General features: G+C 44.9%; 1 protein-coding gene across 1 annotated transcript; it reads left to right on the top strand.

Annotated features, from left to right (window-relative positions):
- Positions 1-33240: 33240 nt before the first annotated feature.
- On the top strand, positions 33241-63640 carry LOC144130169 (uncharacterized). Its single transcript, XM_077664173.1, has 4 exons — positions 33241-33502; positions 50992-51114; positions 54200-54232; positions 63454-63640. Exons 1-4 carry the CDS (start codon positions 33383-33385, stop codon positions 63562-63564), a joined length of 387 nt encoding a protein of 128 aa, XP_077520299.1. The 5' UTR covers positions 33241-33382; the 3' UTR covers positions 63565-63640.
- Positions 63641-72089: the final 8449 nt, after the last annotated feature.

Genomic DNA, 72089 nt, shown 5'->3' with positions numbered 1-72089 from the left:
GTATCGGTCTTCGAGGATTTGCCGTTAACGCCCCGCGACCACGCTTCGGACAACGTCCGCACGAAATCGACGAGTACCTGCGTCGAGAAGAGTACACGCCGAACCGCTTATCGCGCTCACCATCGCCGTCAACCTCGCGCTTTGCGTCGCCACGCCGCAGCTACGCAGCCGCGGTACGAGGAAGGTCGCCCAGCCCCCGTAGGGGAAACTAAAGGCAGCAACCTCTGGAGGTGAGGTTGCTCACGAGCTAAACGCCGAAGATCCTCCACCGACCACGCCCCATGAAGACGCTGCACCCGCGACGCCGCATGAAGAACCGACACTCGCTGCACCGACGCCGCACACAATGAGAACCTCGACCACGACGCAAGCTACCTTGAGATCGACGCCGCCACCCAAAGGAGCTTCGACCACACGCCCAACCCGTGACTCGCATACGCGACGAAGCCGTGACCCGACGCCGAGAGCGACATGCAATGCAAGAGCCAGGACCTCCGACCTAGAAGTGACTATCGACGGCCGGAAAGTTACCGCTCTAGTCGACACAGGAGCCGACTAGGAACTTCAGCGTCGTTTACAGTCCCCACCGATCCTTGCGCATTTTGATGAAAACACCGATACTGAAGTTCATACCGACGCAAGCAGCGTGGGACTAGGCGCCGTTCTCGTTCAAAAAAGTGACGGGCTGGAGAAGGTCATCGCATACGCTAGCCGTTCCCTTTCCAAGGCCGAGGCTAACTATTCGACCACTGAGAAGGAGTGCCTTGCCATCATCTGGGCTACGTCGAAATTCCGCCCCTACCTCTACGGACGGCCGTTCAAGGTGGTCAGCGACCACCACGCGCTCTGCTGGCTTGCCAATTTGAAGGATCCCTCTGGCCGACTCGCTCGATGGAGTCTGCGTCTCCAGGAGTTTGACGTCACCGTCGTTTACAAGTCCGGACGCAAGCACACTGACGCCGATTGCCTCTCACGAGCCCCTGTAGATGCACCGCCGCTGGACGACGATGAGGACGCCTTCCTGGGACCCATCAGCGCAAGCTCTTTTGCTCAGCAGCAACGCTCGGACCCCAACCTAAAAGGCCTCATCGAGTACCTGGAAGGCAAGGTTTCTTCACCCCCCGCTTCATTCAAGCGAGGACTGTCTTCTTTCTGTGTGCAGAATGACGTCCTTGTGAAGAAGAACTTTACAGCGAACAAAACAGCCTACCTCCTTGTTGTACCTACTTGTCTCCGCGAAGAAGTTCTACAGGCTTCACACGACGAGCCGACAGCTGGACATCTCGGGTTTACTCGCACCCTCCGCCGCATTCAAGACAAGTATTACTGGCCCCGACTGTCTGCCGATGTCGCACACTATGTGAAAACATGCCGAGATTGTCAGCGACGAAAGACTCCTCCCACACGACCAGCAGGATTTCTGAACCCCATTGAACCTCCCTCAAGACCCTTTCAGCAGATTGGCATGGACTTGCTTGGCCCTTTTCCATCGTCAACATCTGGAAATAAGTGGATCATCATAGCGACCGACTACCTGACCCGCTACGCCGAGGCGAAAGCCCTACCGAACGGAACAGCAGCAGAAGTGGCCAAATTTTTCGTGGAGTGCATTCTTCTTCGACACGGCGCCCCCGATGTGCTCATCACGGACAGAGGAACAGCATTTACGGCGGAACTCACGCAAGCCATCCTGCGGTACAGCCAAACCAGCCACCGGAGGACAACTGCATACCATCCGCAGACCAACGGACTAACCGAGCGCCTGAACAAAACCATCGCCGATATGCTCGCTATGTATGTCGATGCCGAACATAAAACCTGGGATGTCATCCTGCCTTACGTCGTCTTCGCCTACAACACCGCAGTGCAGGAGACCACCCAGATGACGCCTTTTAGGCTCGTCCATGGCAGGGATGCCACGACCACGCTAGACGCCATGCTGCCCAACGTTACAGAAGAAGAGAACGTCGACGTTGCCGCCTACCTTCAACGCGCAGAAGCAGCTCGAAGGCTTGCCCGATTACGGATCAAAGATCAGCAGCGGTCCGACGCCAGACGCTACAACCTACGAAGACGCAACGCGGAATACAAGCCAGGAGACCAAGTCTGGGTGTGGACGCCCATTCGCCGCCGTGGATTGAGTGAAAAGCTTTTGCGCCGCTATTTCGGCCCGTACAAGGTTCTTCGTCGGCTGGGTGAACTGGATTATGAAGTCATCCCTGACGCAATGACTGCATCCCAGCGACGCCGCGCACGACCAGAAGTTGTCCATGTAGTCCGTCTGAAGCCGTATTATGCGCGCTAAAGGCCGCTGCATTTCCATGCTCTATTTTCGCAAGATCCGTTTTTTCCCTTACTAGTCGCATTATTTGTTTTAATGCATCGGGTCGATGCTTCTTTGAGAGGGGGGTAATGCCGCCAATATTTGCAGTGTTTGTTCGTTTTTCAAATCTGCCGCGACACCACCTTATCGCTTTGTTTGCGACGCAAGACGCGACTAGATTTATCTCGATTGATCGCAGCCAGGCAAAGCTGATTCTACGTTGTTCCGGAATGTTCTAGTAACTTTGCGCCCTTTATCTCGAATGTTCGCTATCAGCTTTAAATTGAGCACGGCCGACAGCGGCGGGCATTCTGTTCGACGACCGCCGAGCACGCTTGTCGCTTCGCCGCCGCCGAGTGATTCAGTCCATTTTGGGTGCAAGTCAGCCCAATAAACAGTTCTTTTAGAAGACCCTTTCGTCCGTCTTCATCGCTGCTTCGACTGCCGTCACCACTACGTGACAATGCGTTATTTTCAGTAAATACGACTATTCATCAGAAGCGGCTAGGCAAGGGCGACACCGGTAGAATTGGCAATGCTTTGCCATATTGGTCGTATCAACCGCACGATCATGCTAAAAATCTCAAACTTCAACAGAATGGCATTTTGTAATGCGCACCGACATCGCGAAATGCGCTTTCGTAATTCGCACAAATCTAAACGCGGCACGATTCGACCTGTGACACTGGGGTGAGCAGCCTTGCGCCAAAGCCATTGAAACACCGCGAAAAGCGAAAAGAACAAGGTAGCAGAAAGGTGTCATAAGCACGCACGGCGAAAGCAAGCACATCGAGCTGGCAAATAAAAAAAAAACCCGAAACGCAATTGTGCCGCAGTTTCGTTCGAAGGTAAGCTTTAATTTCAGTTTTTACTTCGTACACCACGTGCTTGTGCACTTTGAGCACATAACTAGGGCGTGAGGAAAACACAGCCCCTGTGGACTATTTGATTGATGCAGCGCACACGAGAGAGCGAGCGCAAAATTGTCGCAGCAGTGTCAAAGCGCGAGGAAACCCCTAGAGCGGGTGTGCTCTTCTCTCACAGCGGCGTCCATGCATGAGCGGAGAGAGCATATTGTGCTTGAAGCAGCTCCTCTCACAACGGTGCCGAAGCACGAGCCAGAGAAAACGAGCGCGCGCGCGAAAAACTAGTGTCCTTCACGCGCGTAGGGTCCCTAGTATTTCTAGGGGCCCTAACATGCGGGCGCCGTAGACGCACACAAGTCAGTGGCGAAGCTCGTCAGCCTGCCCGATCAACTAGGAGAAGCCGCTCGGAGAGGGCGCTTCTGTTTGATGGATGGATGGATGGATGGATGGATGGATGGATGGATGGATGGATGGACGGACGGACGGACGGACGGACGGACGGACGGACGGACGGACGGACGGACGGACGGACGGACGGACGGATGGATGGATAAGGCTGAACCCTTTAAATCGGGCGGTGGTTCAAGCCACCTAGTAATGGCTTGTGAAATATTACTCTTGTCTTAATTGTAGCCGCAAATCAGATAACCTTCGGCTGGTTACTTCTACCCGCTTAAAATCTACCTTCCCTTCACTGTCCTTAAACCCCAATTTTGTTAAACCGCAATTTTTAAACCCCACGGCTGTTGGATGGATGGATGGATGGATACGGCTGAACCCTTTACATCGGGCGGTGGCTCAAGCCACCTAGCCATGTCTTGTGAAATTTTACTCCTGTCTTGCTTTTAGCCACCAATCAGATAACCTTCGCTTGGTTACTTCTAACCTCTAAAATCCACTTTCCCTTCACTATCCCTAAACCCCAATGCCTTGGGTAAGTCAGCCTCGCTGCCTTCCACTGTAGGGTGAAGCCCTTTACAGAAAAGTATCAAGTCTGGATGGATGGATGGATGGATGGATGGATACGGCTGAACCCTTTACATCGGGCGGTGGCTCAAGCCACCTAGCCATGTCTTGTGAAATTTTACTCCTGTCTTGCTTTTAGCCACCAATCAGATAACCTTCGCTTGGTTACTTCTAACCTCTTAAAATCCACTTTCCCTTCACTATCCCTAAACCCCAATGCCTTGGGTAAGTCAGCCCCGCTGCCTTCCACTGTAGGGTGAAGCCCTTTACAGAAAAGTATCAAGTGTTCAGCCGTTTCCTCCTCCTCTCCGCACGCAATGCACAAAGTGTCTATCTCCTGGTACCTGACTCTATACTTCTTAGTCCGCAAAACTCCAGTCCTGGCCTCAAACAACAAAGAACTTCCCCTACAATTATCATAGATATTTTCTTTGACAATTTCCTGTTTAAAGGTCCGGTATGTTTCTAGTGCCGATTTCGTCAGCATCCCTGTTTTCCACAAAGCTCTCTCTGTTCCTTTAACCTTTTTCTTAACCGATAATTGCTGATTTGCCCCCTTACTGCTGTCCAGATATTTGCTTGTCAATTTTCTAGTTCGCTTTCTCCATTTCGTGTCAACATTCTTTATATACAGGTATCTGAAAACTTTCCTAGCCCACCGCTTTTCCTCCATCCTTCTCAAACGTTCCTCAAATGCTATCTTACTGCTAGCCTCTCTGCTCTCGAAAGACGCCCATCCCATATCACCCTGTACCCCCTGATTTGGTGTATTGCCATGTGCTCCCAAAGCTAACCTCCCTACTCCCCGTTGCCTAATTTCCAGCCTTGCTTGAACATCTGGCCTCATACACAGGACCGCATTCCCGAAGGTCAGGCTAGGGACCATCACCCCTTTCCAGATCCCTCTTACCACCTCATACCTATTGTAATTCCACAGTGCCCTATTTTTCATGACAGCTGCATTCCTACTAGCTTTATTCATTACATATTTTTCATGCTCTGTCAGATACTCAACACTGTTATTTATCCACACCCCAAGATACTTGTACTCATTCACTACCTTTAGCACGAACTCCTGTATTATATGCTCGCCGCCCTCTTCATTAAATGTCATGACTGCAGATTTTTCCTTACTATACTTGAAGCCTAATCTATCTCCCTCTGTACTGCATATGTCTAACAACTTCTGCAGGTCTTCCTTGTTGTCAGCCATTATCACTATATCGTCCGCATATATTAGTCCCGGTAATGTCTGTTTAATCAATTCCCCTTGCTTGAAAAAAGATAGGTTGAAACCTAGTCCGCTCCCCTCTAGCTTGGCCTCCAAACCTTGAAGGTACAACATGAACAACAAAGGGGACAGAGGACATCCTTGTCTAAGCCCCCGCTGTATCTCTACAGGCCCTGATACATTTTTTTCCCATTTTATGAGCACTCTGTTACCTCTATATATATCTTTTAAAAGATTAGTTACTCCATTTTCCACATCCAATGTGCCCAATATGTCCCACAAATGCTCCTGAGTAACGTTGTCATAGGCTCCCCTAATATCCAGAAATGCTAGCAATAAGGGCCTATGTTCCTTTTCCGCAATTTCTATACACTGTGTCAATGAAAATAGATTGTCCTCCAACCTCCTTTGTTTCCGGAACCCATTCTGTAGTTCCCCTAGCACCCCCTCGTTCTCCACCCAAGCCTGCAGTCTATCCTTTATAATTTGCATCACCACCCTGTAAACCACAGACGTCACTGTTATGGGGCGATAGTTACTTACGTCTGCTTTGTCCCCCTTTCCCTTATATATCATGTTCATTCTACTTAATCGCCATTCATCGGGGACTTTCTCATCCACAATCATTTTGTTCACTACCTGTATTAATGTTTGCTTGGATTTTGGTCCTAACTTCTTTATCAACATAATCGGGATACCATCTGGTCCTGTTGATGTGCCACTAGGAACCTTCTTCTCTGCCCTTTCCCACTCTCCTTGCTCAAGTGAAGCTATTGCTGTAACCGGTCTATCCTCCTTCGATAAATTATGTACCACGTGCTTTGCTGAAAATTTTTCCGTCATCCTTGTTCCTATGTGTTTTATTGCTTCATCCCCTTCTAGTCGAATACCCTCATCTGTAACAATAAACCTTTGTTCTAGCCTAGTTTTATTACTCATTGCATTTAGATGTTTCCAGAATTTTTGGGCTGCTTTTCTATCCTTTTTATTTACTTTTGACATCCATTGGGCACCCTTTCTTCTAATTTTCTCATTAATCAAATAGGATGCGTCCCTTCTACACTTTATGAAGGTATCCCATTTTCTGTCTACTTCGGGTTTTGGTTCCCCCCTCTTCTTGGAATATCTGTGTTCCCTGGATGCTTCCTTGCGCTTTTCTATTGCCCTCTTGACCTCCTCATCCCACCAACTCTTGGGTTTGCATCTTTTCCCTTTTAGCTTTACTCCCACCTTAGCTAGCTCTAGCTCCAGTAATCGAGTTAATTTGGTATAAGTCCATTCTGTTTCACTATCCTCAAAAATTACTTTCTCGATTTGTTTGGCTGCTACTTCCAATTGCTTTTCTGAGTAAAAATTTCCCCCTGATTGTTTATCTTGATTCAGTCCTACATTGCTTTTTCTTCTGAAGCTCAACTTGATACGCTTGTGGTCACTACCTAGACTTCTGGAACCATCTTCATCTATGCTCATTACCCCTAATCTGTTATACATCCTCTGTGACATTAGTGCATAATCTATCGTCGAGTGCAGACTCCCCGCCTCCCATGTTATGAGCCCTTCACACTTCTCGGTGCTGTTGCATACAACTAAATCATGCCTGTCACACATGTCCTGCAGCATGCTTCCTGTCGAATCCGTGTACCCATCCAGGTCTTCTATGTGTGCATTCATGTCGCCTAATATAATTATCTCGCCCTGTCCTCCTAGCTCATCAATGTCGCTTGCAATACATTCTAACATTTTCCTGTTTTCCTCTTTGGCATTAACCCCTGTCCACAGGTATACAAAGCCAAGGAGTGTTTGCTGGCCTGCCACTGTTCCTTTTAGCCATAAATGTTCCCTGCATCCCAGTCTAACCCTTTGAAAATTCATACTTTTATGAATGAATGCCCCAATTCCACCTCCCTTTCTGCTGCCCTCTGTTCTATTGCAATATTCCCATGCGTAGTCTGGGTTACAGGGTGGTTGCTCCATGTCTCTAAGATGTGTTTCCGCTAAACCATATACCATTAATTCCTCCTGTCTTAACTGTTCTTCTATTTCCTCCCATTTCAGTCTATTCCTGCCACCTTGCATGTTAATGAAACCTATATATGAATTAACTTGGCCCTGGCGCTTGCGTCTCTTTCTTCCCCTATGGTTCCATTGTCCGTTTGATCTTAATTCTTCCTTCTCTACACTGGTTCCTTCAGAGCTCTGGGTCCCCCCAAAAAAGCTGTTGCCTGGCGACCTATCCTACTACCCACCTTCTTGCCAGTGGCACCACCGTAGTGGATGCCATCCTGTGCAAAAGGGTGGGGCCTAACCTCGTACACTTCCCTGTTGACCTCCATCACCTCGTATCTTAGTCGTCGACTCAATAGCCTAATTACCCGATTAGTCTCCACGACCCTCCTTTCCGTTTCGCGAGCCTGCCTCTGGACCTCTGGGATTGTGCATATGGTCACATGCACACTCTCAGAGGCCTCTCTAAGCCTACGCATCCCCACCTCCAACTGCGTCTCAAGATTCTGGCTCCTCCCCTGCAGTACATCATTGAGACCAGCATGGATGACCACAAGGTGTTCGCCATCCATGCTACCCACCACCACCTCCCGGGCTCTGGCCATTGCATCCACCATGCACTTTCCCGACTGAGCCTCCACCTGCACCCGCCTGTCTGCCTTCACTGCCGTCAGAACGCCTCCCTCAACCCTCGCTACATTCGAGTCCCCGACCACCAGAACTCTCCTGTGCCCCAAACGTTCGCTTCCTAATTCCATCTGTTGGCCTCCGGATCGCTCTAGCTGACTCTCCTGCCGCTGTACGCTATTGTCGCGAGTTTCCATGCCCGCTTTAACCTTTTTCATTTCGTTCGCATTTTTCTCACTCAATGCTCGCTGCACTACAGCACTGTACGATCGACGAGCCTCGTCCTCCACCTGACACTTCTCCGAACTGGGGTGCCCAGCCGGCCGCGACCTGAGCGCTTCAACCTGTTTTTCTAGCTGGGTCCGCTTTTCCCGCTCTTCTTTAATCTCGCCCACCATTCGCTTCAACAGGGCGGCATTATTCTCCTCCTTTTTAATCAAATCGGCGACCTGAGCTTCCAGCTTAATCCGATCCTCTCGTTCGACCTGCCGGTCCGCATTAAGTGCATTAAACCCAGCTTCCCATTCCCCTTTTAACGCATGAACGGCGTCCCCAAACCGCTTGCACATCTTACACACGAAGCTAGCCTCACCCGCCTCGGCTAAGCTCCCGAACCCTGTCTCATCTAAGTAACACCAACGGTCGCACTCCTGGCACTGTACTAACTCCCCGTCCTTGTCCTCCTTAACTTTCCTAGCTTGCCGACCCATCGTCCGGCCGACTACGCCTTGTGAAAGCCCGCCAAAATTCCTATGCGTAAAAACCCGCCAAGAATATTACACAAAACTTCGGCACTACGCAACGTAAAAGCCCGCCAAAATTCCTAGAGAAGAAACCTTCGGCACTAGTCAACGTAAGAGCCCGCTAAAACTCCTGCACAAAACTTCGGCACTACGCAACGTAAAAGCCCGCCAAAATTCCTACAGAAGAAACCTTCGGCACTAGTCAACGTAAGAGCCCGCTAAAAATCCTGCACAAAAACCTTCGGTACTGCGCAACGTAAAAGCCCGCCAAAATTCCTACACAAAAAACCTTCGGCACTACACAACGTAAAAGCCCACCAAAATTCCTACACACAAACCTTCGGCACTACGCAACGTAAACGCCCGCCAAAAATCCTACACCAAAAACTTTCAGCAATACGCAAGGTAAAAGCCTTCCAAAATTTCTACGCAAAAACCTTCGGCACACACACTTTCGCTAGCCTTTCTACCCTTAACTCGGTTTAAAACTACTGCCCGAAAGCATGTACAAGCGCAAAAACCAAAAGGCACTTAGCTTCAGACGTAGTCGCTGGAGCTCCGAAAAAAAGCGTCCGCCTCCGACGGTGTCACGAGGTGTCTCCGGGCTACAGCCCGTCTACAGCGCCCCCTGGATCAAGTTGTGTTCCCTATAGCGCGCGACGGTGGCGCCACTCCCCCCCCCCCCCCCCTCTCTTCCCGCTCGTCTGGTTCGGGCGCAGTGGGGCCGTGCGGACAAACAGGTATCACGCGGTGAGCGGCGAACAACGGAGCGCACATCCAAAGCGCATTAACCACGAAGCTTCCGGCTTGCTGTCCGTTCGTTTGGCGCGGAAGCTATGCTGGCTTTCGTGGCATCGGGTTTGTCAAGAACGATGTGCCGACGAACTACGACTGCAACGAGTCTCGCGAGTTTCGGCAAGGCGCCTGGCAGCGCCTCTACGTCGTTTGCTGCTCCGCGCGTCCTTTTCACCGTACGTAGCAGAGCTATTTCTCGAACAGGCAAGGCGTCGCGCCTAACGGGCGATGGCGTTCCGTCGACTCCCTGGACGTGCTGCAACACGCTGTCGCGTTCCACTCTTAAAGGCGAAGCTTAGGGGCTCTCCAATTCTTTATTCCCCTTTGAAAATTTCCCTCGTGCACACTGCTGCTATGACCTTTGCCTCCAATATTATCCATCCCCTGTTACGCCCCTAATCCTTTGTTGCACTTTTGCTATCGACCATCCTGATATGCAAGCACCCTTGGCTTGCGAAATGAGAGGGGGACAAGATATGACGTTTTACCGTGCTCCTGTGGGTGCGTACCTTAAACCCTTTGCCATGACACTCAATGCGGGTTAATCACCGTTCAGTAAACTGTGAAATGACGGGATGTGCCTCGGTAGGTAACGAGCCTGCATGGGAGGGCCACTTAAAGTCTTCGTCTATCTTGTCTAGATCGGTCGAGGAGTGCGCACCAACGAATGAAGCCTGAAATCATACACTAGCCGACGGCTTTTGGGTAACGTTTTATGTGTTATCATTCATAAAACTATTAATTCCTACCTCAATGAGAAAAGTTTTAATCAACGCGTGAAAACAAACGCAACGCGCGGATCGGGTACTCTGCGATGCGAGCGCTTCATTCATTGCGGCTTCGATCAGTGCAGAAATCCTATTTGAGCATGCGAGACTGGTCCTTCCACAAAGGCCTCACGGTCCTTAGGCTGTTAACACGGCCACCGTCCTTGATGGTGCCGTACTACCTGGAGTCGTACAGAGGATCCTACAAAGAGGCCCCAAGTTCTCCAACGAGCCTCCCGTCAGGCGCTCTCACCTGGTGGCAGCCGTGGGACCAGTGGGGGAACGTTTTCTTTAAAATCACCGGGAGCGAGTCATCGTGACGGAATTTACTGCCTTCAGCGCTCTTTAAGTAACGTAACCTGCTAAAAGCCACCTATAAAAGAAGTAGTCAATTATTTGAAAGAAAACGGCCTGACCATCATCCAGCCGGACAAAGAAGGCGGGTTCTAGTCTTACCTGTCGGCGCACTCGACAAAAAGGCCACGGAAGAAATTAGGAAAAACTTCAAACCAGCAAAATTCATTTAAAAAAGGGGGTTTGCAGTCAAGCTTCTGTAGAACAAGAACCTTGAACTTTTAGCCAATAATATAAAGAAGAAATAAACTGGTAGTTTACTTGTATTCATCAGGGGGAAAACCCATAAACCGGATTGTCCTTTACAAGTCATCGTTTTCGACAAACACACATGGGAAACGACGATTAGGGACTACCTACAGCGTAATCTGGAAATGATAGATAGAAAGACCCGTTTCTCGTTCAAAGCTCAAGTGAAGTGGAGGCGTACTTGTAGCAAAGCTTGCTTAAAGGCAGTACTGGTTTCTCAATTGACATTCAAGACCCCTCTTATTCTGTACCACATGATCGCCTGTTTGATGCAATCCGCCAAAATTACAAGAAAGTGGGTAAATAGGATTTTTGAATAAGGCAGAGGTAAGCACGGAACATTTTCTTCAGTTGCTAAAATTGTACCTTAGCTCAACTGTCATTGAATTGAAAGGCACACATTCTCTGCATAAAGCTGGAATTTGCATAGGGTCATCTGTTGCCCCTGTCCTCTGTGATAATTACCTGTCAGAGGTTGACCAGCGCATTCAAGAAAGATTGTCGAGTGTCAAGAATTTGTGTGTTTTCCGGTACTTTGATGACTACCTAGTTATACTTAACTTGTCTCTAGACGATAACGTTGAAGAGGTGGTGACTGGCATTCTAGAGATATTTGACACCTCCTCCCAGGGCTTAATCTTCACCCACGACTTAGCTAACAACGACAGACTGCAGTACCTTCATCTTACTCTCGAATTTGCCTCTCAAAAGATCTGCTGGTCGTTGTCACAAAATTCGGCGCATAGTAGAAATAAGGGGGCGCAGCGCGTAAGCAATCGCGCCCGTACGCTGCAAAATAAAACAAAAAAAAACAGCGGGGAAGGACCCGCGGAGAGTGCGTAGCTTTGCACGTGCAGCTGCCTTTTCCACTCAGCTCGATGGCGCGGCGCCGAGGGAGGCATGGCCGCGCGCCGTCGATTTCTCTAGAAAGTCTGAGAAGTTTCTACTCCTCGTAGAGGGAGAGGGCATGACCTTGCTCGAGCTAAAGTGATAGCCTCTCTCCTTCGTTCTTGCAATGATGACTTCGCGTGGCTAGAATAAGCCGGATATTTCTCGTAGGCAGTTTCCACACTCGACCAATGGGGTCGCGCTCCCAGCGCGACAAGGAGAAGGACCTTGTACAGTTGATACTGCGTATATATGCGCGCCTGCCTTGGCGCGAAGAGCAAATAGACGCGGACTGCGCCTATAAATAAGGGGCTGCAACCCCTATCTGGTAGCCGGAGCCGCCGTTTAAGCTTCCGAAAAGCGCGCCCGCTCGACAACCGGGAGAACACCACTCGCCCAGCCCGGACCAGTGAGGCAACGTGCGCCAACCTGCGGGACGGCCCCGTCGAGCTGCTCAGGTCCTCGGATTGTCGCAGTGCCCGGTGAAGAAATCATGTTTAATTTGTTTGTTTCTCTATGTGTTTGTGCGCTTTAGGTGCAAAGGTTCTGTTAAATTGTAATTTCTCTCGATTGTTACTTTGCATGACTTGCTTTGTATTTGTAAATCATTTTGTATCTGCTCGTACGAGTGTAAGTGAAATCCTTTGTATCGTCTCTTCGCTGTATAAACTTTGTTTTGTTTTGTGAACCTTTGGAACCGACCCATTCTCTAGCTTGCGACCGGCGAAAGCTTGGCACCAAACGTCCAACCCCCTTGTCACTTGGTAGCTGGTCTCCGGCTGATCTTGCCACGCTGTGTCGAGGGCATTTCCTTTGTGGCCGAGACCGCTGACCCCACACGCTCTAATGGTGTCTGGTAGCGCACGCAAAAGTGCGCGAAGTGATGACAGTCATACAATACGAGAACCAAAAAGAACCCACAGCCATTTGGAAGCGCACATTCTAAACACGTAAAGTGTGCCAACGCACTCTTAGCCTGTCAGTCTGCCGTAGAAAAATCATGCAACCACAAAATAGAAGAAAGCTTTAGCCAGCATGCTCAACTTTTCCGCAAAGCTTGCTATCCGCCTCACCTCTTCACCGCGTAGTGTGAAATCCTATTACAGAAGCTTAAAGCCCGTAAAAACAATGAAAAGAACAAGAAAAAGCCAATGCAGGTGATGCCTTACATACACCGGCTATCCCACAAAATCAAAAAAAGTGCCGGACTGATGTGGTGTCAGGATGTTTTTCGGCACCGATTAAGGTGAGCAGAGTCTACCCTTTGATATCGAAAGAAAAAAGAACCAGGCGCAATGATATGCCAGTCACAAAAAGAAGTTCACAAAGTTCGATTCGGGCCCTGTCTATAAATTTCCCCTCACATGCGGTAGAATATAACTTTGGAAGACTTCTAGATGTTTTAATGAACGGGCACGCGAATATAAACTGGCAGTGAAGAACAATATGGGAGGTCATCTGGCACATCATTTTAAGAACTGTAAAAGGAAGGGTAAGGGCAAGAAAAAGTGCCTTGCAAGCAAGTTTTGCGCAACACTACTTTCTTATTTAAATCAAGAGGTAAGACTGAAAGGGAGGTGGTTGAAGCATATCACATCATAAAAAAACGGTGGAAAATATGTCAGACCCAGTTTATTTCGCATTCACTGAGGGCAATCACGTTCTTAGAAGGCCCGTCTATAATTGTATCTCTTCTGTTTTAATTTCGTTCCTAAGAAGTATCTAACTAAAGGCTGGAAATGTAGTTTTATCTGAAGGAACTAGATACCGCAGCCGACATGGGACAGAGAAAGAAGACGACACAGGGCGGTACTTGCAACTAAAATTTTATTTGAAACTTCATGGCTTTATAAAGACAGAGGCACGTGTGATCCTACAATCATGCAAAAAAGAGGGGGAATGAAAAGCAACAGATAACAAGACCTAACTGACAACAATGCACATGAAAGATATGCGAGTCACAATCTACAGAAATCAGACTTTAAAACGTTATGCAATGCTCATCATGCGAGTCACAATCTACAGATATCAGAAGTGTTAAAAACCGTCGACCGCATGTGGAAGCATGAAAACCACAAGACAAAGGCAGAAAAGTACGTCAAAAGGAAGCAGCCCAACCTGTTACCTGTCAAGGAAACCCAGTTCTTTTTGGAGGATGGAAACCGAAGGCGAACTAACGCATTCATCCGGTTGCGAGCGCAAGATGGCAATGGCCTCCATAATCTCTCTCTCAAGCTGCCCCTTCCTTCTTCCAACAATCTGGGTCTGGCTGAACTGAGGTATCTAGTTCCTTCATGTCTCACCAACTGGCCTACACATCTACCCACCTTAGTTTTATCTGGTTTTATGCTCACCTTTACACTTGTTCTTTGTTGGCCTTCATGTCCTGTTTGTTTTTTTCATACCTCATTTCACTCTTTGACCTTGTTTTAGTTTTCACCTTTAGTCAAATTCTTGGTTGTTTTCATGCTCTCATGCTGGTTTTTTATATGTCGCACTTAGATTTTACCGCGTTTTTACAGGTTTTTTACTCTTTTGTTTTGGGTCACCTGCTTTGTTACTTCGCGTATTTTTCACTCTCTTTACTCAGGTTGAATATTAGGTTACTTGCTTCTTTTTAACCATTTTCTTGACATGGATTGTCTGGGGACATGCTTACTGAGTGCTCTCTGATTTATCGGCCCCTCTGCAACATAAAAATTTGATCAATGTGGCCTAGGATTTAATCAGGTCCTGTGTGAATGACAGTGATTGTTATTCGTCTAGGTTCATTCCTTACATAGCGGTTGCCTTTCGGTCTCGAATAAACAGCTGGAAGTCTGCACCTGTATTGTCGTTTTTTGTTCCTGTTCTAGTGTAGTGCCTCATTCGCGCAGTACTGCTCTTTATTCTACAGAATTACACGCGAAAGAACCAAGTCTTGCTTATAAAGGATTCTTTGCAGCTATAAATTGCTTACGCCTAAGTCGTCATTTTATTGGCCAGATGAACTCTACAAGCATGCGTGACTTTAGCCCGACCGCTTTTCCTTGAACGTGATTCCTTGAGTCGATTTGGTGCTAGTTTGGAAATAGTGCACGAAAGCGGGAGTTAATACCACCTGTGTTTACCTGAATTTGTTACATCAGTAGCATCTTTTTTTATTCACACCGAAAAAAAAAATACGCAAAAGCGCTGGTTTTATATTCTGGATGAAATTTTCAATCACGACTCAGGTATTGCCGAATGGCAGTCCTCATGTGCATCTAGCTCCAAGAGTATGCTTTCTTACCAAAGGTGCGAATTTTATTTATTCATATATTAATCAAATGATTAGGAGAATCCCCCAAAGTAAAGTTGCAATAAGGGAGTAATTACTATTGGCATCCACCCTAGCGCCGCCATACGGCTACAAAGGAAAGCTATGTATCTTTCTCAGAAACTTCGTAATTAAAGAAAATTCGCCCTGGTCCGGGGTTCGAACAAGGGGCCACCGCTTCACTGCCGCAGTTGCTCTACAAAGTGAGCTAGAAGAGTGCGGTGAGGGGCCAGTTTTTACGACATTATGGGAACAATTAATAACTGCGCAAAAAGTACGGGACAAGAGACAAGAACGACACGAGACAAGCGCAGACTAATAACTGGTGTATTCAACCAACGCGACCTTCCTTAAACAACAATGCGCATTCACACCAACCATGAAGGCAAAGCCATAATCGTCTCGTTTAACCAAGAAACTCCAATTCCTTGTGGTACAATTAGAGGTCGCTCGACCAGCTCAACTAACCGGGAGGGCAAGCTTATTTCAAATATTCGAAGGTGCCTACAGCGCTTTAGAGACGTTATTGAAGAGCAATGTAAAAAGGAATAAAACATGGCAAGTCCCATAGTCGGATCACAAAATGTTCACACTCCACATGAATCAGCCTAACACGCAAGCGCAAAAAATAAAACGCGCAGGCTCGCCTACACTGGGTGAGATATTTTAAATGCCTGTCATCACATTGTCTTGAACAGCTTTGCTCTTTCAAATATACCAGGACGCAATGACTGTAGGCTTATGCCATTGCTAGACGGCGTCCTCTGCGATGCGTTAAGCACAAAATTTCTCAGCGTGATCCGACTAAATGTACTCATTATCATATTCGCCATTCTTTCTTTACGTCTATAATGTACAGGTGCACCATTTTTTTCATTGTTTAATGATGACACACGGAAATGCAGCTTAAATAAATGCGCAGAGCTTGCGGTGTCTTTTTACAGTAGGTAGTCTCGTGTCCGGAATATAAAATGGTCTATAATTAAGGTAGTACTGAGTATTATCCTATTACAAGGTGTTTCAGGGAAGTCTTTAAGCAATTTTCAAAAATAGGCTCTTTGTAATAAAAAATGGATTTAAGGCACAGTATTACCCATGTACCTGGATACTGGCAAGCCGGCGAATTGTCTTAAGAATTAAGCTGGTTAGCTAACTTCTGATATTTCCATGTTTAATAATCGCAGGAACACAAGTTGCAATTTGAGATTCGTAGCCAGTCGTTAGTAGTAGCCATAAAAGTTCATAGATTTTGCGGAAACGCGGTTATCCTCGGCGCTGTAGCTCGACAAAATTCGGCTACATCGTATCAAAATACATGCGCTTTCGAAAAGCAAACAGGCAGAGCATCCTTTCCGTTTGACGTACTCAAGTAGCACAGCGTTTAGGGCCCGTCTGGGCCCCATGTGGGCAACGTGGGCTTGGGAAACCCCTTTTCAACCCAGCTTAGATACTTCTGGGCATCATTTAGGCAAAGACTATTTATGCTGGCCCATGACATGCCAATTAGGACCCCATATTGGTAATTTTGGGGCAATGTGAGCCCTTGCTGCTAAGTTCAGCCCGCACAGGTTATTGCCGGCAATATTAGGGCAAACTTGAAAACGAGTTGGGCTCAGTGCAGGAAAACTAGGGTCAAGCCCAACTTGGGCAGACCGCCTATCTCCCCAGTTGGTCCAACATGGGCTCTAAAGAGGCTAAACAAGTTTTCACCCACAAAAATACCCACATGGAGCCTTAATGGGCTGTGATTGAGCTGATCTGATGCAGAACTGGGCTATACACAGAAACATGACGGGCAGCCCTAATTTGGGCAGCCCATCTTGTGCCCAGCTTGGACCCTTGTGGGCATCTTGTGGGCAAAGAAAATTTGGGCTGGCCCATGAGAGGCCAATTAGGGCCCCATATTGGTAATTATGGGGCAATGTGAGCCCATGCTGCCAAGTTCAGCTCGCATATGTCCCTTGCCAGCAACAATTCATACTTGAGAACGAGTTAGGCTCAGTGCACGAAAACTAGGGGCAAGCCCAACTTGGCAAGCCCACCTATCATCCCATAGCGCTGGCCTACGCCACGTTAACCCACGTATATACCTACTAAAGCGCCATCAACATGTATTAAATGGACACATGTACCGGTTTGCCCCTCCAGAACCCATATGCGACCCGCTAGTGTATTAAGTGGGCCATCCAAGTTGGGCCTGCCCGCGTTTTTTCTGGAGGCAGCCCAGCTACTTCACCGAGACCCTATGCGGGTATTACAGGGCTCCAGCTCAGCTTGTATAGCCCGTGCAGAGCCCATGTGGCATCCGCTGGGGTATTACATGGGCTGCCCAAGATGGGCTTGCCTACGATCTTTTAGCATGATAGATTGACTGAAACACCAATTTTGTAGCAAGCCCCTCGCTCAAACGCCAACGTGCAAATTTTGTTAATTGTGCACTGCTTTGTATGGGGCCACGAATTCATTTTGCTAGCTATTTAAAGAATACCGGTAGTTTGCAGGATCATGCACTAACTCTCTGCAAGGATGTTAGATAACGGTCACATCTTCGTCAACAGTTGACACGGTAAGCCATTTAGTCAATGCAAAGAGTAATAATTTAGAAATCTGTAGCATGATCTCAATTCAGCTGTGATATTTTAGTCTTTTGTAGTTGTCACAAGAGTGTACTCCACTACTCAGAATTTTAATGAGCAATCTGAGCCGACAAAATCTGTGAGTAAACGATGCCGCAATGATAGCCCAGCAACTGAACATAAACAGCAGATTAACAGAAATGAATAGGATGCCACTTTGGGTGGCGCAGATGATCACTTCTACATTCACTACAGCATGAGGTGTAATCTAAAAGAGTGCGGTGAGGGGATAGTTGGTACGACATTATGGAAACAATGAATAACTGCGCAAAAAGGAGGGGACAAGAGAGATGAATCACACGAGGCAAGCGCAGACTAACAACTGGTTTATTGCACCAACGCCTCCTTCCTTCGACAACAAAGCGCATGCACACCAACTGCAAAGGCAAAGACATAATCATCACGTAAAACCAATAAACTCCAACTCCTTGCGGTACAGGTGTATGGAAGCCTCGCTAACACATTTGTCAGGCCCTAATCTCGCGATTTCCAAGGCTTCGATAACTTTACGTTCTTTTTCGTGTGATTCTTCTCTCTTGTCCCGTCCTGTCTGCGCAGTTATGCATTGTTTTCATAATAGCATGAGGTGCTTAGAATCACTGCGCGGCAGGTGCTAATCAGCTTAATTATTTTTACAAAAGAAATAATATAAGCATAATAGGCATGGCAAAAGTGCAGAATGAACAGCCCAGTTTGCAGCACTCAATTGCATGACAATAATTGTTCTTCGAGGCTATTTCATTTCTTATATTCAGAATATACTCAGTGATGTTCACAGTATAGAAAACCAAAACGTGAATCATGTGTTAAATGTTATCCAAGAGAACCACTGTGACAGGTGTGCTGGAGGGTCCGTCCCTCTATAGTTTAGAGCGGCGGAGACTGTAGAGTCCCCTACAAATTAGACGAGTGCGACGCGGACAAAGAAAACAAGCTAAGAACCAGGTGTGAGACTGCTCTTATTTTCCTTAGCGCGTGGCTCCGCGCAGCCGGAACCAGTGCGTGTTGCAAGCGGAGACGGCGCAACACTTATGATGGCAATTTAGTGCCGCTTCACATGACAGAGATCGCAAGACAGCTAGCCATATTTCTCGAGAGCAGCTGGCGCCAAAGTATATATTATGCCTAGGTATTTACTTTTCTAACCTGGGTGTTTCAGTGAGTTTATAGATTTGCAATGTGCAGTCTCCTTCAAACCGTCCAGATTATTAGAATAAGGCTGGCAATGGCACAGCAAGGTAATGGCATAGATGTGAACAAAAAATAAAGAAAAAAGTTATAAAGACAGCAGCGAAACAATGAACTTTTTCTACTGTATGCAAAATAAATATTATAAACAGTTGTTGCTTGTTAATATGTACACTAGGTTCCTCAGTAAAACTGTTCATAAAGCAAGTTGTCTGCAAAAAATAATTGTCAGGAAACAACAAATATGCTCAGCAAAAAATGTTCAGGTCGCTTCTGTGTAGAGTAGTTTGCAGTTAAGTTGTGATTTATTAAAATTTTGGAAAGCTCAGCTGCGTCATCCAGACGGTCATTTTATTTATCATAATCTGTTGCTCTCTGAAGTGCTCCGCGGGTTATAAGATGCATAATGGAGTTTCATGATGTAACATATGTATTTTCTAGTATGAATGCTAATGTACTGTAAGCTAGCTGGTACTACATATTTGTACTCAGTCGACCAATACTTGCTGAAGGTGGCTCTCAATATGGCAATTTCTACATAGAAAGTTTCCTTCACAGTCATTCATACAATGTAACAAATGGTAAGGCGCATCGACGGAGCCCTGTCGCATTGGAAAGACAAAAGATAAAATGAAGGCATCATCGTCGCATTTATACATACTTTCATTAAAATTTCAAAGTAAATGAAAGGAAACATCTCGATAAAGAAAATGAGGTTTTGTCTTGATAATTGCCTATAGTGACATGGCAAGAATAAATTAACATCAAAAGGATCTATGAATTTCCACTTTGCCATGGTCGACACGGCAAATTTTCTTATTAACACAGGTCAGCAGGCGCTCGCTCTGAGCGATGGCAGTGCAGCTAGGATGATGCCCTCCTTCTTCTTCATAGATCATATATATAATGCAGTGTAGTTCTATACAAACCAAGAAAAAAACAGCAGATGATTTTAAAACAGGCCCTTCAGCCATTGGCGTCTTGTGATTTTCGTTATGTCGAGATTAATCCAAGTAAGCCATGGTGAACGCCCCTTTCAGAGGAATCTATGATTTTCTAATGTAACGTTAATGTTCAACAGCCACCAAAGGGAACAGCAGGTTACGATAGGTAGCGAGGTACTGGAAGGGGTAAGGGAATACGTCTACTTAGGGCAGGTAGTGTCCGCAGAACCAGGTCATGAAATGGAAATGACTAGACTGATCAGACTGGGATAGAGTGCATTTGGCACATACCTTGAGATCATGAATGGCAAGTTATCAGTATCACTTAAGAGGAAAGCACATGACAGCTCTATCTTACCGGTATTCGCGTGTGGGGCATAAAATGATGGGCAACGAAAAGGATTAAGCTTTAATTGAGATCAACGCCAAAAGCTATGGAACAGGAAATGATAGGTGTAACGTTAAGAGACATCAAACGTGCAGAGTGGGTCAGCGAACAAACGTACGTTTCTGATAATATAGTTGCACTCGAGAAAAAAATGGGCAGGGCATGTGATGTGAAGGCAAGGGTAACGGTCTGAATTCCAAGGGAAGGGAAGCGTAGGACGGGGCTGCAGAAAGACAGGTGGCAGGATGAGGTTAGGAATTTTGCGGAGATTATGTGGATGCAGCTGGCACAAGGCCGGGTTAATTGGACGGATACAGGAAAAGACTTGCTGAAGTGGGTGTAGTCAGGGTGATGATGATGAGCCCTTTTTCATCTGCCATACCCTGTGGTGTCAAGCTAGAAGGTCTAAGGGGATTACTATCTACGACATAAAAAGAATCCGCTAACATCACTGGCTGCAGGGAAGTGCTTTGAGGGGAAAAAGCTGCGTTGTTGCTTGAATTGTATCAAACTTTAGTATGATATTGTTTTTCCTGTGTAAATTCTCTGAGTCTGTATGTTACTGTTTTATTGCAGTGGCATCACAATAGAGAGGTGAGGGGTCCATGGTTCAAGGATATACAGCTCAACCACATGAGTGGGGGAGCAGTGACAGGGTGGTGACACTGTACTTGTCGAATGATCTTATTTAACTCTGTATGAGCTCATTGTTTTAAGTCCGAAACTCTCATTCTTCTGTTTCATTTGGTATGGAGACGCCACAGAGAAGCAGGTGATGGCGTTGAAGTGACCAAGACCGTACATAAATCATGCGGATTTTATTTCACACATCCTTTTCACTACACCTGCAAATGTTCTTGAGGATAATTCCTGTCCTGGCATGATGAGATAGGGCAGTTGGTTCTAATTGGAAACCTGAAAAGTATTTCACTTCTACTATGGTTACATGTCTAGGTTCTCAGGCCTCGCAGTATTATCTGCTAGCGAACAGACAAAAAGTATCTGTTTAAAGGACTATAGACACCTAATGTTTTGTTGCTTGTTTTATTGTTTTTAATGATGCACAATACTTTACTATACACAGATCACCATGTGGTATTTGCCTACAGCTGCTGTATAACTTTTAATCGAATTTACACTCACCTGTTTCAGTTTTGGTTTCAGCAGCCGAGCGATGACTTTTACGTCTAGGGCACGTGACAGATGAAAAACTGCAATGTTGTCACGAAGGAGTGACTGCAATCCGGGGAGCAGAACGACAGCAAAAATGGCGTCTAAACAAAGTTTTTTATTTGGGCTGACTTCCACGCACAGTGGACGGAATCACTCGGCGGCGGCGTAGCAACATGCGTGCTCAGCGGTCGTCGAACAGAATGCTCGCCACTCTCGGCCGTGCTCAGCGATAGCGAACTTTCTGATAGCAAACTTCCGAGATGAAACGCGAAAAGTTACTAGAACATTCCGGAACAACGTAAAATCAGCACTGCCTGGATGCGATCGATCGAGATATATCTTTTCGCGTCTTGCATCGTCTTGCATTGCAAACAAAGCGATAAAGCGGCGTGCCGGCAGCTTTGAAGAATGAGCAAAGAAACAAACACTGCAAAGATTCGCCGCAATATAATCACTGCTTCGCAGTTTTGATTCACTAAAACGCTAAAGCCAGCCTAACTCAAAAACAAGAATCGCAAGGAGTGAAGAAGCAGCAGTGATATCGCAGTGTTTTTTCCGTCACATGACCTAGACTTGATTTTGACATCATAGCCATGGCTGAACTGTTCACATCAAATCTTAAAAAGGCGAGAAAAAATTAGGTTATAAACTATTAAGCGGTCATAGGCAAATATACCATGGGTATCTGTGTATAGTAAAAGCTTGTGCATCATTAAAAACACTGAAACGTGCAACCAAAATTTGGTGTCTACAGTCCTTTGAGAAACAATCATCAACTTGAAAGCCATGGCAGAACAAAAAATTTCTTTTTTCTTACTCCATATACAATCTGCGTTAGTGGAGACACTCACTGAGTGCATGCACGCGGTCATTTCCTGGCCAAGCTAATACAAAGGGGAATCAGTTATCTGCCAGAATGTATAAAAAGTAATTAGGGGAAAATTAAACTTTCAACTTATCAGTGTAACCTTCTTGACATTAGCGCGCTAATTTCAGTTCACCACATATGGGTTCCCTTGCAAAAGAAAGAGATGTGTTGCTGCTGCAGGAGGAAACCTGTTACTGATTCCTTGACTGCATTATCATCAGGAAATTGTAGCCTGTGCAGAGGTATCTTCACGTTATGGAAGAAAAAGTAACCACCGAGACAGGCCTGCACAGCAGGTTGAGTGGTTGAGCTTCATAGTCATAATCCCAGATAGTGCAATTTGAAAGACTTGTGAGTTAGGGCATTGTTGTGAAAGAGCTGCAAATTTTCTGACTTCCCACAATTTCGCTTTGACTGCCCACACAATGCCTACGTTTATTGATGAAGCATAGGTGTATACTGTTATTTGCTTCTGTGGCATAAACTTAAGTAAAAAAAGACACCTCCGATTTTCTGGATTGCTGTTTGCATAGTGTTTCCAGCTGGCAATGCCTCATGAAATTTCTTGTAGTTGATGACCCTTTTTCAGTAGCCTGCATCCTTGTGTGGACTATGAATTATGGTGCTTTAGTCATGCTCTGTCTCCCATAACAATGCAAGATTGGACGCCTCCTGAATTTTTGTTTCGTAAGGGCTGCTCAACCCAAAACTTTACTCGCTTCTAGGAAGGTGCATTATGAACGTTCAGGAGTGTTCCTTTCATACATTTCATTTTATTCTTTTCTTTGCGAACAATTGACTTGAAAAATGGGGTTTTTTTTTCCACTTAGCCAATATTTCACTGCACTTGCTGTCCCGAGACTTCCAATATTTTAATTAGACTGTGCCGCTAATCTGTTTATTTTTTCTTGGCAAACAATTTATTTGCAAAATGGGGTTTCGTTTCCACCTAGCCCATATTTCACTGCACTTGCTGTCCCGTCACTTCCAATAATTTAAATAGACTGTGCCGCTAATCTGTTTATTTTTAGACTTGTCACAATCTGCACAAAAAAGCTAAAGTCTGTAATGCTGACAGAAGGTACTTTAGTACCCCTTGTATATGAAACAGGCGACATTCTGAAAGTGTTTGTTTTAATAAATAAATATTTGCACCATGTAATTCTTTGTGTAATTTTGCTCCTTTCCGCTAGCTGTGTTAATTGCCTAGATTGGTTGGTTAAGTTTTGGTGATTCCTACCCATATAATACCCCTGTCACGCGGGCACCACAAAGGCCTACGAGATTCGGGTCCTGCGATCGCAGTGCTATCCAGGATCAAGAAGAAGAAGCAATAAAGTAAGATATATGCAACCAACAATGTTTGAAAACATATTTAAAAATAAAAACGGTGTCTCTGGGTTTTTTTTTGTACGCGTGTTTATATTCTATGCCCAGTTTTCAAAACAGTAAAAGGGTAAAAGTGTTGCAACAACACCAAGAGCACCTGGTGGCCATGGCAATAGACAAAACCAGATGATGCTGATGAGAGTAGCTGCTGCAGTTCTTTTACGGAAGCAATCAGAATAAAAAGTGTCTGAGCTCGACGAATAAACAGAATTCCCCTCTTCAATTTTAGAACACTAACTTCAGCCGCCTCAAGCACAACAGCGGGCGCTAAGCCTCAACACTCTTTCACCTTTGGGCTGCACAGTGTAGCTACGTTGCTGTTCCTTTGAACTTTCAGTCCTTTGGTGAAAAGAAGTGCCTTTGCTGGAAAGGCCTACGAGGAATGCCGTGTGACAGGCTTATAAGTTCAGCTTTCTCTATGTCCATGTGGGCCCTATACTTATCACAACTTTAGTTAGCCTTGATTGTTCATGTCAGCCAGTACAAGCATTTACACATGCTCGGGCATTGTTCGAATCAGTTGGTTGTTGGTCTTTTTCGTGTAGTGCGTGCTGATGTGAATCCTGTTTTTCAGCACAATTTCAAATAATCCTTGTCAGGTTGCCATTTTAAATTTCCCTACCCCTTGAAAGATACATATTAGATGATATGCGACTCTAGCTGAATATTGTTGTTCGAAATAAAAGCTATGACACACAGCTTATAACATAAAAGTACATGTTTGCGAGCAGCAAATTTCATTTACTGATTGCTGCTCATTGTTTATCAGCATTTGCTGAAAATTATTGTCATGTTTACAAAGATGTGCCAGTAATTGGGAAACTACAAATAGGTAGTAAAATGTGTTTTATGCTGTAGTTTTTTTTCCTTTTCGTTTCATTTTTCAGAAGACAGTGCATTTTGTGAGTAGCTAGCAACATTATGCTCTTCAATATGGTTTGTACAGCTTCGACGCCTTTACAGATTTGCACAAATTTCGTGTCTACTTTCGTGGTTAATGCAAATATACTTAATGTGTTTTTGCTGCTGTTTCTCTATGTTATTTCAAAGATTGACCACATAGCTGAGAATTCTTATTTTGCACATTCATGTTTTGCACAGTTTGTAGTTAACTGCATGATTACAGCTGCTCTGGAGCAGTGGGTGCCTGATGCAGATGTGGCCCGCATCAACTCCCATATTCCAAGCTTTTTGTGTGGCACCAGGGACCAGGATGGTGGCCGGAAGGCCAGGATGAACTTGACGCGGGCACTACATCCTGACCACTGATAGAGCTTTTGTAAAAAGATGCAATTAAACATGAAACAATACTACTTTTGAATTTGATATATCATACTTCAGCTTTGCACTGCCATGCCAGAGACTCACTCTGGCCATGTTAATGCCGAGAAGCTTAAGACATTGGTGCATCTGCATAAGTTGTTTCTGTGAATACATCGGATTTTCTATAATTTGATCGTTTTATGGCATGAATAATGTGTGTGCAGCCAGTATTTTGTAGAGCGGAAATGAGTTGCCCACTTGACCCAAACCGGGCTTCATCAGGGCAGGCCAGTTTAGTTGCCCTTATAAAGGCCGGTCTGGACCAAATTGGGCAGCCCACTTGTGCCCAGACTGGGCTTCATCTGGGCAACCAAGGAGGGCTCCCCATTTTGGGCCGAACTGGGCTTCCTAAGAGCATGAGTGTGGGCTGCCCACTCAGGCTCAACAAGGGCCCCACAAGGGCATTGAAAATGGGCTGCCCAATCGGCCCCAACAAGAGCCCCACCAGGGCATTGAAAGTGGGCTGCCTACTCGGGCCCAACAAGGGCCCCTCCAGGGAATTGAAAGTGGGCTGCCCACTCGGGCCCAACAAGGGCCCCACCAGGGCATTGAAATGGGCAGCCCACGTGGGGCCAGATCTGGTTTTTTGGGGGGCAAGTGAAATGGGCTGCCCAAGCTGGTTCTCTTCTGGCTCCTTTAGGGTACCCCAAGTGGGCTGCCCATTTGGGCCCCTCCTGGGCACGAGGTGCAAATCCAATATGGGGCCTATATGGGCTGCCCACTTGGGGCCGACAAGGAGCCCCAATTCGAAGCCTACTTTGTGTTACTTGGGTAACTAGTAAAAAAGCCAAATTTTGTCGAGCCACAGAGCAATGGGCATTCGTGTTTTCGAAAATCTGAAAACAGATATGGCTACGACTAACGACCGGATAGAAATCTCTAAATGCAGCTATATGCTTAACTCTAATAGTTAAAAAGTTAGATATTTTAAATTAGTTAACCTGTGTGATGCGCACGTGATCTCTTCGGGAGATTGTTGAACGCGCAGCGTCGACAGGGATGCGTCGGACCGCGGAGTGCTGCGCGTGCCTTCCAAGCGTTGCCCGTGTGCACTTGCGAATGCTGTGTGCGAGGCGTCGACAACGACGAGAGCGGCGAGCACGAGGAACGGAGAGCTGACGTGCCAGAAAACCAAGGTGTGAAAAGAGACAGCGCTGCGAAAATCGGGTGATTCAAGCGTTGAGGTGGCAGCCGTCGGACGTTGGGTCCGTGCTACCGTGGACCTCCCTTGGATAACCGACGGAAGCCTCCGGCGTTCCTTGCAAGCATGGAGGTGGCAACCGGTGGACATAAGGTCCGTGCTGCCAAAAGGCACTCTTGGATAGCCTGCATTGGGCCTCTGGATTTTCTGGACGGCGTCGACGGGTCTCGGCTACGGTTTTTCTTTCTGCTGCTGCCAACTTCTTCGGGCTGTTGACGAGAGACCACCGGCGTCTACCTTCAGTTCTCTCCGCTCCTACAACCACCTGGCTCTTATCGTCGCTTCCGTCGACTCAACGCCCGCGACGCGTTGCAGTTCATCAACCCGCTTTCCATCCTGTCTGCAACGCATCCCCACTTAACCTGGGACCGTCAATATCTGGTGAAAGCTTTCCTTTATTCTGTAGTGTTGCACGTGTGTTGAGTGAGTTTTATTGATGTTTTCGTTTCTTATTGGCCGTTTTCCTTTAAATTATAAATACGGCTTCGTTTTGTTTTGTTTGATTTGTTTGTTCTTTTGTTCGAACGAGCACACGATAGCGTTCTCCTTCAGAATGTCGGGGACGTGTTACCTATTTGCGACAATTGGCGCCCACGCGACAGGACGAAGCCGTGGTTTTTTTTCCACCCTTTCGTGAGTCTGCAAAAAGAAAGGATGTCAACACTGAGGAATTTGTTCGAGATGGGTCAACGCATGGGGTTGAAAGACGCTGAGCTGCGCACGTGGGTGGCAGCCGTGCAAAAAAAGGAGCGCGCAGGACGCGCAGCCGAACGTCAGGCTCAATGCGAGCATAAAAAGGTGCTAGCAGAATCCGAACGCGAGCACGCCAAGGCGCAAGTAGAGAATGAGAAGCGCAAAGCACAAGCCAAACGCAAGCACGCAAAGTTGTTGCCAGAAGCCGAACGCGAGCATGCAAAGTCGCTAGCAGAAGCTGAAGAGCGTAGATTGCAGCTCCGTAAGGCTCGCAAAAGCTGCTGGGGGTAATCGAGTATCCGTACCCGGGCCCTCAGCAGCAGTTAGCCCACACAAGTTGATCCCGCCTTTCGACGATCGCAGGAATGACTTGGATGCATACCTCAAACGTTTTGAGCGAGTCACAGAAGGAGACAGCTGGCCCAAGGAAAATTGGGCTACAACACTGAGTATGTCTTGGATTGGGAAGCTCTCCGTGTGTTCGGTCGACTTTCCCAAGCAGATTCAATGAATTATGATAAGGCAAAACTAACCCTGCTCCAACATTTGCGATTCGCCGCAGAGGGTTATCGCGGAATGTTTTGTGACAGTAAGCCGCTTGATGAAGAAACAAGCAAGCAATACGTAGCACGCTTGCTCACTCCTGTTGATCGATGGGTCGAGATGTCGGCAGTGGCCAAAATGTGCGATAAGTTACGTGTCTTGTTGGTGGCAGAACAGTTCATGAAGAACTGTCATAGTCGTCTGGCGATTTTTCTTCGAGAGAGTGCAAGACGCTGGGCAAAATGGCTGAGGCAGCAAACACCTTTCTAGAGGCCCAGCGACAGAGAAACTTGGCTTCGTTCAAAGAATCGTTCAAACTGGGCATCCCGAGAGAGAAAGTTGTTCCATCAAGTAGACAGTCAGGAAGATGCCTCATTTGTATCTGACCGGGACATAAGGTTGCCGACGGTCGCTCTGACCCAAAACAGTTTTATTGCGTTTATTGTCGAAGAACAGAGCATGATGTAAGTTCTAGCTCAAGGAAGCACGAAAACCAAAAGCAATCGTCCTGCTGTGTTCAACCAAAGAGTGTTGCGTCTTAAACGGTGTTCGCAACAGCTGGTAGACTTGGACCAGCTGAGGACAAAGTGGTGGTCGGACTTCTCCAGAAAAAGCTTGCAGACGCACAACACATGCCTGTCCAAGAGGGAGAGCTTCGCGGCCTACTCGTACGTGGCATACGGGACACGGGGAGCAATACTGTGGTTGCACGGAGGGCCATAGTTGCTGACTCAGCTCTCACCGGCTCGAGATCTACGGTGTTCTTTCTTAATGGCAGTATTTTGTAAATTCCCTAGGCACATATCTATATTGCTTTCCCTTATTTCACCGGCACGGCTCTGGTAAAATATATGAAGACACCATTGTACCATGCCATAATTGGAAATATCGGAGGCTCGTGAACCGTCAAATCCAGATATTAATTTCGAAGAAAACAGAGGGCGGTGTTAAAGTTTGTCCTGGCATAGAAAATGACGAGGTTGCCAGTAAAAAAGGTGAGGACGAGGGCCCAAAAATAGTGTTAGGTGGAAGTAAAGTATTGGACGAAGGGGGAAAGATATTGCTTTATGCGTTGGTTCTAAGAGGTTCGCCAAGAAATGCTAGAAAAATAGCAAAGAGACGATGAGTCAGTGAAGGCATGTTCGGTGAAAGTAGAAAAAATGTTACTTGGAGAGCACGGCAATTCGCACTCGTATTCTGTTGAACAGGGTTTAGTGTTCCCCCTTTATCATGTCGCCTCTGAAAGAGAGGTCCGGCAGGTAGTACTTCCAAAGTATCGCAGATAACAGGTGTTAAGCCTTGCCAACGATAGCCCGCTGGCGGGGCGTCAAGGCAATAAGAAGACAACAGATTGAGTTCATGAAGAACTCTACTGTCCAGGAGCCCAGGAGGAAATTAATTGGTATGTCAGATCGTGCGACAGCTGCCGAAGGACGTGCACGAAAGGCAAAGTAGAGAAAGCTTCATTGGGACGCGTGCCTCTTTTCGCAACTTTGTTTGATCGGGTGGCTGCCATTATTATCGGTCCGCTGTCGCCCACATCGCGGAAATGTAAGAGATATATACTCACTCCCGTCGATTTTGCCACGCGGTATACCGACGCCGTGGCTCTGCCAAAGATATATATTTAGGAACCGTGGCAGAAGGTTTGGTGGAGATGGTTTCCCGAATAGGTTTTCGGAGAGAAATCCTTTGACACCAGGGCTCCTGTTTCACTTCCGAATCGATGAGAGAACTCAATGATCTCTTGGAGCTGAAACATCTTAGCAGGACCCCTTAACATGCAATGAGATGGTAAAGAAATTGACAACATGTTCAAGCAGATGTCGTGGAAGCTCATTCATCATCATCATCATCATCAGCCTTACTACACCCACTGCAGGGCAAAGGCCTCTCCCATGTCTCTCCAATTAACCCTATCCTTTGCCAGCTGCATCCACCCTTTGCCTGCAAACTTCTTAATCTCATCCGCCCATCTAACCTTCTGCCGCCCCCTGCTACGCTTACTTTCTCTTGGAACCCACTCCGTTACCCTTAAAGACCAGCGGTTACCTTGCCTTCGCATTACATGCCCTGCCCAAGCCCATTTCTTTCTCTTGATTTCGACTAGGATGTCATTAACCCGTGTTTGTTCCCTCACCCACTCAGCCCGCTTCCGATCTCTTAACGTAACACCTATCATTTTTCTTTCCATTGCTCGCTGCGTTGTCCTTAACTTAAGCTGAACTCTTTTCTTTAGCCTCCACGTTTCTGCCCCGTAGGTGAGTACCGGTAAGATTATGCTGTTGTACACTTTCCTCTTGAGGGAAATTGGTAAACTGCCACTCATGATCTGCGAGAATTTGCCATATGCGCTCCACCCGATTCTTATCCTTCTAGTTATCTCCCTCTCATGATCCGGATCACCTGTCACTACCTGCCCTAAGTAGACGTATTCCGGCACAATTTCTAGGCTCTCACTACCAATTGTGAACTGTTGTTCCCTTGCTAGTCTGTTGAACATTACCTTGGTTTTCTGCATGTTAATTTTTAGACCCATCGATCTGCTCTGCCTGTATAACTCGTTGATCATAATTTGCAGGTCACCTCCTGAGTGACTGAGCAAGGCAATGTCATCAGCAAATCTCAGATTATTTAGGTATTCTCCATTTATTCTTATTCCCAACTGTTCCCAATTCAGGCCTCGAAATACCTCCTGCAAACATGCGGTGAACAGCATTGGCGAGATCGTGTCTCCTTGCCTGACGCCCTTCCTTATTAGAATTTTATTGCTGACTTTACGGTGGACTATAGCAGCTGTGCAGTTGCTATATATATCTTCCAGTATTTTGACATAAGGCTCTTCTACCCCCTGATTACGCAATGCCTGTATGACTGCTGAGGTTTCCACTGAGTCGAATGCTTTCTCGTAATCAATGAAAGCTATATATAGAGGTTGGTTATATTCTGCGCATTTCTCTATCACCTGATTGATAGTGTGAATATGATCTATTGTGGAATATCCTTTACGAAAGCCTGCCTGATCATTTGGTTGATTAAAGTCTAACGTTGCCCTGACTCTATTAGCGATTACCTTAGTAAATACTTTGTAGGCAACGGATAGTAAGCTGATCGGCCTGTAATTTTTCAAGTCCTTGGCCTCTCTCTTCTTATGAATTAAGATAATGTTTGCATTCTTCCAAGCTTCTGGTACAGTCGAGGTCATAAGGCATTGCGTATACAGGGTGGCTAGTTTTTCTAGCACGATGTCCCCTCCATCCTTCAACAGATCTGCTGTTACCTCATTAAGGAAGCTGAAGCTCTTTAAGGAGCAGCAAAAGCATCAGAATATTATACCGCTCCACTTTTATTTGCATACAGAGAGGTGCCGCAAGCGGGTCAGGGGTTTTATCCATTTGAGTGGATATTTGGACGACATGCGCGAGGACCGCTCGCAGTCCTCGGAGAGGTCCCGACCAGGGAATAGCTTGAAGAAGACACGAAGACGACATATAGTTATGTTCACGATCTAAGGAAACGTCTCGAGCAAACTGTGAGAGCGGCACATGACACTTCCCCACTAGCACAAGGTGACGGGTCCATGCGGGTCCCAAATGGGCAATGAGGGCATGCGGCTGCCCGAAATGAACCTCCATGGCTCCCTCGTGGGCACAGTGCTGGCAAAAAAACGTTTAGGCTGGCCATTTTATGCCTGAGTGGGCCCCTCGTCAGCTATGCATGGGCTTAAAAAGAGCGGGCAGCCAAACTGTGTGCCACCACAGATACATGTGGGCAGAAGTGTGGGCACTGTCATGGTGAAGTGTTGGCAGCCATTGGGGATGCCCGTACAACACCTTGAGGGAGCCACTGTGGTTTTATGTGTGCAAAGAGATGGTATTCCCGCCTCCGGCCTACATTGGTGAGGTGTGGAAAGTACAGGGGCTAAACCATGGGCTTTATAGTGGCGAAGCGTTGCAGGCATGCAGTTTGGGCTGTCTGTGCAACACCTACGTTGGTCCCGCAAGGGCTAGGCTTAGGCGCATTTGTCATTCTCGCATCTTCCCGCCCTGTATCCTAAACAGGACATGAAAGGACTAAGCATGAGCTGCATGCAGTTCGTGCGCATAAAATATGGGATTACATGATAAAGAAGAAGTGCAGGCAACGCCAATAGGGGCGGCCCCTGCAGCACCCTCAAGCATCCAAGGAGGTTAGCTGCCTGTCGTCAAACATACGTACAATGTTCCCGCCTGAAGCCTACAAAGGTACCGCGTAGAAAATACTTGGGCGGCGCATGCGTACACATCAGCCATTCCCACATGTTCCCCGCCTACATATCTGGTAGAAAAGGGCTAAGTGTGGACTCTGCAGTGGCAAAATGTGTGTGCATGAACCTGGGCTATACGACGGCGAATTCCGGGCAACCGTGATGGGTGCTTGCCGTGCATCACTCTGACGACACTGCGTATGGAAACAGGACTATGTTTCTGCCTTTAGCCTTCGTAGGTCCTGCGTCAATTATTCTGGAGTTTGCAGTGCAGAAAGAAAACGCGTAATATCAGCGAACGTTGCCCGGCGACACCTATGGAAATGCAGTCCCACTTACATTAGTCTGGCTGCATATCCTACATCACATTTACATGTGATGGCTGCATCGGTGCCACAGCGATGGAGCTTGAGCGCATGGGTGAAGTGCGTGCATTATATATATGCTCATTATATGGGCTGCCCACTCAGCACGTTGATGAAGCCAGATGGATTTGGGCAAATAGCTTGCATTCCAACGTTCAATATAAATATATCCTGCTTTGAATATGCAGTTAAGCATGTAATTTAGGTTCAATGCGCTTCAAAATGACAAAGCATGTAGGTAGATGAATTCCGGCTGCAACCAATAACTGAGACGGTCCACTCTTCTTCTCTGGTACAAGTTGTTCTTGCCGGTGTTGTTGGGGGTCATTTGATAATTTGAATTTTTTATGGTCCCTTGATGTTCTATTTCATGACATTTTGCAGGAATACACATTTTGTTGAAAGCTACAATAAAAGTTTTGTGATTTGCATTTTTTTGAAGTCGATTTATGGTTTATGGTTTATAGGGGTTTAACGTCTCAAAGCGACTCATGCTATGAGAGACGCCGCAGTGAAGGGCTCCGAGAATTTCGACCACCTGGTGTTCTTTAGCGTGCACTGACATCGCACAGTACACAGGCCTCTAGAATTTCGCCTCCATCGAAATTCGACCGCTGCGGACGGGATCGAACCCGCGTCTTTCCGGCCAGCAGCCGAGCGCCATAGCCACTCAGTCACCGCGGCGGCTTTTTGAAGTTGAGTAAAGCAGACTTGTTCTGCAGATGATATCTTTGTAGCATAAGCCGAAATGCAGTTTAGGAGAAACTTGGTGCTGTGCTAAAAAATATGCAGTGAATGTTCGTTAATCCTGCCTTCAAGACACCGGAAAGAAAAGAAAAAAGCTAATAAAACATTTTGTAAAGTTGTTCTGCAAGGAGCTGAAACATTGTCGCCTGCCTTTGACATGAAAACTGCACGGCAATAATACACGGAGGCGCACAGCGCCTTAGTCTAACTGCAATTTTGTAACAGTTCGCAGTAATTATTTACCATGACGCTAATAGCCACGCGGCAGCGCCTAGCGTGCTTCCGAACGCCGTTCAAATCCAGCGCGCTGCTGCCAGGTCACGTGGCAGGATGCAGCACACCCTCCTCCCCTCCTCTCCCTCTGTGCATTCCGGAGTGATATCCGGTTAGGCCTTACGCCGCGCCGTGACGTGGTCCGTGCTGCTGATGTTCGTGTGCTTTGTGTGTCTGATTTCAAAATCGTTCCTTCAAATTTCCGTTTTGGTTTCCTGCTTATCGTAGCTTGCGCCGCGTGTCAGCAATGCAGCTGTTCACGTACTTTGTTAAAAAGAGACCACGCCGAGAAGCATGGAGCTGTTTCGTATTGACAACACGTTCGACTTCAACCATAGCAGCCGCGAAGCAAGAGAAGAAAGCGGTTACTGCAATTCGTCGAGTCTTTGTTTCCAGGTGAGACCAGGTTTCCAGGTGAGTGTAGCGCAAGAGTGCGTGCAATTTGCGACCGCGAAAATAAACGAGCGAGCGCAAAGGCGGGAAGAAGCGGAAGGGACGAGGCTCTGTCAGCTCTTTCCTCTTCGTTTCCCATCAGCATTGCGCGTGAGTTACTGGTTGTTGCCGCGGCAGCAGAGTGCATTCCTTCCACATCGATTCAGAAACCTGCTGGTCTGTCAGTGTTCACAGTGTATGCGTTGCGACGCGAGCGCCGAGGTGTATGCATAGATGCGTTTGCTGAATGGCAGGCACGCGTAGGAGACCTAAAAGTAAATGTGGGAATTGTATACCGCTCAGCAAGGCGCGTGACTTTGTTTTCGGTTTGCGTCAAGGTGGTTGCCCGACTTCCTGTTCATTAGGCGGGACGTGGGATCACGTGGGACGTGATCGTGCACTGCCTGCACACATGATTTTGACGCTACTTTCGGCCCGTTGCGGACTGCCAATAGCGTGCGCCGCCCGGTCAGTTTAGTGTTGTGTTATTCGCTACCAGTATTTTTGTCTTGATACTGATCTGTCGTGGCGACTTAAGGTTAGAAGACACCTCTACGAGCCTACTACACTGCTGTCAAGCTGAGTGGGAGGGGTGTGACGCGTCATGGAATCCGACTGAGTGAATTGACCGACGCGTCACTGCGATACTCCAACAGGGAGCGGCCTGTTTGATCACTTTTGTAGCATTGGTAACGTTGCCTGCAGTTGTAAAATTCAGTTGCAGGCGGCCATGAATAAAAATCGTTGCTAAATGTTTACAAAGTAGCCCTAGAAAAAGAGCGCGTTGTGGCTCTTTCAAGTTAAGTGGATTTGAATAACCTAAGTAGTACAGAGCCTATCATAAAAACTGGTGTGAGCAAGCGGCGTTATGTATTTGAAGTTCGGCTGTTTAAGCATTTTCTTGTGGTTGTGTGAAATGCCAGCAATACAAATATTTATCAGGAAGTGCCAGGAATTGCGGATACAAAATGCACAGTTGGAAATTATGATGTTATGCAAGTTAAGTGCCTGCTCTTCAGTAGTGACGAGGCCTGAAAAGAACTTCATCGGAGAGGATGTCTTCACTGTCCAGATTTGGGGCTGTTCTTGCCTGTGCCCGTTCAGCGTACATTGCAGAGCACAAGTTTGTATCGAGTTTTCGAAGACCTGTTTTTTTTCACCTCTGTGTTGAGATCAGTGTGTTGCAATGTCTGCTTTGGACCAGAACGTTGCTGGCATGTATTGGCAATCCCCTATTCAAAATAACGTGTGTGTCTCTTCTCAATAGGTTATCATCTGATATTGCCAGTTTCATGCTCGGGAAGAAGCAGTGCTTAAATTTAGGGAGCTCTCGGCTGGCCTCAGAACACTTACAAAACTATCGAGGAATCTGAGACTTCCCGTGCTAGACTATAGGGATTGTATGAATCGGAAGCAATACACCAATTGTTTTTTCTTCTCAGTGGCGGTTGGAGCATTTCTCCTGTCATTTCTCTAATTTTGTGGTGATGTTTGCAAAAATCATTAACACGTGTTCTTATAGCCGAGACGCAAAAAATGCAAAGTTGACAGCACAACGTACACGATGGAAAAAAAACGGAAACCCGCACCCTCATACCATGAGTGAGTCCAGGGCTGGCCGCTCAGCTCCATGGCTACACAGCAGCAACAAGCACACTGGCATAGCCTCAGCTCAGCCACTTTCTCTCTCTCCATGTCTAGTTCCCTCCCCACCTGTTCTCAAGCCACTAGAGGTCACCTTCAATGCAGCCAGGCTTTAAAAAACACCAATATGAAGTGACGGGCTACAGGGCAACATTCTAAGGTGATATTACAGCATGAGAACAATGCTTTTACCCCCCATTTCTTCCTCTAGTAACCATCTCACATGGCACTCCTCATAGACAATCATAGTAGAAGGATAACCATGTCCAGCTTCTGCAGTAATGCCGGTGTCACATGGCACTCCTCAGAGACTGGTCCAGCAAAGACGTCTTATTTCACTTGGTGAAAAGAATAAGAATGGTGTAATATAGGGCAGCTATGAATGCGCCTCAAAGACGAAACATTACTTGGACTTCACAGCTTCTCTTGTAAGCTTCTCTTCTGTGGCCTCTCACTGTGTAACAAAAGTAAAAACAGCGCTAATTTTTGCACAGACCACTCAGAAAGAACAGACAGGACAGTGCCCAACCTGTCTGTTCTTTCTGTGGGGTTTGTGCAATAATTTGCGCTGATTTTGCTTTTGATACACAATGTTACACCAAGTAGCCAAGCGAGGGGTACTATTAAACGAACCTTTCTATGTAGTTGCAATATTTTTACTGCCATTAGATCTGGGTGGAAAATTAGCACCGTCTAGTGCAAACTACTTCTGTGTGTGTTGAATTATAGCCTGTGCTCAAAACACCTAAAAGTGCTAATTGAAAAAAGGTGAATGTTCACCATAAATTGTTACCTCGGTGATTATCTTTGTGAGTTTTGATTTCACTTGCTTGGCGATCACACTGTGCAAGTTCAGTGAATATACTTTAACAAATACACTTACAGGAAATCACGCGTTTGTAGTGACCTGTTTGACAGCCTTTCGGCATGCAACCTGATATCATAGTTAAACAAATTTCAAAGAAACTGCATATATTATGGACACGATATGTTTGCTTGCGTCTTCTTTCAAATGCCTTGGACATTATTGTACATGAACCACCCCGTGATATTTGCTCCCTGACTGGTAAATAATTTATATTTGTCGTTCTCCTTGTTGTTTCAGTATTATAAACGGAACGATGGCTGCGACGTGTAGTTGGTTTTCAGATTATGTCAAAAGCAAGATAACTAGTAATATAACTCCTGGTATGGCATTTATTGTCATTCCAGCTTTTTAAACAGGCTGTTTAAGGCGTTTTAGTGAATAAAAACTGCATATCAACGCCTATATTCTAGCCTTCTCTATGCCTCAGCAGACCTAAAGGCTAACTAGGCATCCCAGCCATCATTCGGCTGATGAAGCCTAAACAACATCAGGGAAGGAAATGGAATTATAAATTATTTAATGATAGGCAAATACCACTTGAGGATTCATGTATTCTAATGTCTAATGGAGCATATATAAAAAACATGTGACCAAAATAACGAGTTTATAGTCCTTGAAACTATTTCTTAGGTGTATATTTCACTGTTCTCAATTTGCAGAGGTAGCAGTGTTTAGTCCTGGTTACCGTCTTTTTTTTTCTGTTTTCATTTATTGGTTGGGCCCTGTTTTCATGTGTTATTTTGTGTTGTGTAATCGCATGGTGCATCCCTTCTTTTTGTTTGTGCGTCACTTTTGTTCAGTGTTTTTTTTTGTGGCAGGCCTCATGACAGCTGGCAGCTTTCCTTTCATTTTTGCCTTCTCTTGTCACGGTGCTCATGGTACTAAACAAAATATAGTTTACTGCAAAGCTGAAATATAAACTGTGCAGCATCATTTAGGTGCTCTCTTCTTTTTTAGCATATGCCAATAATGGTATTGCCTACTGTTGCCAAGAATGTTATGCTGACACAAATTTGTTTCACAAGTGCAGAGCATGCTTTGCTCTCATGTAGAGCTTGTGCATTTAGAGTGTCTAGTTTGTACATGGTCTCTTAGTTGGACAGTGATACAGTGGCCTCATTGGATGACTTTTGTATTATTATGAGGAGTTGGAATTTGCTTTTCTCACTTCCCATGAGCTTTACGGGAGCTTATTATTCCTTCAACAGTCATGTGTTTTGTATTGCTTTAGATAGGATACTGAGGCTCAAATGAGCGAGCATCTGGTGCTAAAATACCAGTATAACTTCGTGCCGTTTGTCAGCTTTCTATATGATGTGCATAACTGTGCAAGTAGGAAATTATTTCAGGTCTCAGTGGCCCTTCATTTGCTTTTGCTTTTCAGCCTTTATGCTAGATTTCAGATTTTGGAGGATAGTTTGCCACAGCTTTCATCATTAAAGTAGGTAGCACAATGTACCAGCCATGACAATTGGTCATTATAACTAAGCACCCCACCATCACTTTATGAGCACACCAATGCCTAGATCTGATGGCAACTTTGATGAATATTGACACCTGAAGTTGTCGTTTTACAAGAATAATGTTACGGACCATATTAAAATATCGTTAAGCTATTGGGTTCAAACAAGTTTTTGCTTGCTGTCAAACTCGCTCAACGGCACTTTCATTGTGAAAATTAGTATAACACTTGGAAAAAGCAGCCAGGTCCTTCATGGACTGTGAATGGTGCACACCGGAATCCTGCTCCTGCAGCAAATCATGTGGGTACTATGGGAGGTTGTGTTAAAAAAAATGAAGCATAGAAATGAAAAAGATGGTGCACAGTTATTACCATTTTGTGGCTCTTGACCAATTTTTGTCTTTTAAATGCACTGTACTAAAAAACTAAAATGCACCGGAGCCTCTGGAAACCTTTTGTGTGAAGAAAAGGCATCCGGACTATGCTGATGATAATTTCATGATGATGCAAAATTTCAAAATGACCATTTTACTTCTTCATGAACATGTACTCTCTAGTGTCACATAAGCTGTAATGAAAGAACTTGTGTCTAATTTTTCTTTGCACTTGTTTTGTTTCTATTGATATTTTGTATTTATTAGCATGAACACCACATGCCATGCACTCCTTTATTACTTTCTATAAGGAAACAGTGGCAAGTCCATCGTCTCTGCGTGTGGGCCCCGCATTGAACACTATTCTAAGGCACTAAATTGTTTGCCTTGGACTATATCAATAGCTCATGCACTTCTAGCTCAAAAATGTCAAGTAATTTTTCGTTCAAGTTCGACTAAAAGAAATTTGCTAACTAGGCAGCATATTGAGGACACATTAGATTTACTGCAGGTCAACCGGCACTAGTGCCTTGCTTGACAAGGACAACGGCAAGGACTGTAATTAGAAAACTGCTCTTAGCAGTCACTGCGAAGGCGCCGCGGTGGCTGAGTGGTTATGTTGCTCAGCTTCTGGCCCGAAAGACGCGGATTCGATCCCGGCTGCGGCGGTCGATTTTAGATGAAGGCGAAATACTTCATGCCCGTGTACTGTGCGATGTCAGTGCACGCTAAAGAACTCCAAGTGGTCGAAATTTGTGAAGTCCTTCATTACGGCGTCTCTCGTAGCCTGAGTCGTTTTGGGACGCTAAACCTATACAAACCAAACCGTAAACCGAACCAGTCACTGCGTGTTCATTTAAACACTGGCAGCGCTCTATTATTTTTCTCCAGTATTTGCTACCACACATACCAATCTGCGATTTTCAAGTATGAAATCAATTTTCTTTCAAAAATTGTGCAGTTAAACTTGAATATTGTAAACGTCAAAGCAAGCAGTTGCCTTTTGTACTTCACACTGCTATCAGAACTCACCACTATTGCATGGCACCATCAACGTCAAGGTGTAAGTCTTTTTTGGTAATAAACGATATGATTTCTTACTCTCTTGCTTCAACAGGCGTTAAATCATACTGCCGCTGTGAAGCGTACAATTACAATTATTATCATGCTCCTGGCTGCGAATATGGCTAAGAATTTTTATACGCGTGTTTTTTCTCCGGTAGGTGTATCTGAATTCAAGGTAGAGATGGCAATGTATGACACCATGAATGGTACCCCAAACGTTGAACTACTTCATAAGAGGACTCCCACAACCCTCTGGTCAACAGAAGCAGTTGTACAATGCTGTTCCAGTGGCAAGTGCTCAGGACGTGACGGTGGAAGGCAAGGAAAAGGTTCTCCACAAGGCTAAGCATAAAGGGCTGGGATAGTCGGGTCTGGGCAGAATAATGAGACATATTTCCGGCACACAAAAAATATGTCCGGTGTACGTTGTGTCTATCCTCTTCGTTCGTGTGTTTTTGTGCGCTGGAGTAATGTTTCGTAATTCATTGAAGTGAAAAATAAATGCGCTGAGAGGTAATTGCTAGCTTTAGCTGGATTTATCTCAGAGGCATATATTCACTCCATGAGTGTATGTTAGAATTACGACTCCGGTTTGTTAGTGGGTTATAATATTGTTACGTGACGGCCAGTCGAAGTATGAGGCGAGATGAATGAAGGCAGTGAGATGGTTTTAATGGCAGCTGGCCTAGCGCGAACGCTCCGTGTCGGGCTACTGCCAACTTCGTCTTTGTCACACTACCCGGGGCCACCGAGCGATCGTCCCGATCGGTGACAGAGACACACGAAATCACTATGGGCCTCAGAAGATGGTGTGGCAAGAACGAGAAAGGGGTGAGGTGCTGGCCGCCACGATGAGGGATATGGCTGAATAATGACTGGTGCACGAAGCTTCCGGGCCGCAGGTCGCCAGTAGCCGACGGTCGAGGCCCCAGGATGCGCCGAACGGCATGGGCAGGGGAACGGTGTCGTCACGTGTGGGCAGCGTCTCGGGTCGGTGGGGTCGATAGGTCAGGTCCTTGCATCGGGTTCACTTCGTCGTGTTGAGTGGTCTGGTCGGGGGACGGGGCGGGGGGAACAACGGCGAGGTCCGTTCGGGTCTGAAAGGCTGGGGCACGGCCGAGCGACGCAGGCCAAGAACTGACGGCTGACACAGGACGCCGAAGCACCCAGGACCAGGATGTTGATGTGACCCCGCACTTCCAGCAAATGTTACGTGACGGCCAGCCGAAGTATGAGACAAGATGACTGATGGCATTGAGATGGTTTTAATGGCCTCTGGCCTAGCGCGAGATCTCCGTCTCGGGCCACTGCCAACTTCGTCTTCTTCGTTACAATAAGAAAGCGCCAAACAAAAGATAATGACAAACATACATGACGTGACCAAAAAATTGTAGATGTCTTCATTAGCGATGGCGTAGAGGTAGAGCATCCGCCTCGCGTGCAAGAGGACCGGGGTTCGAATCCTGGTGCAGCGCAATTCTCCACCGGGTTTAAAAAAAAAGAAAGATCCGCGTGTCGATGGAATTGCATACCCAGGCCTGGAGTGCCGCCTGATCTCGGTGACCAGAACCGACAACGCACTCTCTCACCAGAGCAGAATTTGGCCACCCTGGTGTAGTACTTCGCCACAACCTTCTATGATCAGACCAATTAGTTTATTTACAGGTGGTTAATTGATGGGTGCAGTTAGCTCGTGTGAGGATAAAAGCAGATTAAAGGCCTATGCTCTATGTGCAGTGCGGCTGTGCATGAACAGTAAAATTACTCATAATGAACAACTTTTAGTGAATACTTCTCACGGCATGTTAACAGAAGACGGACGGTACTTAGCAGTCATTTGCCCTGAAGCTTGAATTTTAGGTACTGAGGCCTAAGTGATGCTGATTCAGTATAGGCATTTGTGGGTTCCGCAACATTTGACATCGTCCATGAATCCTCTGGTCGTCTCTACTTAAGAACGAACATTTGTATGTTATAACTTGTAGCCATCACTGAAAGCATTTTGCATGAAATTAAGCTTGAATTGAATGCTATCTGGCCTATTGTTACGCTGTCAGATGCCATGATGGAAGTGACTGTTAGAGTCCATCATGTTCCCCAGAATGAGTCCCTGCGTTTCCTTACCTTCTCTGCTCTCTTGTATAGCTGTTATGCATACTATTGTGCAAGTCACGTTCTAACTTGGTCTACTTCATTTTACGTGTAAAAAAATTTTGGCTGCTTTTTACTCAAGCATATTTGTTCTTGAGCTCTCTTTCGCTAGTTTTGCTGCATGCTTTGTAAAAATATTTTTTAGCATTGAATATGACAAAGCATATTTTAGCCACATTTTACACTTAGCAGGGACACACCAATGGAACCTGTAAAGATCGCTCGAAGCGGTTGCAATCCTTTGTTGCATACATGTTGGGAGGAATCATGCGACTTGTGTGTTATGTATACGTGTGGTAGTAAGCATTGCTACTTTGGAAAAGGCGTCGGTCTGCGATACAATGCCGGCGAAGCATAAAGAACCTCACTTGGTCTAAATTAATTTGGAGCCCGGCACTACAGTGTCCTGAAGCCGTTACTGTTATCTGCCTAGCTGTGAGAAGCGGCTCTTGCAAGTGTTCGGAGAAGGCAGTGACTTTACTTCGAAAGTTTAAGTTAGAAGGTATAGCAATGAAAATGAAGAAAGCTGAACATTCGGTACTAGACATTTTCTTTAGTGCTATGATGCACAAGCCTTACGTTCCTTTCTGGGCAAGCGTCACTGAGCACAATTCTTGGCAGTTGTTTGTGTCTTCCTATCCTTTGAAACATTTGTCGTCACTTCGCGCAAAGGAAACGTTTCTCGTACCTAATTCTGAGGCAGTAGCTGATTTCCTCCAAAATGAGTGCCAGGCACCATGTGATGGTTTAAGCGTAGATGTGTCTTATTTGTTTTATTTTCTTCCACACTTTATACTAATCCAGATTGACCAGCTGATAGAGAACTTTTGCGATGAAGAGGGCAAAGTTACTAGAACATTCCGGAACAACGTAGAGTCAGCTCCGCCTGACTGCGATCAATCGAGATAAATCTGGTCGCGTCTAACATCGCAAAGAAAGCGATAAAGCGGCGTGCCGGCAGCTTTCAAGAATTAACAAACGAACAAAAACTGAAAAGATTCGCCGCAATATAATCGCTGCTTCGCCGTTTTGAATCACTAAAACTATAAAGCCAGCGTTCCTCAAAAACAGGAATCGCAGGGACAGAAGAAGCATCGATTTTAACAGCGCTTTTATCCGCCACATGCCCTAGACTTGACTTTGACATCATAGCCACCGCTGAACTGTTCTCATCGAAACTGAACAGGCAAGAAAAATGTTAGGATATAAACTATTACCGGTCATAGGCAAATGCGACATGGGGATCCGTGTATAGTAAAAGCTTGTGCATAATTAAAAACACTGAAACGTGCAAACAAAATGTGGTGTCTACCGTTCTTTAAGAAACAATCATCAGCATGAAAGCCATGGCAGAATAATAAAAACTTCCGTTTTTTTATTACTCACTACACAATCTGCGTTCGTGGAGGCATTCACTGAGTGCATCCGCGGGTATTTCCAGGCCAGGCTAACACAAAGGGTACTCAGCTCTTTGTCTGCCCAAATATATAAAAAAATATTTAGGAGAAAATAAACTATTCACTTATCAGTGTAATCTTCCTGAGTAAGCGCGCTAATTTTAATTCACCTCATATCCTTTCTCTTGAACTAGAAAGAGATGTGTTGCTGCTGCAGGAGGAAACATGTTACAGCATCCTTGAATACATTATCATCAGGCAATTGTAGCCTGTGCCGAGATTTCTTTATGTTAGAGAACAAAAAGTATGCACCGAGAAACAGGCCTGCACAGCAGGTTCAGTGTTTGATCTTCATATCATATTCCCAGAGAGTGCAATTTGAGAGGCTTGTTAGTTAGGGCATTCTTGTTAGTTAGTTAGGAACAATTTTGCTTTGACTTCCCACACAATGCCTACATTTATTTATGAAGCTTAGGTGTATTATTTTATTTGCTTGTGTGGCGGGAACTTTAGTGACAAAGACGCCTCCTATTTTATGAACTGCTGTTTGCATAGTATTTCCAGCTGACAATCCTCAGAAAATTTCTTGGAGTTGACACTTTTTTTATTGCCTGAACTCTTGTTTGGACCACGTCTCATGGTGCTTGACTGATGTTCCATGTCCCATAACAATGCGAGATTGGACATATAGATTTTTTTGTAAGGTATGCTCTACTCAAAACTTTACTTGGTGCATTATGAACGTTCAAGAGTGTTCCTTTCATATTTTTCGTTTTTATTTTTTTATTTTTAAACAATTCACTTGCAAAATAGGGTCTCCTTTCCACCTAGCCCACATTTCACTGCACTTGCTGTCGCGTCCCTTCAAATATTTTAATTAAACTGAGCCGCTAATCTGTTTATTTTTACACTTGTCACAATCTGTACAAAAAGCTCAACTTAATTCTGACAGAAGGTACTTCAGTAGATTCTTACTGAGCACCCCTTGTATATGAAACAAGCGACATTCTGAAAGTGTTTAAAAATTAAATATTTGCACCTTGTAATTCTTAATGTAAGTTAGCTGCTTTCTGCTGGCTGTGTGAATTGCCTGGATTGGTTGATTACGTTTTGGTCATTCCTTCTCACATAATATCTCTTTCACACGGGCACCACAAAGGCCTATGAGAATCAAGTCCTTATATACAAAGACGTAAGGAGAGCAGCAACATGGCACAAATGTTGCACTTTTGCCGCTAAGGACCTTGGAGAGGAAGGCTCTCGTCTAAGACGTTTAGAGCCCAAAGGTGCGGCCTGCGAGAACCAGCAATCACATCGCTATCCAACATAAAAAGTAGAAGCAATGAAAAAAGATAGATTCAGCCAACAATTTTTGAAAAAAATATTTAAAAAACGAATTGTGTCTGTGGGTTTTGTTTTTGTACGCATGTTTATACTCTACGCGCTGCTTTCAAAACAGTTAGGGGTTAAAATTGTCTCAGCAAAACCAAGAGCTCCTGGTGGCCATGTCAGTAGACACAACCTGATGCCGCTGATGGGAGCAGCTGCTGCAGTTCTTTTACGGAAGCAATTAGAATAAAAAAGTGTCTGAGCTCGAGGAATAAACAAAATTCCCCTCTTCAATTTTAAAACACTCACTTGAGCCACCTCGGGAACAACAGCGGGTGCTAAGCCTCAACGATTGTTTCACCTTCAACGACTGCACCGTGTAGCTTTGTCGCAGTCCGTTTGAACTTTCAGTCCTTTCGCAAAAAGAGGTGCCTTTTCTGGTAACCCTTCTAGCAAATCCGTGTGACAGGGGTATAAGTTAAGTTTTCTGTATAGCCACGTGGGCCCTATACTTGTCACAACTTTAGCTAGCTTTGATTGTTCATGTCAACCAGTACACGAATTTACAAATGCACGGCAATTGTTCGCATCAGTTAGTCGTTCGTTTCTTTGTAGTAGCACGTGCTGATATGAATTCGGGTTTTCAGCACAACTTCGAATAGTCGTTGGCAGGTTGCCATTTTAACTCTCCCTACCTATTCCTACTCACAACTTTTTAAAATAGAAACAATATTTCTAATTCCTAATTTTTTATTTACTAACTCTTTGCTCTGCTGATTCTAACTGCCAGTTGCCTCATTCATCCCTGCCACAGACACATGTTTTATTATTAGTGCTCCTTTGTTCCAAAGCAATATCATGCTGGCTTTCGTGCTTCTTTAACATCTACATGCTGATATTATGGTATTCATAAGGTAGGCTTCACATTTGATTATTTACAGAAATCTCCGCCCTATGCTATGAAGGGAGCGTAACACTAATGCGATGCATGGATTCAGTAGGAACGAAGAGGTGCACAGACTAGTTGCTGCAGTGGGTGCTGCTGGCCCTAATGACAGTGCTGATTGCATATGGGTGATAAGAAATTGCGTGCAGTCGCAGTGCTGCAGTTTGAAATCTCTGCCTGCTTTTTGCAGTGCACATAGCAGACAAGAACTTCTGCTCCACAAGCATGCAATGTTCATGTGTTGCATTCGAATTACCGATTAGAATCTATGATCACTGGAGATTTGGCCGGTAGTTGCTGCGCGCGACAGCCGCAGAAACTATGTCGTAAATGAATTCCACTTCAGATGGGCAGCGGTGCTGGCTAACGCTGCTCTAGCGAAGGTCAAGAAACAGGCCCAGCAGCCTCGTGAGCTGAGTTCCATCCCTATTCCGGCATTGAAGTAGTTCCTGATAGCAGTGACTCTGTGAAACCGGAGAGTTGGACTTCAGAAGCCTTATTATCACCCCATTGGACAGTAGTTTTTTACACAAAAGTGGTCATGGATTGTTATATTGGGTGCTCATAAGGAGACGCAAAACTGAGATAAGTGTTTTTTTTGCATTGTGCACTGTGAGGATGTGGCAGATGACGCTTGGTAGTCCGGCTGTGTTTTATTCATGTTGCCTCTTTTTTATGTTGGCTTCTGTCAGGACAGTGCACTGTGCACATATTAGTGGACGAGCTTAAGTAAGGAGGTTGCTTTGCACATGGTGATGTTCCATGATTGCCCTGATGCAAGCACAGAGTTCCTATTATCCGTGATGAAAAAAATAACACTGCCTTGGTGACCAAGACTCCACCAAAAAACGAAGCGCATGCCCCAAGAGCTTATTTCAAGGTCCAACACAAAATGAGGACACATGTCCTCTCATATAACGTCTAAGGTATCCTTGATGGCCATCAGGCACTTATTCCGGATGCGCCTTGCCCGGGAAGTTTGCATCTAACCCTGAGAAAAAAAATCTAAAGAAGCACCCTAAGTCACTTGTAGTAGAGCTGGCAATTGAGGGTTCTGTTCTGATAAACTATCTGCAGTTATAAAACGCACACTGCCAACTCTAAAAAAAATCTCGCCGGGTCTTCATCGCTGTGAATGTGCCTGAACAACATGCGTCTCTGCAGTTCTACGGAAGCACCTTTGTCACTTACCGATGTGTGAGCTTTGGCTCTGAAATAGAGACGAACCGTTTCTCTACCTCGGCGGTAGCAGTGCTAACTAGCTCAGGTGCTCACTCTAAATGTTTGTAATGGCTCATTTTCATGCCGCTGTAGTTCATGGAGACTACCTGTTACTGAATATCTCATACAGGCGCATTCCAAGCGGCAACGCGAAGCTGACAAGTGAACCGTAAAACATCTTACTTCTGCAGACCTTAGCATTAGTACTTTTAAGCTTCTCATTATTGAATGAGAGTTGAAAGAGCCTTCAGTGAAATCGCCATCTGTTTCATTGTGCCCGGTATGTATGGCATCTTTGGGACAGGTAATGTGAATGTGTTACCTGGTTTCGGATTACCAAAGGCACAAAATGGCAAACTAATTTAGGTCATTGTATGAACGGTGAGCACAGCCCCACCTCCCCATGGAAGCACTCTTCATGAGTGCGAAAACACTGCAGTGAACATGCAACATGTATTGTTCACGTCTGTCGTTCAGCAGCTATAAGTAGGCTTATAAGATCACAACAGCAAAACATTTTTCTTCTAATATTTACACTAGAATTGAACGCCTGGGTGCATATTATAACATAATTACTGAGGCCCTATCTGGCATAGTTGTGAATTTACTTATAACATTATTGACATCTATGTAGCTATTGGCTTTGACTCATTTCACTTTAAAATGAAAGTGATTGGTCTTTAGTATAAGCATTGGCAGCTGCAGTTTGCTGCAACATTTTACAGCATCTTTCATTTAACCAAATTCAACTATTTCGCCGGTAGTTGGTTCCGATGCAGAATCAAGTGCACAGCGCAATCAGAGACTCAATTAAGGACGAATGAAGCATTGCATGTTGCTAAAGCCATGAGCAATGTATCCTCATGACTTACAATGAGTTTTACCTAGCTGTAGGTTCAGTAATATAGCTGCATGCTTAATTCAGGATTTATCCCACTGCAGTGGGTGACTACTGACCGGACGACCTGGTGTGATACAAGCCGTGGCAGCCGTGTTTCAATAATGTGTACTGTGAAATGGCATTGCTCGTTAAAGAACCACAGGTGGTCGACATTAGTAAGAGCCCTTCCCCACTACGGCGTCCCTTATAGCCTGAGTGATTTCAGGACATTCATCCGAGCCAAGTTGGGATCCGAGTAAAGAGGGTCATGGGAATAACCTGATTGGCATTTCATATTTATGTTCAACTTGCACAGCTCCAGATGCCCACATTTGATGGTAGGTTGTATTATTGCTCTCAAGTTATTTGGAATGTTTTATTTTGTTCTTTATTTCTAGCCACCCTTTGGAGGTGAAGGCTTAAAGGGGCCGTGATACGGTCGTTGTTCATATTAAAGCTTTGTAATTCTCTAACTAATAAAAAAGCCCATTATTCAACTTCCGAAATTTTAGCGCCTTGGTTGCAACTATATTCCAAAAATGCGATCAAAATTGAGACCGGGGAAACGCCTCCCACTGAAAGCAGCCGCCATATTCAATACTTTTGTGACATCATATGGACACACACGGACCAACATCGCCTGCCATCATCGCTGCAATGCGCAGCAAGGTCTCTTGTCCTATGTACTTTTTCGGCAATCGATGTAGCGGTCATCCGTCATATATGAGCGACTGTTTCCGCAAAATAGATAACAGTATAAAGTAGTTTTTCTTCGGCACGGGTAGGGTCTAGTTAAACTAGGCCGATGCTGCGCCGATCGACAGTCGGCGGAGTGGTTTGTATACAGATGCCATCACTAACGCGATGGTCTGACATGCTATACTGGCGACGATGCCAGCACGACAAATGACCACATATTGTAGTAGTATAAAGAATGAGCTTAGTGGAAACAGAAGAGAACGGGTGCTCGTTGACATGACATTCCTTGAACTTAAAATTTTAAACCTGATTGGACCTCATTCAAGCCACGGTGACATACACGACGTGTGTACACAAGCGAAGATGTGCTTTCAGTTGCCGTCTTTACACAAAACAAAGCGGCGAGGCAAGTGACATGGGCAAAACGCCACGCAGCAATGCCGCTCCTTGATTGCTGCCTATGCTTGGGCTTGTGCAGCCCAGTGCAAGCTTCATGCCCGGTGAGGCAACTGACTGAAAACCTGTGCTTGCGCCTACCTTCGGCGCACCGAGAAACGCGAAACGGGTGGCTGCGTTTCATATCTTCACACTTTTATTGTAATCAGCGATGAACTTTTGCCAGATTCTTGCATTTTTGTCTGCGGCGGACACTCGGCCTGTTTTGTTACATGGCCTAGCGAGTCCGCAGGACTCGTGTGTTAATTTCGGTGATTGCGGAAGCGAACTGATAAGCTTTAGTGCATGCAAATTCTCATCGAGTGTAGCTTTGTCTACATTGGCATTTATTTATGTATTCTGTAAAAATGTTTCATCAAAGAAAGTTTATCTTTAAGAAAAGCCACGACTGCTTAGTGCGCAGGATGGGCGTACAATAAGGGAGAAGTGCCGATGTAAACATTTGTGCAGAGCATATGCTGGGGCAGACGACATAAACTCTGGACATAAATTTGTTTGTTTTAGTTAATGCGCATTGCCTCTGAATGTATATTTATATAAATGTATTATTTCAAATATTGGAGACCTTGAATGCAGCAGATAAATGTAGCGAAAAGCGCCGGTCCTAGGCGAAAAATTTCTCAAGCAGGTGGCAGCATCATTATCTCTTATTGCAATGTTATCTTAATGTGTAAACAAGTAAACCTACAATTTGTGGGCAAGCGTAGGTAATATTTAAGATATGAAGAGCCCACCTTGCGTGTTATGCCGAGCAAACGAGCAGTACTGTTTGTGCACTGCAATGTAAACAACCTCAGCGCAGGTCGCCACTCTTGTTAATTCCCGCATTCCTACTGGACTTTGCATGCATCCAGTCAATGCTAATGATGTACTATTTATGTTTAAGCACCTATTTAGCCGGTGGTGACCATACGTGCTGTGCAGGCAGTGAAACATTCGAGTCGCTTTGGCCTTGCCAGCCGCTTGGTTCTGCAGAAGGGTTCTAAGAGTTGAAAGTAACGTATGTTCGACTGACACGTGCATGCAGCAGGGAAGCTGTCGCATTCGGAACTTTTGTCTGCTCCTGATGCCGCAAGCCTACTGTAATGCCACCTTGTTGTAATTTGTTTAATTATCAAGAAAAAGAATAGCGGCCGAGAATTTGGGAGCAAGCGACAGAATGCCACAGCCTTACTCTTCATGGCGTAGAGTGGCGAAGGCATGCATGGCACATGCCGCTTTTACATATGGGAGCACTTGACTGCTCAAAAGTGACCACCCTCATAACATGCGAATAACAGGCTTTGGAGTGCAAATAGTACAGCAGGGGCCCATATTTCTTTTTTTTTCAAGAATGAGAAAACGGGCCACGAGCAAGTCCGCTGTCTCAAAGACCCCTAAGCTTACGTACTAACCATTTGTGAAAGAAAACACGGGAAGTGCATTTTATGTTGTTCAGCTAAAACACTTCTCGAACGACCGCCAGACACGGTGTGCATGCAAGCATGCAGCCAATAGCACGCAGCAGACGACACGGAGCACGTATGCTCTCCTGATGTCAAGATTCAATGGTTGTCAGACCAGCAATCGTTTTGCAATACAGTTAACAGTCGATCTATTGAAAACCCGATTTATGAAGTTCAAATTTTATGATGAATTTTTGATTCCGTGGCAAGTGCTCTCAATGTTAATTGTTCTCCTCAACCCGAATTAACGAAACAATCAATCAGTAAACCCAATTTAACAGAGGTTTTCCTGAAGAAATGAGTAGGAAAAAGGAGTGGTTTCTCTCTTATTTTGCCAACTATGCCTCGCAGCTTGTTAACAGCCTGCCAGCAATAACATCTAGGTGCCCAAGTACTGGCCCTGGTTTTGCTTTGACAGCGCAGTAAGCTGCTCCCCTGCACGGAGCAATGGACTCAGTAATCGGCGGAACTTTCCACCTTGGATTAGAATCCATTTTACGGGATTTCGCTTTCGTGTACAAGCGATTCGGCTGCCTTGGTAGACTTTCCATATGCGCAGTGGCGGGTTATCTTGAAAAGTGATTTTGTAGAGTTCCAGTGCCGCTGCATTACTTTTTTATAATTGCAAGGGCGGAAAGATGCCTTCCTCTATCCTGCGAATTTCTCAATGTAATGAAATAATTAGTCAAATTGAGTATTTTATGTATAAACAAAACTTTTGTTATAAAAACTCGAGCACACAGAATCAACTGAAACTTCTGGGAATTGTATTTTAACGTGTTGGGAACAAAATACAATTAGCTGGGTATACATGAAAATAAGCTGTCATGAACCCTTTTAAGAAAATAAACCATGATATATGAAAAAAGCACTTTGTATGCAGACATATTTGGAACAATAAACAAAATTTGATCAACCCAGCTAGCACATTGTCACTTAAAATAAGGTCTTCATGCCTTAAAATTGAGTTTTTGTCTTTATGCTAATGTTATAGTTTATTTGTTTGCATTTAATTTCTTGCTAATTGCACATCATACTGCAATGAGCCATCAAAAATATTGGAACTCAAAAGCAAGAAGAAAATTGCGGAATATCTGGAATTTTGGTGCAAGTGTTGGCATTACATGACAGAGGTTTTAGTCATTCAGCTAACCTTGACAGCTTTATTTTGTTGCCATATTCAGTGCTGACTCTACATTATAACTTATTTGCCGCCCTGCCTAATACCACTAGTCGGATAATGTAAATAGTTGTTCTAGTCTTGAAATAAAAGCACTCTGAAGATTCCGCTATGTGCAATTTATTCAGTTTTCCTTGTTTAGTATGCTGCAGTTTTAATAGCAAAATAAAGTATGGCATTTCATTTAAAGATGAGGATAGAGTACTGATGGAATAATATGCTGCAATCGGAGGAGGCTACAGCAATTGGTAACTACTAGGAAAAGTGTAGTGTAATATCAAAATGCATGTATTTGTATGTGTGTACCAGCTGTTTATGTGGTAAAGCTTACAAAATTTTTTCCACGTATCAAAGGATGTATTGAAGAATGGAGCAGTGCAGCAGGGTCATCTGCCAGCCCCATTCGTGAAAGCTGTAGGCATGCCGAAGTTTGCGAAGATGTGCCCCTGGACGTGGATGATCATCGCAGCGCACCAGGTAAGAGGCCGCGAGAATCAACCACTTTACAGCTGCAACTTTCAGGTGCAGTTATCAATGAAGCAGACATAGTTTTGGTATTTTTTATTAACAAACACTTTCTGCTCTGCTAAGTAGTGTATTGCGTGCATGATGATAACTGGATCAATTGCTTGCATATCTCTTTTTCAATCGCAGTTAATTTTTTTTATTCAGTAAGAGAGAAGCTTGTAGCTCTCCAAGCCTCTGGGAGGTATATTGTGCACCTTTATGCCTGTTGACACTAAGCCAACATTTACTGACACAAGGAAGGTTTTGGGAAGATTTTTTGTTGGTCATTGTGAAATAATATAATGTAATTATTTCAATACTTGATTAGAAATTAAAAGAGCGCAACCTAATGCAGTCAGCTGGGTGTGAACTTATGAGCTTCGAATTTCGTGTTCGCTGCTCTACCATCTGAGCTATGGTGCCAGGAGTTGACTTGTTTCGCAGGTATTTGCTGCCTGTAACCTATCCTTGAGATGTTTACTGGCGCCGCCCTTGACCATAGCTATGGATGTAGTATGTCTGGCATAACTTCGAATGAAATTTGATCCATTGGAAGAGTGGGGTTTGGCCGATCACCCTCTTAAGCTACATATACCTATGGAACCAAGAGTGCCAGAAAATTCGGGGACACTAAAGCTCTGCTTTTAAGAGTATAACAGACAGCGTTTACGGCTCCCGCCTGCGGCTCTCCTTGCCGATACTTTTGAACATACATGGAGTTAGGTGCTTGTAAATCACTAATTAATTTCTTAAAATTTGCTACTATTATACCACACATACACAATCACACACAGTAGTTGGCTGCCCTATCGTGGAATACCACCTGACTTAGATACCTATAAAGCCTCGTTTTCACCAAGCGGCACTAACATGCCTGTGTGGACTCTGAGTGCCGTGTTTTACTTTGGATGAAAAGGTCCAAGTTAGTTTTATTTCCATGTCACTCTCCCAACTGGAAGTTTGTCTTGATAAGCCCGAGTTGAAAGCTCCTCCCATGTGATGTGGCCTCGTTATGACACTGAAGGTGCCGCCCGATCAGTCCCGGCCATGTCACATGTACACGACCTCCTGCCATTGACATGGCCATACTTTTTCTTTGACAACGCTGAAAACACCGGACTTTCTGTATTATGAAGCTTTTAACACTTTCACGTTACTAAATACCCTTGTTCTAATCAACGGCCTCGATTCTGGCAGACTTTTGCCATGAGTAGTGCAAGAAGGTTATCGCTCAAGTTCTACTCTCCCATCAGAACATGTTCCATGTGACACTCGCTACTAAACGTATTATGTCTGTCACTATAGATAAGGATGGTGCTGGTTAACATCTCAAGGATAGCTTTCATGCACATATACCTACGAAAGAGGTTGGAACAGCTCTCGTCTCAGCGGAGTTGATAGAGCACCGAAAATGATATTTAGAGCTCATAGGCTTGCATCCCACTTTCTAATGAGTTATCACAATGATTACATTATATTTTACATTAATGAATGTTAAAAAAAATCCCTATGATTTCATTGATGTCAGTGGCAGTAGGCTTCGTTAATAAGTGCAAGATACTGCTATGTGAGAATGCCGAGATGTTTCATTGCCAGTTCTTATGAACCAGAAATTCCTAATTTCTGATCAAAGATGTTCGAATAGAGTCAAATCTCGTTATAACTAAGCCTAATTTTGACCTAATGTTTGTTATTCCCAATAATCGTTCTAAAAATCTGCAAATGTCAGCAAATAAACCCAAGCAATGGGTTCTCTAAGGTGGACACAGAAAGGTGTAAGAACGCACAATTGTTATTCAAAGCTTACTATAAACATGCGAAATATCGCTCTTTGTTCTGTGTTGGAGATCAGACATGGATACTAGATGAAATATTGGGTCCGCCCAGATTTATTTAACAAACAATAGAATCTTTGCTTGGTGACACTGAGCAGTATTTTAGAGGACAAAATTATCCACGAAATCAATTAAATCCAGAGCTTTCTCTATATCAGGCCACAGGTACTTTCTTTAGGTAGCCCTTCAAATTCCTGGCCGTGTCGGCATCCTGTGCGGCTTTTAGAGCTCACTCTATACTCTCCGGTTCACTGTCATCATCCCTACTTGTATCGTCTGCAAGAATCGGTTTCGTCAGCGATGTTTTCGTCGGCGAGTTCAGGTACCACTATCAAGTTGTCATGAGCAGACTGTGCTCAAATGTAACATTCAGAAGCACCTGTCGACATGATGGAAAGGAGATCGACCTTCATGCCTCCTATGGAACGGATGTCAATGGATGTCTTCAAGCTTCTGTCTTGCATTCACAATTGTCGATTGAGTGCTAGATGGAACACTGAAATCTTCAGTAATGCGCCCTTTTGCGCTCGTTGTGGACTACCGAAAAATGTTGACTCAAATGAAACTACTTAGGGCTTCTGCATTGCCGCTTTGCGCAACGGAGTTGATTGAGTCATGGAGTGGAGCCCACTTGCACGTAGGTCTGCATATGTGGCAGGGGTGTGCGACATGATGAGCTGATGGTTCGATCACGTGCCGGTCTTGCGTCTGTCAGCTTGATGCTAGTTCGTGCTCCCCTACATGGTGCGGCAAGTGAATGCACGGTCGATTTATACACCCTACTACTGTGGACTATTCAAATGATAAAAATATTGCATTTCTTCAATATTTTTACGGCTCCTTGTGCCTTTAGGGCCATGCGAATACAAAAAACTGCTCCATTATAATCTCTAGAGTGTCACATTTTGCGCTCTTCATTTCATTATATCGTAGAACTCCTACTGAAGTAAAGCATGAACCAACCAAATTTTCCTCTCACTTTGTTATAAAATAAAATTCGATGTATCTATGTGAGTTATCACGAGAATAAACTATTGTGAAAATGAAAATCGAATAGCAAATGCTGTCTGAAATTTAGTCACCATTTGGAATACGAATATTATTACCTCTAATATTTACTGCGTCAGTCTTGTTTGCTTGGCTGCAATAACAGTGGCAGGAGAGTTATATGCTGATCATACGAAAGAATTTGGCAATATATCATTACACTGATTTTTCAGATCGACGACATATGGACACCCCACGCTCGCAACGTGAGTAGGCCACATTCACATTTGTGTAGTTTTGTTTCTTTTCCAGAAAACTCTCAAGATTGTCATGATTGTTTTGAATGGCAGTGTGAGATAGCCTGTCGGTTCCTATGACATCAACCTTAGTCGTGGCAATGCAGTTCCAGGGAAGTTCTATAAACTGGATATAGGGGCGACTTGTCCGTCTCGGATATTTAAAAATTGTTTCTTAAAAACAACTTATTGGCACATAAGCTCCTAGGACCCGGAGTATGAGGCTGTCACATGTAACGCTGTCTTCACAGTGACTTCACCAACTACTGCACATGGCCTACGTTATTTCTGAATTTTAATGCGGCAATGTTATTGATCTTTCGTTACAGAAAACTCTGCAGCGGCGTTGGCCGGGGGTGCAAAGTCCTAATGAAACAGAGAAATAAAGAAATTAACAGCTCAGGAATATTCCGATACACCAAATTTTCCTGAGAGGTGTTAGTGGGAATTGAACCCTGTGAGACAAGTAGACTAACCACAGGCCACGAAGTTTTCTCTTTTTCTCTGTTGCCTGCTTTGACAGTTTACGGCAGGTCACAAACAGATTATGTTGTGCAATGCGCTCTCAAAATCAGGAGTGGACATGCGTTTCGCTCATATCAGAAACTTCGAACCTTTTTAGAATACACAGCTGCTCTATCAAGCTGAGAAGCTTGTTGGGTTCAAGCTGATTAAAGGTAGACCCAATAAATGCGCGAGACGAAGTAGACCCAGTAGTGCAGTGCTGTTCCATTTTTAACTTCAACATACTCTACAACTTGCAGTTTGTAGTGCGGACACCTGTGCGTTGATATCGGTGATACTGACGATTTTCAAATGGCACCGAATTTAAAAAAAAACATTTGTGTGCTGTGCAATCAGTCTTTAGTGTAAAACAATTTGTGATACCTTAAGCTATACTAAAGCACTCAGAGGGATATGTGCAGTCTTTCTGTAATCATGGATTTTTAACGTTTCAGGCTTCAACATATCAATAGTGCAGCTACTTATGGAGATCTGATATGACATCAAAGAGCTCAAAAGGAGTCACGGAGCTGCTCTGCAACATTGTCTCAAAGAAGAGAGCTCGTCTCATTGAGTTTCATAGCAGATGTTGAGGAGCTAAAAGAAAGCTTTGGAGACTCCGACAGAATAGCTCTTCTCGTAATCCAGCCTTTTCAGTGGTTGTTGCAGAGGAATAATTTTCTCATTGCAAGTTTAATAATCTGATTCGTAAACATAGAAATTCTGCAATCAGCATTGTATCTGTTAGCGCTGTTTTCACAGGTTATTCAAAACTATGTGGTTACCTGGGGCTTGAGTTCACGCGGTAAAAAGATCAGCTCAGTATCACCTTGAGTGTAGCTTTAAGACAAAGCTAAAGTGGCTATACCTTATTTTTCTGTACAGTATGAGTACAGCATTCTAGAAGGCTGCAATAAAAAATGTGTAGCAGTAGAAAAGATGGGCTTGACCCTAGTTTTCCAGCACTGAGCCCAACTCGTTTTCAAGTTGGCCCTAATGTTGCCGGCAAGAGATCTGTGCGGGCTGAACTTGGCAGCATTGGCTCACATTGCCCCATAATTACCAATATTGGGTCATATTTGGTTTTTCAAGGGCCAGCTCAAAGAAACATTGCCTACATGATGCCCAAAAGTGTCAATATTATGTTTAAAGGGGTTTCCAAGCCCACATTGACAACATGAGGCCCAGATGGGCCCTAAACGCTGTGGTACATGGGTCAGAATCACCTTGAGTACAGCTTATGCCAAAGATAAGTGGCTATGGCTTATTTTGTGGTGCAGCATTGGGAAAGCATTACAAGGCTGCAGTAAAAGGCGTAGCTTTTCCTGTGGGCCTCCTGAAGTGGCTGTCATCGTTCGGTGCTAGCGTAGACAGCAAAGTCCCTCCCGTGAAGGACTCTACACAGAATGATGTACTGACTCCACCACCCCCCAACAACCACTCCCTAGTTGTCTCAAATAAGATTTCCTGATTTTGATATCGCCAAGTTTGCAGTTATGCAGTATGTTTGAACGTAAGTTTATCCCTGCCGAAAGTAACGAAAATTGAAAGTACCTGCATAGAAAATTCAACTTTTCTGGGATCGTGCAGGCATGAAAATATGGAGTACAAGATGACTGCATTGGTATTGCTCACACATATTGGCAATTTTTGGAAGTTCTAGCAAGGCCTTCATCTTTTATCTGCACCATTTTTTACCTTTGTCACTCTTGATCATTTTCTTCATTTGCATGAAATTTGGTGAAATCATTCTACAGTTAAGAAATATTCGGGGAGGGGGTGGGGAGTCAATTAGGCATGATTTGTCGCTCATAGCTTGAGCATGTTCTGATCAGCTTGGCACCAGCACATTCTTCTAAGCAATGCAGTGAAGACAGGTGTATCGGTGCTTTTATTTTGATCGCACATGCGCTTTTTTTTCATCATGTCCATGAAACAGCAATTCATTGAAGAAAATTCGGCGTAAACAATTTCTGGGTGCTAAGCAAAGCCTTATGTGCAATAAATATTACAATTTAAAACTGCTCATTCATTCTTTTTTTGTATTAAAATTCTTATTATAATTTAAATAATAATAATAATAATAATAATATTAATAATTGGTTTTGGGGGAAAGAAAATGGCGCAGTATCTGTCTCATATATCCTTGGACACCTGAACCGCGCCGTAAGGGAAGGGATAAAGGAAGGAGTGAAAGAAGAAAGGAAGAAGAGGTGCCGTAGTGGAGGGCTCCAGAATAATTTCGACCACCTGGGGATCTTTATTATAATTTGTGCTGTTATGGGTTTCACATCAAGCGGCTTGACTTGATTGGAGCCGACAAAGTGGACGAGGCTACATGCCTCATCCTGAACAATTTCGTAAAGACGCCAGTCAACTGGCAATTTACGGTGGAATGTCGAGGGAACAGGCGACCTATTAGGCACCGTCGTCTCTAATGTGTGGTTGCTGGCGAGTTTTCGCAGGTCATGCTTGTTTGCCCTTGCTTTCACTTTGTGATGTTACTGGTCCCTCGCATTATCTGTAAGCGTTTTGTTTAACTGGTTGCTTGATTGACTGTGGTTTTGATTTTATGTGCCCAGCTGTAAACGCTATTCTTTTGAGAAGAAATGATGCGTACAGATACATCCTTTTTCCTTGTATTGGTGGTTCAATTCAACTGGCAGCAAGCATTTCACCTTCAGATTAGTAAGCTTGAACAGATGGATGATAGCTCTCGTAGGGCCTCCGTACTTGTTTTACTGGACACCAAAAAGTAAAAGAACTCATAAATTTTAACTTTATTTCTCTGTGTTACTTTGGTTCTGTCAACTTGCAGAGCATTAAAAGGGCTGTTTAATTTGATTATTACTGGATTTTAATTTTTAGTGTGTTTTGCTTGAGAATTACTGTAGAACACTAAAGCTTAATTTTTATTGCTTAATTATCTGTTGAATTTACAAGCTTGTTTCGTTATCAGGAAATCATCAAGAAATAATTGTCATCTGAACAAAAACCATGCTACAGATTGCGCAATTCTTGTTCGAGCCTTAAAAAGGCACTGAAAGGGGGCCCAATGACGGTTAGAAAAGGTGATGAAACTGATAGATATTGAATTGCGTATCAGCCTCCTGCAAAAATTTTCAGGATAGGTAATGTAGAGCAGAAATACTGGCAATTAAAACCTGCCTCCACATTCTAACTCTCTACTCATACACCTGCAGGCGCAGCTATAGCCAGATGAGGGAATAGAAACGGGGAGTCGCTGCAGTGACCTTCAGGGCCGGGCAAGCACCCGTCCTTTTCTCTCTATTGCTCGCAAACCAGTGATAGCACTCTGCATCATGACGTCACTTGCGCTAGCCAATGCAATGTGCGCAATATCGGGCCAACGCCTGGTTACGTGGGTGGCGGCGCAAGAGCGCAAATTTTCGAGAATGTCCGGCAAGGTGCCAGCTTGCTTTCGGGGACTTGTAAGTGACAAGCACGCTTAGTGGCATGTCCACTACATAAGGCACATATTTGGTTGCCGCTTTCTGAACCACCCCTTTGCGACCCTTTAGGTTATATTCGTGCTCTTTAATGCCCACCGTTACTCACATCTAGGCCACCTTTGAATCTAAGCCGACACCCTAAAGCTAGAGGCCAGAAAAGCAAAATGAAAAAAAATGCAAAATGCAAACAGCAGTTGAGAGAGTCGCACACAAGAATTTTTACACTACCATATGTTAGCTAATATTTTCTAGCATTTCATCATCATCATCATCATCATCAGCCTTACTACACCCACTGCAGGGCAAAGGCCTCTCCCATGTCTCTCCAATTAACCCTATCGTTTGCCAGCTGCATCCACCCTTTGCCTGCAAACTTCTTTATCTCATCCGCCCACCTAACCTTCTGCCGCCCCCTGCTACGCTTACTTTCTCTTGGAACCCACTCCGTTACCCTTAAAGACCAGCGGTTATCCTGCCTTCTCATTACATGACCTGCCCAAGCCCATTTCTTTCTCTTGATTTCGACCAGGATGTCATTAACCCGTGTTTGTTCCCTCACCCACTCTGCCCGCTTCCGATCTCTTAACGTTACACCTATCATTTTTCTTTCCATGGCTCGCTGCGTTGTCCTTAACTTAAGCTGAACTCTTTTCGTTAGCCTCCACGTTTCTGCCCCGTAGGTGCGTACCGGTAAGATTATGCTGTTGTACACTTTCCTCTTGAGGGAAATTGGTAAACTGCCACTCATGATCTGCGAGAATTTGCCATATGCGCTCCACCCCATTCTTATCCTTCTAGTTATCTCCCTCTCATGATCCGGATCAGCTGTCACTACCTGCCCTAAGTAGACGTATTCCGGCACAATTTCCAGGCTCTCGCTGCCAATTGTGAACTGTTGTTCCCTTGCTAGGCTGTTGAACATTACCTTGGTTTTCTGCATGTTAATTTTTAGACCCATCGATCTGCTCTGCCTGTCTAACTCGTTGATCATGATTTGCAGTTCACCTCCTGAGTGACTCAGCAAGGCAATGTCATCAGCAAATCGCAGATTATTTAGGTATTCTCCATTTATTCTTATTCCCAATTGTTCCCAATTCAGGCCTCGAAATACCTCCTGCAAACATGCGGTGAACAGCATTGGCGAGATCGTGTCTCCTTGCCTGACGCCCTTTCTTACTGGAATTTTATTGCTGACTTTATGGAGGACTATAGTAGCTGTGCAGTTGCTATATATATCTTCCAGTATTTTGACATAAGGCTCTTCTACCCCCTGATTACGCAATGCCTGTATGACTGCTGAGGTTTCCACTGAGTCGAATGCTTTCTCGTAATCAATGAAAGCTATATAGAGAGGTTGGTTATATTCTGCGCATTTCTCTATCACCTGATTGATAGTGTGAATATGATCTATTGTGGAATATCCTTTACGAAAGCCTGCCTGATTTTTTGGTTGATTAAAGTCTAACGTAGCCCTGACTCTATTAGCGATTACCTTAGTAAATACTTTGTAGGCAACGGATAGTAAGCTGATCGGCCTGTAATTTTTCAAGTCCTTGGCGTCTCCCTTCTTATGAATTAAGATAATGTTTGCATTCTTCCAAGCTTCTGGTACAGTCGAGGTCATAAGGCATTGCGTATGCAGGGTGGCTAGTTTTTCTTGCACGATGTCCCCTCCATTCTTCAACAGATCTGCTGTTACCTGATCCTCCCAAGCTGCTTTTCCCCTTTTCATTGCTTCTAAGGCTTTCTTTACTTCATCTTTCGTTACTGGCGGGATGACGCATTGCTGTGCACTGCTGTCTTTCTCATTAGCGCTCTGATTACATTGGCTACTGTACAGGTCTGTGTAGAACTCTTCGGCTACGTTAACTATCTTATCCATATTGCTAATGACATTGCCCTGCTTGTCTCTTACTGCATACATCTGGTTTTTACCTATGCCTAGTTTCCTCTTCACTGTTTTTAGGCTACCTCCGTTCTTTATAGCATGCTCGATTCTCTCCATATTAAACTTCCTTATGTCGGCTACCTTGCGCTTATTTATTAACTTTGATATCTCCGTTAGCTCTATTCTATCGGTAGTGTTAGATGCCTTCATGTTTTGGCGCTTCTTAATCAGATCTTTCGTCACCTGAGATAGCTTCCCGGTATCTTTTCGAACTGTCCTACCGCCTACTTCTACTGCGCACTCCGTAATTATTGATGTCAGGTTATCGTGCATTGAATGAACATTAATATCATCTTCCTCAGTTAAAGCCGAATATCTGTTTTGCAGCGCTATCCTAAACTCCTGTGCTTTCCCTCTTACGGCTAACTCGTTAATGGTCTTCTTCTTCGCTAGCTTCTTCCGTTCCCTCTTCAAGTCTAAGCTAATTCTAGACCTTACCATTCTATGGTCGTTGCAACGCACCCTTCCGAGGACGGCCACATCCTGAATGATGCCAGGTTTAGCGCATAGTATGAAGTCGATTTCATTTTTAATCTCACCATTGGGGCTCTTCCAGGTCCACTTCCTGTTTTCTCGTTTGCGGAAGAAGGTATTCATGATCCGTAAATTATTTCTATCCGCGAATTCGACTAATAACTCTCCCCTGCTATTTCTAGAGCCTATCCCATAGTCACCTACCGCGTGGTCGTCAGCCTGCTTCTTGCCCACCTTCGCATTGAAGTCGCCCATCAGTACAGTGTACTGCGATTTTACTCTATTCATTGCTGATTCTACGTCCTCATAGAAGCTTTCAACGGTCTGGTCATCATGGCTGGATGTGGGTGCGTAGGCCTGCACCACTTTCAGCTTGTACCTCCTATTCAGCCTAATTACTATAGCTGCTACCCTCTTGTTAATACTGTAGAACTCCTCTACGTTGCCAGCTATATCCTTATTAATGAGGAATCCCACACCTAGTTCTCGTCTATCCTCTAACCCGCGATAGCACAGTATGTGTCCGTCCTTTAGTACTGTATACGCCTCACCTGTACTCCTAACTTCGTTAAGCCCTATCACATCCCATTTAATTGCCGCTAGTTCCTCAAACAGCACTGCTAGACTAGCCTCACTGGCTAAAGTTCTAGCGTTAAACGTTGCCAGGTTCAGATTCCAATGGCGGCCTGTCCGGAGCCAGAGATTCTTAGCACCCTCCGCTGCGTCACAGGTCTGACCGCCGCCGTGGTCAGTTGCTCTGCAGCCGCTGGGGACTGAGGGCCGAGGGTTAATTGGTTTGATCATAGAAGGTTGTGGCCAAGTACTACACCAGGGTGGCCAAATCCTGGTCTGGTGAGGGAGTGCGTTGTCGGTTTTGGTCACCGAGATCAGGCCGCACTCCAGGCCTGGTAATGCAATTCCATCGACACGCGGATTTTTTTTTTCTTAAGCCCGGTGGAGAATTGCGCGGCACCAGGATTTGAGCCCCGGTCCTCTTGCACGCGAGGCGGATGTTCTACCTCTACGCCATCGCTGCGACCAGCATTTATCCAACTCAATTCGAGCAGGACTAGTTTTGAGATCAGGCCCTGTATTGGTACAGCCACGTCTTTTTACTGGCTTTGAAAGTTTTTTATAACGTTTCAGTTGTTTACTCCTTCTTTTTCTGCTTGAGGTAAGCCTGTAAGATGTCATGTGTGAAAAACAAAGGTTCCTCTTAGCGCGATGACAATAATAAACCTGATAAGAAGTAAACCATTGGTTGAAACATTCTAGGTTGAGGTTATCTATGGCATGCCACATTAGCATTGAAAAGCTTGTCAGTGTTACAGTACATCCTAGAAACTTTCCATGCTATGGAGTGCTGGCACCAGACAAATTGTGCAGTGGCACTCAACTTGTCACTTGCTTGCCTAATATGTCGATATTAAAGGTACCCTTTTCTATATTTAGTTCCACCTTGGAATCCTGACAATGTACGAATGGGCTGCTTACTGCTTATGCATGAGAGAAAATGTTCTAGACTCATCGATCCCCTGTGCACTGCCACAGTATGACATTGGTTCTGTGAAATACTGCTAATAGCAAAGTACTAATATTTATAACATTGTCTGCTTCCAACATGTCGTCTGGGGCAATAGCGTTGTGGATGCATTATGAGCAGCCGCTGGAGAATTTAGAATAGCACATTCATTGAGCCTCATCTTTCATTAGTAATTACTGTAGTGTATAATCCTGCATTAATTTGGCGTGCAAAAGAAGACCCGTTAAATACATTGTTCTCTTTTTGTTAAAAGAAAAAGTTTGCGGGAATCTTTGTTATGTTGGTGCCTGTCGGATGGAAAAATACATTGAATGTAGAAAATATGGAATTTAAATTTAACATTTTTCCATCTGTTGATTCAAATTTGTGATGTTTACATTAAAAGATCCTACGATAACCATCTTGAAGTTGCAGTGTAACAAAGCATGTGCAATTTGTTCTAATAATTTGGTTAGTGCTGGTTTTAGCTATGTAATTAGTGACCAGCAGTAGTACCTGCATTTTTATTTTTGCCTATTTTTGGCCTAAAGAGACGGTTTTTATTAGGATTGAATTTTGTTTGGTTTAGCATGCAATAATTCATTTAAACAGCCTAACAGTAGTTTTCTCTATGTTAAGTAATGCCATTACAGGAAAATGCAATTACAATGTGTCACTGGCCAAGTAGAGCAGATGCATATATTATAAATCATATGCGACTCTAGCTGAATATTCTTGTTTGAAACAAATGGTATGATACACAGGTTCTAAATAAAAGTACATGCTTGCGAACAGCAAATTTTATTTACTGGTCTCGGCTCATTGTTTAGCACCATTTGCTGAACATTAATGTGATCTTTAAAAAGATGTGCCATATAATGAAAACTGCACATATCAGGTCAAATGTATTTTATTCGGTTTACTTAACAAAAAAGTATAGTGCACATTCGAGTGAAATAATGCGTTCAAGCTTCAAAGTAGAATTCATTTGCCGTAATTTTGAATAAAGCATGCGGTAGTTTTTCCTTTTCTTTTTTCTCTCAGAAAACAGTCCATTTTGTGAGCCGCTAACAACACTGCGCTTTTCAATTTGGTTTGTACAACTTGCAAGCCTTTACAGATTTGCTCTAGTTTTGAGCCTACTTTATGGTTACTGCCAATACTATAAATGTGTTTTTGCTGCAGCCTTCTCTATAATATTATAAGGTTTTACCACATAGCAGAGAATTCATGTTTTGCACATTAATAATTACAAACTTTCTGATTTCAGCTGCTGCGGAGCGGAGGATGCATGATGCCTATGTGGCCTGCATCAACTCCCATATTGCAAGCTTTCTGTGTGGAGCCAGGGACCTGTACGTTGGCCGGAAGGCTAGGATGAACTTTACCCGCGCACTCCATCTTGACAACTGATATAGCTTTTGTGAAATAATGCAATAAAACGTGCATTAAAACTACTTTTGATTTTGTTATATCATACTTCAGCTTTGCACTGCTATGAGTCCGACTCTGGCCATGCTATGGCAGAGAAGCTTAGAATATTGGTGCATCTGCATAAGAGGCCGCTTTGAATACATCAAATTTTCTTTACTTTAACCTGTTTATGAATGAAGAATGTGTGTACAGCCAGTTATTTGTAGAGGTACTGAAATGGGCTGGCCACTTGGTGCAAACTGGGCTTCATCAGGGCAGCCCAATGTGGTTGCCCTTAAAAAGCCCAGTCTGGGCAAATTTTGGCTGCGCCCTTGTGCCCAAATTGTGCTTCATATGGTCAACCAAGGAGTGCTGCCCACTTTGGGTCAAAGTGAGCTGCCTAAGGGCACGAAAATGGGCTGCCCACTCGGGCCCAACAAGGCCCCACCAGAGCCCTGAAAATGGGCTGGCCACTCGTGTCTAACAAGGGCCCCGCAAGGGCTCTGAAAGTGGGCTGCCCACTCGGGTCCAGAAGGACCCCACTAGGGCATTGAAAATGGGCTGCCCACTCGGGACCAAGGGCCCCACCAGGGCATTGAAAGTGGACTGCCCAATCAGGCCCAACAAGAGCCCCACCAAGGCATTGAAAATGGGCTCCCACGTTGGGCCAGATCTGAATTTTGGTCGGAAGAGATTGGGCAGGCTTAAACTGTCTGCCCTTATTTGCCCTCAGGTGGGCTGCACAAGCTGGATCTCTTCTGGCTCATTTAGGTCAGCCAAGTGGGCTGCCATTCGGGCCCCTCCTTGGCACGAGTTGAAAATCTCACATGGGGCCCCTATGGGCTGCCCCTGGGGCCGAGAAGAACCCCACTTCGGAGCCCAATTTGTGTTACTTGGCATATATTACCCTAATGGGGCCCACCTGGGCCCTAGAGGGGCCAGACTGGTACCGCCCATGTGCTCCGGGGCCCTTGTGGTACCGCAGCTTGCGCCACATGGGCTTTTGAGAGACTAAACTTAGCAATGACATTAGATTTAGCCTTTATCCACCCAGGTAGAACCCTGTTGGTGATTTTTACACGGTCTGTCCAAATTATGCTGCCCGTCATGTTTCAGTGTAAAGCCTAGATCTGCATCAAGTCAGCCCAATCACAGCCCAATAAGGCTCCATTTGGATTATTTTGGGATGAAAACTTGTTTAGACCTTTAGATCCTATGTTGGACTAATTATGGTAATAGATGGGCTACCCAAGTTGGGCTTGCCACGAGCTTTCCTGCACTGAGCCTAACTCCTTTCAAAGTTTGCTTTAATTTGCCGGCAAGGAATTTTGCGGGCTGAACTTGGCAGCATGGGCTAACATTGCCCCATAATTACCAGCATGGGGCCCTAATTGGCGTGTCATGGGCTAGCCCAAGTTGTCTGCCCACATAATGCCCACAAGGGTCCAAGCTGAGCCCAACATAGGCCCCGTAGCACAAATGGGGCTCTGAATTGCGGGCCCTTATGGGCCCGGCACGGGCTGCCCATAGGGGCCCGATGTGCTATATGTGCGGGATTTGCAACTCGGCATTAGGGGGACCCTCAAGGGCAGCTCGGTGGGCTTACTGCATAACCCCACAAAGCTCCGCGCTGGATCCCTTGGGGCTGGACCATTCCGGGCCCCCGCGGGCTAACCCGTACTGGGCGCACGTGGGCTAGCCCGTACTTGGCCCACCTGGGCTAGCCCGTACTGGACCCACGTGGGCTAGCCCATACTGGGCCCACGTGGGCTAGCCCGTACTGGGCCCCTAAGGGCCAGCCCGTAGTGGGCCTACGTTGGCTAGCCCGTACTGGGCCCACGCAGGCTAGCCCATACTGGGCCCACGCAGGCTAGCCCATACTGAGCCAACGTGGGCTAGCCCGTACTGAGCCCCTAAGGGCTAGACCGTTCTGGTCCAAGTGGGCTTCATAGGTGATAACTTGCGGGAAGTCAACAAATGTAACCCATATAGAACCCATAGCTGTATGCCTTTGGGCCCACTGACCCAATTAGACTTAAGGCCCACCTTTCCAACCCAGATAGGTTTTCTTCACTGCATCAGTATTTTTTGTGTACATGTTACTACTGAAAAACACTGCTAGTAAGAATGCTTCTTACTTGTTGATTTGTTTTTGCAAGACATTTTGGGCATTTTTGCTTACAAAGACCCTATTACCGGGGTGAAGGGTCCACCCTCTTCATCCGTGCTTTCAAGCCGCCATGCCAGGCTCTCGCCCCCCGCAGCAATGCAGCCACTCTGTTGTTGATGCCTTCTATGGTGGCTATTGGGATTTTGCGCTGCACAGCAGATGTAAAAGTGAACAAATAAACACACATATCAAACTGATATACAGTATGGTGGATAAAAATCACTTTGCACAGCATTAGTCACATCTTCCATGATATGCTTCATAACTCCTACACCACCCGTTACACAGAACCGTGGAAAGTGGTCACTGCGCGGGTAAATTATTCCAGGCAAAAAGTGTCATACACACTGCCAACCCTTTTAAATTCATTTCACAAATCAGGTATAGATTTGCATACGATTTCTGTACGAACCCTACGCCAACATTTCATTAACAATCCTTGCTTACAATAACAACTAAAAGTGTTATCTTGCCTTTTGTTATGTTTACCTGTTGTGACTATCAAGTGTGCGTGCAATAATTTTGAATATAGTGCTTTCTGCGAGTTTTTTTTTTTTTGCTGTTGTTGTCCTATCGCTGCCTGCTTTGTAGGGAGGCTGCGGGCTTCAGTCAAGTCGCTTGTTGTCAAGCGGCTTTTATCCGCAGTCTCCCCCATCACTGATGGAAATAAACAAGTTATTAATAACTGTATGCAATGCTAGAATGTGCAATGCATGAAATAGCAAATTTCTTTTGATAAATATTATCCGAAATCATAATAACTATTAATATCCGTAATAAGAATAACCGAAAGGTGCATGAGTCATTAAACGACTATAGACACCTAAATTTATTGTGTGTTTTCTTCTGCCAAACGAAGCGTTAGATAATAAAATACATAGATTACCAGGTGGCATTTACCTACAACGCGTTAAATAATTTATAATTGAATTTCTTCTCTCATGCGGTTTTGGTTCCATTGACCGAACGCCGACTGTCGTCAAGTTGTTGTTTTGGTCACATGATGCAACTAGAAAAACTAATACAATCATTGATATGTAGCTTTATTTCACTACTACATTTATTCCAGCCTCTTCCAAGACCTGGCATGACAAAAAATGACCTGTTAGAAATTATATAACAAATTTTTTATTCCTCATGTGACATTAACATCAACTACACGTCACAGTATTCGTTCGACTGAAGAAACCGAAACAGTGTCAAGAAGAAATAAATTGTAGAAAAACTGCAGATTACGCCAGTTGGTTTGATGCATAGTGGTGGTTCAAAAGCGCAAACATACACGGACCATGTAAGAGACGAGACATACAAACCAGCACTGAGAGTACATAATTTTTATTAGGAAGAAGCACGTCATATACATACACGAAAAAACAGCGCACATGGGCAATGTCAACAAGACTCCTAGTGCTAGTAGAAGGAAAAACCGCTTTAAAAGCACGTGTGTATCTGCAGAACCGCTACCCACAATGTTACATATTGATTTCTTGAAGCGATAATGAAATAGATGGCATTAATTTCCTGATATATGAAACGTCTCAGCTACTTTTCTTGTGCGCTGGTCAGAATGAGTGAACAAGACATCAGTATCGTCAAAGAACGGCGTACAACTGCACGTGAAACAATGCTTAGCTAGGTTAGTTTCTTTAATTAGCGTGCTCCATGAGCAGCACGTTAACACGGCGGCCTGTCTGGCTTATGTAGGTAAGGCCACAGGACAGGGAATTGATACACTATGCCCGTCTTAGAGGGAACATATCTATTTTCATGATTTATGTTGCAATCATTTCTTCTGCGCCCTTCATGCCTTCTTTAACCGCCGCTCCCACTGTTTCTACCCTGTTAGGTGCAGAGAACAGAACCTTTACTCCATGCTTGCTCCCCACTCTTTTAATCCAGTGCGACAGTGTGTGGATATATGGCATAACCACTACCATTCTTCTCTCTTCTTCCAAATTCTTTTCCAGCCCCGAGGTACTTGCAGACGATTTCAGCGAACGGAGGACATTGTCTGCACTCGAAACGAGAACCGAGTCCGGGAAACCAGCTGAAGGGCGCAGGAGAAATGCGTGCAACATAAATCATGAAAATAGATATGTTCCGTGTAAGACTGGCGTAGTGCGTCAAATCCCCCTGTCCTGTGGCCTTACGTACATAGGCCAGACTGGCCGCTGCGTTAACGCGCGGCTCATGGAGCACGCTAATTCTTTAAGAAAGAAAGTAATCTAGCTAAGCATTGTTTCATGCGCAAATGTACGCCGTTTTTTATGATACTGATGTCTTGTGCGGTCATTCAGACAAGCGCACTAGAAAAATAGCTGAGGCGTTTCATATCCAAAAAAAGTAATGGGTGCGTGAGTACGGCATATGTTACATTATCGCTTCGAGAAATGAATATGCTACATAGTGGGTAGCGCTTCTGCAGATACAACCGTGCTTTTAAAGCGGTTTTTTCCTTGTACTAGCACTAGGAGTCTTGGTGACACTGCGCATGAGCGCTGTTTTTCCGTGTGTGTATATATGACGTGCTTCTTCCTAATAAAAAATCAGGTGTAAGTTCAGCGCTGGTTTGTATGTCTCGTGTCTTACTTGGTCCGGGTGTTTGCGCTTCTGACCCTCTCCTATGCATCAACACCAACTAGCGCAATCTACAGTTTTCTACAATTTACCTTCTTCTTGACGCTGCTTCGGTTTCATCAGTCGAACGATGACTGTGACGTGTAGTTGGTGTTTAAGTCACATGAGGCATAAAAAAATCAAATATATTAGTGGTGACAGGCCACTTTTTGCCATTCCAGGTCTTGGAAGAGGCTGGATTAAATGCCGTAGTGATTTAAAGCTACATAAGAGCGATTGTATTAGTTTTTCTAGTTGCATCTATGACCAAAACATCATCTTGACGACATTCGGTGTTCGGTCGATGAAACCAAAACAGCATGAGAGAAGAAATTCAATTATAAATTATTTTGCGGGGTTATAGGCAAATACCACTCGGTAATACATGTATTTTATTTTTTAACGCATCGTTTGACATAAGAAAACACGCAATAAATTTAGGTGTCTATAGTCTTTTATTAGCTAATGCACCTTTCGATTATTCTTACTATGATATTTATGGTTATTATGGTTACGAATTATGGTTGGCAGCAGTGCACATCTTGACACAGTCACTAACGTTTCCTGCACTTTGCAGCTACAAATCCGTCATTTCATCGACCCAAGTTCCCGGGATCAGCTGTTCGCCGTAACCGGACACGCGCCAGATCTGACACGCGCCAGATCACCGCCCTGAAGGATCGCGGACCTATCGGTAGCTCCTGCGCCTGCGCCAAACTGCTGACCCGCCACCTGGATCACCGTTAAAAAGCTGCAGCACGTCGTACGGCACCGTAGTTTGGCAGCAGTGCACATCTTGACACAGTCACTAACGTTTCCTGCACTTTGCAGCTACAAATCCGGCATTTCATCGACCCAAGTTCCCGGGATCAGCTGTTCGCCGTAACCGGACACGCGCCAGATCTGACACGCGCCAGATCACCGCCCTGAAGGATCGCGGACCTATCGGTAGCTCCTGCGCCTGCGCCAAACTGCTGACCCGCCACCTGGATCACCGTTAAATAGCTGCAGCACGTCGTACGGCACCGTAGTTTGGCAGCAGTGCACATCTTGACACAGTCACTAACGTTTCCTGCACTTTGCAGGTAAGCTGAATCTTTCTAGGCACTCTGTCCGTGGTTTCTGCATGTTTGCACTGCTGCCAAATAGTTTCATGCTCTGCACGTATTTCTTTGTACAATCGTAAACCATCTTAGCGCGAGAGTAGTGTATTTTTCATTGGTGCTTCCAAGTGTGCATCGTTTTCTTTTTTCTTTTTTTTTCTCATCATCTGCTGTGAACCATGCCTAGCGAACTTGAGAAATTACGGGATGAATTAAGGAAATAACTTGCGAAGGACATTGCGGCATTGCGAAGCGTTCTTGAACGTGACTTGAGGAAGGAGCTGCGAGAAGTTTCCCAGAGTATAGATTACTGTAGCAAGCAATACGATGACATGGTCAATGAGTGTGCTGCGCTGAAGGCAGAAAACAAATCCTTAAGGGCTGAAAATGCCGCGTTGACCTCTGACCGTAATGCGCTACAAAATCAAGTGTCTGACTGTGAACTAAGGCTCAACAGCTTGGAACAATATTCCAGGAACCGAAACGTAGAGATCACTGGCCTGCCGGTAACCGAGAAGGAAAACCTTCCTGAGGTTATTGAGAGGACGGGGAGGTTTTGAATGTACCCGTGACATCCGACGACATTGAAGTGTGCCACCGTGTGCCTACTAAAACCTCTTCGTGCCAGAACATAGTGCTACAGTTTCAGAAACGCTCAAAACGCGACGCCTTCCTTGAAAAAGCCAGAAAACAAAGAATTACCACAAGCGATCTTGGGCACCCTGATGAAGATGCAAATCCTGTCTATATAAATGAGCACCTGTGCCCTTCACTCAAGAAGCTGATGGGACTCACTGTTGCTCGTAAGAAAGATAAGCAATGGAAGTTTGCGTGGACGAGGAATGGCCGCATCTTTGCTAAGAAGGATGTAACTTCGTCAGTGGTCCGGATCGATTGCGTCAATGACCTGGAAAAGATAGTCTAAAGATTTCGTGCGCCTACTGAGATTTCCCTTTTGATTAGGCATGGCTTCCCAGTTCTTTCTACCTGCAGATATCAATAGCCTTTTCGCAAAAAAACAAAAAAGTAACGTCATTCTTTCATCTTAACGCACAATCTCTGCGCAGTAAAGAGGATGAAATAATCGCATTTCTTGGCTTGTTTGATTTCGAGTTTGACATAATATTTTTCACTGAGACCTGGTACCGAACTGATCATGAAGCCCTTATCATGCCGCATTATAACTCATACGTGCTAAACCGCCCAAACAAAAAAGGCGGTGGAGTAATGATAGCTGCAAAGGAATCCGTTCGGTGTTCAGTTCTTCCTGACTTTACTAAATCATGTGAAGATTTTGAAATACTTTCTCTAAAGGCTGGGCAGAACATTTTTTCTGTTTTGTACAGACCTCCATGTGGTAGCATCCCAAAGTTTCTTTCATTTCTTGACACTTTTTTAACATGGATAACAGAAAACAGATTTTACTTAGTCCTTGGCGGCGACATCAACATAGACTTTTCTGCACCCTCAACTCAGCAGCGTCAAATAAATAACCTGTTAGACTGTAACGGTTTCATTAATGCCATCATTGATCCAACACGCCTGTCCACATCGACTGCAACTTCAATAGATGCTTTCATTACAAATTTGCATGACAAGTCAATCGTGTCTGGCGTTATCTCTGGCCAGGTTAGTGATCACCTACCGATTTTTTACTTCATAGATAGTCGTATAACAAAGTCCAATAAAACTACTCCGCAACAGCGACAGTTAGTGAATAAGGATACCTTGACACGCTTTCGGTCTAGACTTGAGCAAATAGACTGGAGTCCAGTTTATGAGGTTACAGATCCTGACAAAGCATATGATATATTTATAAGCATCATAAAACCGGTATATATTGAATGCTTCCCAAATCGAAGCACCAGAAAACCACAGAGTGCTCGTAAGCCATGGATAAACAAAGAATGCTTAAAGATGATAAAACACAAAAACTACCTTTATAATTGTTTCATTAAGAATAGAAGCACTGATGACTTTCTTATATTTAAGGCGTACAGAAACAAGGTGACATCATCTCTGCGTCAGGCAAAGAAAGAGTACTTCCATAATCTATTCAACAAGGATGTTCTGAAGCGAAGTGATAAGGTATGGAAACAACTTAATACCATTATTAACCCATCCAAGAGCATTAATGAACTGGAAGTCATGATAGATGATGAGACGTTATCAGGAAAAAAGCTGGCTGATTCTTTTAACGATTTCTTTGTGTCTGTTGCGCATACTATTCATGACCCTACCTGCATGAGATATCTTGGTCAATCGAACTCGTTTACCGCTTTCCTGGCTCCAACAGACCAAAACGAGATTATGCGATGCTTTAATAGCCTCAAAAATAGCAAGTCGAAGGACGTGGATGGGTTCCAGATCCTACCGTTCAAACATGCAATTGATGTCCTTTGTCCTATCTTAGACCATGTCTTTAACTGCTGTTTCGCCCAGGGCACCTTTCCTAGTAGGATGCAAACTGCAAGGGTCATCGTAATTCATAAAGGAGGGGATACTAACAATTTATCCAATTACCGTCCGATATCTATACTCCCGTTATTTTCCAAATGTTTAGAAAAGCTGTTACATAGCAGGATTCTAGGTTTTTGCGAAAAG

The sequence above is a fragment of the Amblyomma americanum genome, chromosome 4, assembly GCF_052857255.1.
Source record: "Amblyomma americanum isolate KBUSLIRL-KWMA chromosome 4, ASM5285725v1, whole genome shotgun sequence".
NCBI classification, from domain to species: domain Eukaryota; kingdom Metazoa; phylum Arthropoda; class Arachnida; order Ixodida; family Ixodidae; genus Amblyomma; species Amblyomma americanum.
Note: the sequence above shows the minus strand (reverse complement) of the source record. Positions and strands in the feature narration are given on the sequence as shown.

Excerpts from the sequence above, each read along its gene's own strand:
- LOC144130169 (XM_077664173.1), top strand. The coding sequence starts at position 33,383 with ATGGAGCTGTTTCGTATTGACAACACGTTCGACTTCAACCATAGCAGC. Across the intron at positions 33,503-50,991 it reads AGGTGAGACCAGGTTTCCAG|GATGTATTGAAGAATGGAGC; the intron begins GTGAGTGTAGCG and ends CACGTATCAAAG. Across the intron at positions 54,233-63,453 it reads GGACACCCCACGCTCGCAAC|CTGCTGCGGAGCGGAGGATG; the intron begins GTGAGTAGGCCA and ends TTCTGATTTCAG.